Here is a 72089-nt window from a genome sequence, read left to right as displayed (position 1 = left end):
TCTTCCGAAAGAGCCTAAAAACTCATCTTTGTCGCCAGGCCTGGGGTTACTAGATCTTCCCCCTGAAGATGAATGTTTTTAGTACGATTGTTGTATGAATGGTAATGGAAGTTTTTAAAGTAGATTTTTAAGGATTGTTTTTATGTATTAATTGAATTGATTTTACTATTGTCTCTTTATATATGTTGTGAGCCACCCTGAGTCCTCGGAGAGGAGCGACATACAAATCCAATTAAATAAACAAACAAACAAACAAACAAACAAATAAATAAATGCTTGTATGGTGCAAAGTGTAGTGAAATCTGGCCACAGCTTAAGCATCTATGTTAAGCTTTAGCTAGATCTTTTCTATGCTTCTATGTCTGGATTGGGTACAGGTGACCATTTTGCTTCTTATCTGCAGCTGATGTGCACACAGATTTCCATAACACATCTGAATAAATCATTGGAAATAAGTTATTTTATCACGTATGCCGCCATATGAATGGATTACATTTATCGCTGTTGTTTGTTATTGATTCCTCTTTTTGTAACCCCAGAACTCTTAAGTGATTTCTGCACAATTTTTTTTGGTTTAACCAATGCAAAATTATTCAATTTATTTGCGTTACAAGATGAACAAGGATATCTTGGTTTTCATAACCTACAGTTCCATGAAGTAAGGTGACATACAAAAAAGTAAAATTTCTTGAGACACTTTTCCTGCATTTGTTTTCATATTAGGAAGCTAGAGCAACCAGAGAATATTTAAGGAAATAGAAACACAGTATATATAGTATATAATAGAAACAGAGGACTTAATTGCAACCTCTTAATAATTATTTAAATTGAAAAAGGCTACCAAAATCAGTTCAACCTTTTTAAGTGTGTCCAGTATAACCAGGAAAACAGAAGTCTTTCTCCCAAGTGAAGACCACTTTAGGGAAAAATTGAAGATGGACATTTGTTGAATGCTGGTTTTGCTAGAAAGGAAGAGTTTTTTCCTCCCTTCCCAGAAAACATTAGAGTATAATAATTTATTAAATAAAGATGAACATTCAACATTTCATTCAAAATATATTCCAATAACAAACCGGAGGTGTGGGGGAGAGACACACCAGATATTGTGTGTAGCTAACAGTAACATGTATAAGAATAAATGTTCCTGTCATAATAATTTGATTGTTTTCAAAGGGAACATTTGGTGTCCAAAAATAATGTTAATCAAAGTATTTGCACATATCTCTATAAGTTTGTGCTTCATGTATTTCTGATTGAAAGACAGGGAGGTGGGAAATTAAAACTTTAAAAAAAAAAATCTGACTCTCTATTCATGTTGGATCACCTCAATGTGGGATTCAGCACTTTTTTCTTTCTATTTGCAGTAACACTTCCAAACCACAGCTTATTACCACATGTGGTGACCTGATCCGTGGGAAGGACTAATCCTTACTCTTAGCTTCCCCCTGTTCATGGATGGTTCTTCCTAGGCTTCTCCATGTTGGGTTTTGATAGCTCCAGGCAGCCTTGGCTTTGTATTCCCATTGTCCTGAAAAAAGTGAGTGTGTTAGAGTTAATGCCTTTTTTAGATGTCTTCTCTGATGTCAAATGGAAGGATTGACACTTCTGTTTTACCAATCAAACTATATTCAGATAGTGATGTGATAACTGTCCCTGCTTGAAGTCATTGAGCTTTTTTTTTATTTTTAAAATGCATCATACAAAGCACAGCTTTCAACTGACATTTTTTCATGAAGGATTACTTTGTCATCTTATTTATCATAATAGGTACATTTGTCAGTGAGAAGAGAAAAATATGAATTTGAAAGTAGCGAAAACAAAATAAAACAATGGAAATATGAGAGATTAAAAATGTAATTCCATAATAAACAAGGTGTTAACTCACACCTTATGAATTTACTTAATTTATTTATTTATTTATTTATTTGTTTGTTTGTTTGTTTGTTTGTTTGTTTGATTGATTTGTATGCTGCCCCTCTCCGTAGACTCGGGGCGGCTAACAACAATAGTAAAACAGTGTATGACAAATCTAATGTTAAAATAACTAAAAACCCTTATTAAGGGTTAGGGTTTGTGTTAGGTTTTATTTTTTATTTTTTAAAAAATAACCACACTTTTACTTAGCCATGAAGTTTAGTTGGACTGTTGACATCTTTCATGCTATTCCAGAATGTATTATCTGTGGTAAAATAGCCATTTTGCTTAGTCTTGTAGCCCCCACTCCTCACCTTCCATAAGAGTCTGAAGACTCATCTATGTCACCAGGCTTGGGGCCATTAGACTCTAGCCCCTGGCCAACAAATAATATGTATGTTGTTGCTGAGTGGGAATGATTGATTTTTAATGTAAAGGGATTTTAGATTAGATCATTAAATTAAATTCGATAAATAGGTAGATAATTAGATAATTAGATTGGATATAACTCCATTAAATAAATAAATAAACAAACAAACAAATAAATAAATAAATAAATAATAAATAATAAATAATAAATAATAAATAATAAATAAATAAATAAATAAATAAATAAATAAATAAATAAATAAATAAATAAATAAATAAATAAATAAATAAATAAATAAATAAACGTCATCTCCAAAAAAGCAAATATCTTACTTACTAAATTTACTAAAAATAATGAAAACACTCAAGAAAAGTGTCATTTAATAGCAGAAATGATAGATGAAACAATAGCATATATCATGCAATCCTATACATGATATATGCCACTAACTATTCCTGCTTGCAATACTTCCTGCTTAATGTAGTAATTTTAAAACTGCTCTTTGCAGACTGTACATTTAGCAGACTCATTCATAATGTGTGAACTGACATTGAAGAAAGTGTTTCTACTTCAGTAAAAAAAGAAAAACATATATAAAATGGATGCAATCCAAGTAGCAGGTCAATAAATAAGGTTTAGCAGATATTGGTGGGAAAACTCAATTACTAGCATTCAGTTGCAGTATTGATGTCTGCAAAATACTTTTGAGCTGTAAAGAACTTGAAGCAACAGCAAAAGGCTAAAATCTTTACACTGCCCTGTCTAACTGTTCAGAATTTGTTGGCAATTACTGGAAATTATCTGTAGGAATTGGCATGAACTGATTTTATTGATTAATGATGGGATCAGTAAATGATTTTATGTCATTAATAAAAAAATGCAAAGAGTAAGATTTTAACAGTGAATTGCTCTCTGCTTGCTGCTTAACTTATTTGTCACAATGATAATATATTTGCAATGTCAAGTTAATGTTCTCATTTTAATTTTTCTCCAAATACAACATTGACAAATGTATTTTTTTCTTATGTCCACTGAGCGTATATGCACCAAAGACAAATTGCTTGTGTGTCCAATCACACTTGGCATTCTATTCTATTCTATTCTAAATATGCAACCATTTGGCATGCATCTCTGATGACAAATTTACAGAGGCAGTGGCTATCTCCCAAATTTTAAAATTAATGGCATACTATTCATTGCCTGTGAAGCTGTAATCTTCTGTGAGAATAACACACAAATTATCTATCAAAAATGCATTTTCCAAAATATTACCCACATATTTAATTTTTACTATTTAGCATGAAGCTGGTTATGATGGGGAGATACATTGGAGTATGTTCTGTGAGTAGAATGCCAACATTACTTTTAATGAACACAACCTGGAAAATTTTATTATTATTCTTTATGCTGCAATACAGTACAAATAGGAGCAGCTAACATCAGCCTCTATGCAGATCTTGCATCCTTCTCATTTATTGCCCAAGTGGCAGAATGCAGTAAAAAAAAAGTTTCTCCCTTGATCCAGTAGAGCACATTTCACAAGGAAAAAATATTTAAAAGATACATATTATTTTGTAACCAAAGAATGGGTTAAAATAGCTATACCATAAATTGATGACATGGAAATAGCAAAAGCACCTAGACTTATATACTGCCCTGTAGTGTTTCTGGATGGGTTTACAATGTCAGCATATCAACCCCAACAATCTGGGTCCTCATTTTACTCATTTCAGAAGGCTGGAAGGCTGAATCAATACTGAGCCCATCAGGCTCAAACTCCAGGCAATGGGCTGAGTTTGCCTGCAATACTGTATTCTAACCATTGTGACGCAAGGGCTCTAATGGTATTAAGCTTTAATCAGCGACGAGCTACCATTCCTGGTGCCACTGGAACTGCGCTGGGAGTGCGCGTGTGCATGCGCACGGTGCACGACTCAGCTTTTGCACATGCACATAAGTTCACGTGAGGACATGCAATTTCCAGCTTTTTGCTTCCGCGAATGCGCAGAAGCAAAAAAAGCTGAAAACAGTGAAAAGCAGCCTGCAGGTAAGTAATCCCCCCACCTTCCCTCCCTGTTTGCCTGCCCGCTGCCTCCCCTGCCATGAGCAGCAGCTTTGCTGCTTGTGGCCATAGTTCTTTGCCGCCTGCCGCCACCCCTGCCACAAGCAGTGGCTTTGCTGCTCATGCCCGGAGTGCTTCCCTGCCCGCCGCCTGCCTTACCTTTTTCTATGGATGGTCCTTGCATGTGGCGTGGGGAGGAAGATGTCATGTGGTGCTGGGAGCTGGCCATGCAGCCCAAGCTCTAGCCGCATGGCTTGTTCTGTTCTCTCCGCGGGAGAGCAGAAACCAAGCCATGCGCCCAGAGTTCATCCAGACCGATATTGTTGCTGGCCCCAGCGGCCAGTCTAGGCCAGTGATTTTCAACCTTTTTTGAACCGCGGCACATTTTTTACATTTACAAAACCATGGGGCACATTGAGGGGTGGGGGATGGCTAAAAAAAGTTTGGACAAAAAAATTCTCTCCCTCTCTTCCTCCCTTGCTCTATTTCTCTCTCCCTCTTTCTCTCTCTTCTTTTTTTCTCTCCATCCCTTTCTTTCTCTCTTCATTCTTTCCTTTTTTGCTCTCTTTCTCTCTCCCTCCGTACTTCCCTCTGTCTTTCTCTCTCCCACCTTCCCTCCCTCTCTTTATCTCTCTCTTGCTTTCTTTCTCTCTTGTTCTCTTTCTCTCTTGCCTTCTTTCTTTCTTTCTCTCTCTTGCTTTCTTTCTCTCTCTCTTGCTTTCTCTGTTTTATTTCTCTCTTGCTCTTTCTTTCTCTCTTTCTCTTTCTTTCTCTTGTTTCTCTCTCTGAGCTTCGCGGCACACCTGACCATGTATCGCGGCACACTAGTGTGCCACGGCACACTGGTTGAAAAACACTGGTCTAGGCACCGCAGTGAGATTTGGCTGCTGCACCGCAGCAAGATTTGGGCAAAAATTGCCATTATTTTTGCTTCTGCGCATGCACGGTAGCAGAAAAACCAACAATGTTTTACCGGAATCATGCCGGTTGCACATGCATGCACATGCATGCCCAGCGGCAACAGGACAAGCATATGCACTCCGTTTCTACTGGCAGAATGGCATTCCCAACTGTTCCGGCTGCTGCCCACCCCTGGCTTTAATGCATTTAATGGACAAACCGAAGATGGTGAGATCAGAAAGAAACTCCAAGCATATGGTAAACCATTCATCATATGAATAACCCTTTTCTAATTTGTGCAATGCATCAACAGTAACCCTGTCAACATCATCTGCAATTAACATCTTCATTTTGTTTCACTATAATGGTATTTCAGCACATACAGTAGGCTAGCTGAGAAAGACTGGCATCTTCATCACAGCTGGAGAATATGAAAAAGACTTAAGAGAATAAATGATAAATTGGAAGCTCCAATCAGTTCAGTAAGATAAAGCATACCTCAAGTATTGGCTGTCTGCCATCAGTTTTAATTTGACTACTCCTTTCAAGAGAGATCTGCCATATGGTATCCTATTGTATGCAAAACATGAAAAGCTTGAAAATGAGTTAGCTCAGAAATATATGTAGGAAGTTACACCAATGTCTACTACAAATAGGGCTCGTGATACTTCTATCTTTGCTCTGGTCCCCACAAGCATTGGGGAGCCTTTCAGAAGATACCAAATAAACATCAACAGAATTTGGGGAAGAAGGATAAGTCTGTATCAGGGGCCACAATGGATATAACTAGGATTGGTTTCAGGACTGGGAAGCAGTTTGGATGGAGTGGAGTGCAGCTATTGAGTGGAATCTTATTTCCAAATTGATTGGAGTTTGCTTAAGATGTTAAAGGGCATCAAAACAATCCAACTGAATGCTGTTACAGAGCTTGATTGGACATAATATGAGGTCCAATGTGAGGCATACCTGTCGCTATATGCCTGGGAGGTGTTCATCAGTTTTTCAAAATTCATCAATTGCTGTCCACATTACATGGAGGAAGCTGTAGTTGGAATATTTTCCTTGCTTCCAAGGGATAATAATAGATTGGTGGCACTACGCACAGATTCGATCTAGGTATCAGAAAGACATAACACTTTACATCTTTAATAAGAATAAAAATTTATTAAGCGATTTAATCACTCTTAACCAAACAAAAACAATAGGGGAAATATATATCTGATTGCACATAAAAATATAGAGTTGACTTTAAAAGACAATATGATAAGATGGTGTAGAAACATTGGTAAAGAAATAGATATAGATACATGGGAGAAAGTTTGGATCAATAATTGGAAAATGACAAAATCAGTGTCATTAAAAGAAAATCAAATTAAAATGTTTTATAGATGGCATCTCCCACCTAACAGGATAGCAAAAATGTTTCCCAAAACTTCTCCGTTGTGTTGGAAATGCAAAAAAGAAATAGGAACCTATTATCATCAATGGTGGACATGTGGTAAAGCTAAAATATACTGGAAGATGATAGAGAAAATAACAAAAGAAATAGTAAAGCAGGATATAGAAATTACCCCGGAATTTTATCTATTAGGAATTACTAATCAGAATTATAAGAAAGAAATTTTATATTTAATTATACACATTTTAACTGCGGCTAGAATTATTTATGCGCAGAATTGGAAAGGGGAGGATGTCCCCAAAGAAGAAGAAGTTATTGTGAAAATATTAGATTGCGCTGAAATGGATATGATGACAAGACGTTTGAATGATCAAGAAGATACGAAATTCTATGAAACATGGAACAAAGTTTATACATGGATAGATAAGAAAAAATAAGATATATAATCTATTTTTAGTAAGCATAAGGTATTTATTTTTGCCTTGGGTTATATTAGTATTAGTTAAACCAATTTTGTTTAAGAATTATATTAGCATTAGTTCATATATAAGTAATATGGTAAGAATTTTAGTTTTATATTTGTATTAGAGTAAATTTGAAAAACTTCAATTTAAAAATTTAGCAAAATGTTTAATATTTAACATATATCTAATTATGTATTCTTTTTCTGTATTTGAATCTATACTTTCGAGATAAACGGGGGAAATGTATCCCCACTTTGTGTTTAATGTTTGTATGTCTGTCCGTCTATTTTATGAAAATCAATAAAAATATTTTTTAAAAAAGGAATATTTTCCCTGCTTCTAATCTAATCTGTCATGCCATCTCTCTTTTATTTGCTTAGCCATACGATGTAATGTATGAATTATACCACATAGAATCAAGAGAATTCAGACATTGGGATCACTTCCTATTACGAATGTAATGCCCTATTCAAAGCAGCTTACAAACATCTATCTTCTTTATTTAATAGTCAAGCTACAGTACTTTTATATGTTGCTTCTCCTTAAGTTTTGTAATATCTACTTATTTTGATCTCTCTCGCCCTTCCTCCATCCCTCCCTCTCCCTCTCCACTTATCTTCCCTATCAGTTTGTATTTATTTTTTATTTATTTATTCTTTGTCCAATATACAATACATATGAAGGAGAATAGACATTAAGTAATACAGTGATCCCCCGTTTATTGCGTCCCCAACCATTGCGAACAGGGTACTTCGCTATTTTTCAACCCGGAAGTCAAAAATACCATCTACGCATGCGTGCCGGGCACGCATGCGTAGATGGCAGCGGCTTCCCTGGGTCTTCCCCCTCTTGCTGGCGTCAGCGAGGAGTTTCCCCACCGCCTACGCAAACTCCTCGCTGCCGCTCGCCCGCCCTTCGCCTGCCCACGCCGTTCGCTCCCCCCTCTTGCTGTCGGGAGGGCGAGAAGCCCTCCCCAGCACCCGCTCGCCCGCCCTTCGCCCTGGCGGAGAAATTCCAGCCCCCACCTGGTCCCGCCCGCGGCTCGGCTTCCCTGGCTGCTGCTCCGGTCGCCCGATCGTCTCCTGCCTCCCGTGCCGATGTTCCCTGCCAAGCCTGGCTCGGATTCCCTGGCTGCTTGGCGGGGGGGGGGGGGGGCTCGGCCGAAAGGAGCTGGAGACGCAGAGCTGAACACACCCCTTCATCCCCAAAGGCCGGCCTTTTTGTCTGGGAGGGAAGATGACGTGCCGGTGGCACAGGGGCGAGGGGCGGGAGGCAAATCGCTGCGTCTCCAGCCCCTTTTGGCCGAGCCCCCCCCCTCCGGCCAAGCAGCCAGGGAAGCCGAACTGGGCTTGGCGGGGAACATCGGCACGGGAGGCAGCTTCTGCCGGACATGGGCAATGGGCGGGACAGAGAAGCGGGGAGAATCAGGAGGCTCCTTTGGCAGCTGGGGGCTGCCTGGCTTTGTTGTTTTGGCTGCAGCGGGTGCCAGGCAGCCTCCAGCCGCCAAAGGAACCTCCTGATTCTTCCCGCTTCTCTGTCCCGCCCATTGCCCGTGTCCGGCAGAAGCTGCTGCCTTATTGCTCTTTGCCGGCGGGATGCAAAGTGCTGGGGTGGGAGGGTGTCCTGACAGCCCCCCCCCCACCCATATGCTTCGCCTCCCGCCGGGCAAGAGCGCTCGGGTGGCAACTTCTTCTAGATACGGGCGATGTCCACGCTCTCTCTCGGCGCTTTCGAGCCGAGTCCGTGAGCGAGTTCGCTCCCGGACTCGGCTCAAAGGCGGCGAGAGACAGCGCCAAGGAACGGGCCTGTCCACGCTCTCTCTCGGCGCTTTCGAGCCGAGTCCGTGAGCGAGTTCGCTCCCGGACTTGGCTCGAAAGCGCCGAGAGACAGCGCCAAGGAACGGGCCTGTCCATGCTGTCTCTCGGCGCTTTCGAGCCGAGTCCGTGAGCGAGTTCGCTCCCGGACTCAGCACGAAAGCCCCGAGAGACAGCGCCAAGGAACGGGCCTGTCCACGCTGTCTCTCGGCGCTTTCCAGCTGAGTCGGGGAGCGAGTTCGCTCCCGGACTCAGCACGAAAGCCCCGAGAGACAGCGCCAAGGAACGGGCCTGTCCACGCTGTCTCTCGGCGCTTTCCAGCTGAGCCGGGGAGCGAGTTCGCTCCCGGACTCAGCACGAAAGCCCCGAGAGACAGCGCCAAGGAACGGGCCTGTCCACGCTGTCTCTCGGCGCTTTCCAGCTGAGTCGGGGAGCGAGTTCGCTCCCGGACTCAGCACGAAAGCCCCGAGAGACAGCGCCAAGGAACGGGCCTGTCCACGCTGTCTCTCGGCGCTTTCCAGCTGAGTCGGGGAGCGAGTTCGCTCCCGGACTCAGCACGAAAGCGCCGAGAGACAGCGCCCCCCGGACCCCCAACCCGGGTTTGGGGGGCTGCTAGGAAGCCCCCCATGCCGGCGGCAAACAGCCGCGCCGCCCCCAATCTTCGGCTCCTCGCTAGCGCTGTGGGAGTAAAAACACCGTCTGCACATGCGCAGACGGTGTTTTTACTTCCGCATCGCTACTTCGCGAAAACCCGCTCGTTGCGGGGGCTCCTGGAACGGAACCCTCGCAACGAGCGGGGGATCACTGTATATATATAATGATAGAAAGTAAGAAAGAAGAGTGTTTGGAGGAAAGGAGAGAAAATGTATGATATATGAGATAAGGAAAGAAGATTGGACAGGGGACGATAGGCACATCAGTGCACTTATGTACGCCCCTTACTGGCCTCTTAGGAACTTGGAGAGGTCAAACTTGGAGAGTCTGGCAATGAGTTCAACGCTTCGACAACTCGATTGTTAAAGTCATATTTTTTACAGTCAAGTTTGGAGCGGTTGATGTTAAGTTTGAATCTGTTGTGTGCTCTTGTGTTGTTGCTGTTGAAGCTGAAGTAGTCATTGACCGGAAGGACGTTGCAGCATATGATCTTGTGGGCAATACTTAGATCGTGTTTTAGGCATCGCAGTTCTAAGCTTTCAAGATCCAGGATAGTTAGTCTATTTTCGTAAGGTATTCTGTTGCGAGTGGAGGAGTGAAGGGCTCTTCTGGTGAAGTACATTTCACATTGTGGAAATGACCCTCTGTGCATGCTCCGAAGCCTTTGCAAATGTGCAAAGGATTTTTGCAAGCCACTTTCAATGAGTGGTGACCAGAGGACTGATTTGGGGGTGTGGGCATCTGGCCAGCACTACCGGTTTGGCATGTGGGGGCAAATTCCCACCACCACTATGGGCAATCCAACACTGTCCCTCCCTCCCTCTACCTCCCTCCCTCTCCCCCTCTCTGGACCTGGAATAAAATATATATTGCTTAAAATTGTGAGGCTTGACCTACATAAAATCGCAAACTGGGGCAACTTACTTCAAAAAATAAATAAGCCACTAGCAGAAAAAGAAAGTTTTGAAAAGAGGGAAAATGTTTCCATTTGTTTTCAAAAGGCAACCTTTGACTTAACAAGGCAGTTATATTGATTCAGCTATTGAAGCAGTCAGGAAAATTAGAACTAATGGTAAACACTGGGTCAGTTGTAAATGAATTTCTTAGTTCCTTACTTATTACTTAAAAGTAATCCATGAAGAAATAAAGCACCCCACGATGACATAATAGAAAATGACTATTTCTAAATCACCACATTGAATTTGTAATGGGAGGGGTTTTATCATCTTCCCCTGTCATTGAATTCTAGATATAGAACAAAAATTTTCCAGCATTTTTAGTTCAAGTAATGATGTTATAATTACTTGATTATAAGTTACTTGATATATATAAGGGGCATGGTGGTGTAGTAGTTAGAATGCAGTATTGCAGGCTAATTCTGCTGACTGGCTCAAGATGGACTCAGCCTTCCATCCTTCTGAGGTCGGTAAAATGAGGATCCAGATTGTTGGGGACAATACAGAATGCTGACATTGTAAACTCACCCAGAGAGTGTTCCAAAGCACTATAGAGCTTTATATAAACCTAAGTGCTATTGTTATTGCTATAATGATGTTGATGTTGTAAGCCATCCAGAATCACTCGATGGTGAGATGGCCAGCATATAGATTTAATGATTTATAGTATATTATTATATTAATAATTTAATTTATGTGTGCTTATATCAATAAAGAGTTTGATTGATTTATAAAATAAAGGATTTTTGAGTTTGGGGTTTTGATCCAAGGGTCATGTACAGAACAGCTGCAAGGCAGTCAAATGCCCCCTCCCAAAGCATGCAGAGCAAAGATTTCAAACCACGGTGGGAAAATACAAATGGCACCTAAATTTACAATGGATTGAAGCTGAGTAAAAGCAATGTCCCGTCTTTCTAACCTCAAAACAAGGGTGGGTTCTAGATCATTTTTCTGCTGGTTCGCTCATGGTCACGCTGGTCGCCCCCACCACAGCAATTAAAAAATACCTTCTGCAGATGTCCAGAAGCAAAATCCAAGATGGCAGTGCCCACAGATTGGCACCAACAGAACTGGCTACGTGATGTCACCAGCAATTTACTAACAGTTTTTAAAGAACCGGTTAGAACCAGTAGAAACCCACCTCTGCCTCAAAACCTATGCTATTTGGGATATGATAGAACCAGACAATGCAGATAAGGTCTGAAAAAATAGTTCTTCCCTTCAGGCTTTTCTGGACAAATTTAGAAAATGCTAAAGATAGCAATATCATAAATATGAAACCTATCAGGCTGTTTTAAAGATGAGGAAGCTGATACAGCTAAAGTCTCTTAATATCCGCCAATGGCCAGTTTGCACAGGAAATAATGAAACTCATAATTATTCCTTCTAATTGGAATGACTCCAACTAGAATGTCTGAAAGACAACGACACTTTGCAGGAAAATTGCAAAATAGAAAAGGATGAGGGGAAATGTATTTAATTATGCTAACTCTTTTCAATAATTAACATTTTATAGGCAAAGCTGTTAGAAACAGTGACATAGTGAATATAACTCAAAGCAAGGAGAATTGTAAATTGGCATCATAGCAATATTGGAATTTTCTGTAAAATGAAAAGTATTTGTTCAATATGGTTTGGCTGATACAATTATCTACACTCCCTGTCATCAAATTGAACAAAATTCTCAGCAGGAGTGATTGGATAATATAATAAAAGGATATATAAATTTCCTTTAAACAAAGTTTTATAAATGGTATGTATGTTATATAGTCTCTTAAATAAAACAGTTTAAACACCTCTGGTTACACACCAAAGCCAGCATTATACAATCCTTTTATAGACAGCAATGACTCAGATTGAAGACTACATATATTTTGTCACCATATTGGCAATAAAATATTTATAAATAAATATTAATAAAATCTACCCTGATTCTAGCCATGCTGCCAGTTTTTATACAGACATCAAAGCAGATCAACCATAACCTTAACCTCAGCCTTTGGTACATGAAATCATTTTTCTTTCAAATAAAAATATAAATGTTACCCATATAATATACTAATATACTTATTTATATAGTAACACCACTCAACAATGGCAAAATTTATGTTTAAAATTAAGCTCTATGACATTTCTTTAATTGTCTGCTTATTTTTATAAGAGACTTCATGAAGTTTAATCTTAAACTTGATTTTAGAGCTAGGGAGACACAGTGGTTAGAGAGCAGCACTGCAGGCTAATTCAGCTAATTGCTAGCTGTAGTTTAGCAGTTCAAATCTTACCACCAGCTCAAAGTTGACTCAGCCTTCCATCCTTCTGAGGTGGGTAAAATAAGGACCTGGATTGCTGGGGGCAATAAGCTGATTCTGCAAACCGCTTAGAGAGGGTTGTAAAAGCACTATGAAGCAGTATGTAAGTCTAAATGATATTGCTATAAAATGCTGTTTGGCCCATTTTTCCTGAAAATATTATATGTAATTTTTTATTTAAGCATAAAGTTCTAATCATAATATGAATTCCCTATAAAAATTCATGCTGATTACACCTTCCCTACTTATTTTTAACATAGACATCCACATAGATCAACCCTAACAAGTGGGAATAATATATTCATTGGCAATAGATTAAGTTTAGGGTTTCGGTTAAGCTACTTTGTGTCTTTATTCCAACAGAGTGAAACATTGAATATTTATTGGATGGTAGTATTATGTTTATTAAAATTAAAATTCATGCTGTTTTAATGACTATAGAAAATATTTCTAAGATGATGGTCCGTGCTAAATGCTAGAAGGATGGTTAGAATTTATGTTAATTTTCATGGATACTGGTCATCTCATACTGTATTTATATTAAATGCTAAATGTTTGTTCATATAATGGGTAGACAGTTTATTTCTATTAATATTTTGATTAGGTATAGGCTTAGCCAACAAGTAGGATTAATGTAAAGCTACCTTGACGTTTGTACTAAAAGTTAACTTAATTGTTAGAATTGGGGTAAAGAGGTATGGATTATCTATCCATAATATAGGCGACTTATGCCTACAATTGAGTGCAAAATCTCTGTTGTTAAGTGAGACATTTGTTAAATGAGTTTTGCCCCATTTTATAACCTTTCTTACTTCAGTTGTTAAGTGAATCATTGCAGTTGATAAGTTAGTAATTGAGTTGTTAAGTGAATCTGGCTTCCCCATTGATTTTGCTTGCCAGTTGGTCACAAAAGGTGATCACATGACTTTGGGACACGGCAATAACACTTAGACTTATATACAGTGCTTACAGCCTTCTCTAAGCAGTTTAAAGAGTCAGCATATTGCCCCCAGCAATCTGGGTCCTTGTTTTATCCACCTTGGACGAATGGAAGGCCGAGTCAACCTTGAGCCTAGTGAGATTTGAACTGTCAAATTGCAGTCAGCCAGCAGTCAGTAGAAATAGCCTGCAGTACTGCACGCTAACCACTGCACCACCATGGCTCATAAATATGAACTTTGTGTCTTTGCCCCTTTGTGTCTAAAACATATGATGAACAGTTGCAAAAACTGGACATGGCTAGTCTAGTAAAGAGAAGGACAAGGGGAGACATAATAGCAGTGTTTCAGTATTGGAGGGGCTGCCACAAAGAGAATAAATATGAACTTTGTATCTTTGCCCCAACACTGTGGCTCATAAATATGAATTGGTCCATAAATATGAGCCAGTTGGCAAGTATCTGAATTTTGAGCACGTTATTATGGGGATGCTACAAAAATTGTAACTGTGGAAAAAGAGTCAGAAGTCACTTTTTTACTGCCATTGTAACTTAGCCTGTTCACTAATTGACCTGTTGTAAGAACTATCTGTTCATAATCATAATATCTAATCATATAAGATTTTTATTAATATTGATTGTTTCTTCATTGCTTATTTGACCCCTATGACAATCGTTAAGTGTTGTACTACATGATTGTTGACAAATGTATCTTTTTCTTTTATGTACACTGAGAGCATATGCACCAAGACAAATTCCTTGTGTGTCCAATCACACTTGGCCATTAAAATTCTATTCTAGTCTATTCTTCTATATAATGGTTAGAATGCTGTGATAGCTTAGGGAAGAAACACAATAAACTGGACTAGGGTAAATTCTAATTGTAAGTCATTTTTCAAACTTTGCATCCAAGTCTTCCATTATAACTACAGTAGTCCCTCGCTATACCGCGCTTCACCTACTGCGGCTTCACTTCATTGCGGGTTTTCAAGAAATATTAATGAGAAAAATCATTCGCGGATCTCCGCTGGTTCGCGGGTTTCTGAGGAAGTCGATCGGCAGATTTAAACAGCCCGCCGAACTCGATCGGCAGGTTTTTCAAAAAATATATATCTAAAATTGTAAATACTGTATTTAAATACTGTATCTAAAATAAATACTGTGTGGGAAGGGTTTATAAACACTTAAAACAATGAAAACTTACCAACAATTACAATATAAATACTTAAATAAGTACTATCAGTCGATAAATTCCACATCGCGGATTTCACCTATCGCGGCCAGGTCTGGAACGTAACACCAGAGATGGGGGGGGGGTGGCTGGCTACTGTACATGATCACATCTTTCTGATGCTGGACTTAGTATCTTTGTAATCTGCTATAGGATATTTCATTATCTTCTACTGCATTTGTAGTAGGTGCATTTATTTAATGTTGATTTTGGCAGAAGATCACTAATTCTATTAGATATTGACTCTGCTATTTAATGAGGCATAGCTGACACATATTTAATAACATCCTATTTGAGTATAATTGTCATTCCATTCTTTTGTATGGATTCATGGGCTGAACTGTACATTGTGAAGTCATATGAATAAATGTATTCATTCACCTAAATTCAGAAAGGTCTAACACATCCAATTTGACATACAGTACTTCATTTCCACAATGATGGTTTCACATGCCATGTTTCAGTTAGGTGCATGTTCGAAGTGAGGGATTCCTTTTTAGTACCAGCATGGTCCATTATCAACCTTCCTTTGATCTTCTGGCTATATTGTATCATCACTTCCAGTTCAACACATATAACTCTAACCTTCTCTACTATTTAGCAGAGTCCCACACAATCTGAAAATCTTAGAATCTGATTCCAAAAACATCTAAATATTAATTTTCTTATTAACAATAAAGAAGTGTTTTTCCATGCCTTCTTTCAGCTTGATTTTTGAAATCCCTTTTCTTTGCTGATGTAGTTTCCTTCATTCTTCAGTGTCCCACCCTGCTAGGCATTAATCTCTTCTTAATTTCTTATCCGCCTTCCTAATAAGAATATCCCCGCTAGGAACTCCTGTTGTTGTCAGTGTTCTTTTCATAGTCATTCAAACTACTGATCCTTCTTCCCCTATAAAGGTAGCAATCCTCAAGAAGGATTTATTGGTGAACAAATCACTTAAAGCCAAGGTTTAATGGATTCCCCCCTGCCCTTCTGAATCATCTCCTTTTCAGCCTTTTGGTTCATTTTTGTTTGAAACTTATTAAAATTCACAAATGTTTTCCTATATAAGAAGGAATTCACAAAAGTTTTAAAAACAGTACATGTGGAAAGCAGCTGAACTGACAGATTAATACATAAAGGCAGAAGGTGTTGAATATTCAGCTCTCAAATGTCTGTGCTTGAATCTCTATATATTCAGCCAATATTTGTGGTACTAAGTCGGAGACAACAACACTTTTTCAGGCAGATAGCAATAGCAATAAGACTTATATACTGCTTCATAGTTCTTTAAAGCCCCCTCTAAGTGGTTTACAGAGTCAGCATATTGCCCCCAACAATCTGAGTCCTCATTTACTGACCTCAGAAGGATGGAAGGCTGAGTCAACCTTGAGCCGGTCAGGATCAAACTCCTGGCAGTGGACAGAGTCATTCATTCATTTATTCGATTTTTTTTAATGCCGCCCTTCTCCTTGGACTCAGGGCAGCTTACAACATGTTAGCAATAGCACTTTTTAATAGAGCCAGCCTATTGCCCCCACAATCCAGGTCCTCATTTTACCCAACTCGGATGGATGGAAGGCTGAGTCAACCTTGAGCCGGTGATGAGATTTGAACCGCTGACCTGCAGATCTAGCAGTCAGCTTTAGTGGCCTGCAATACTACACTCTACCCACTGCGCCACCTTGGCTCAAATGCCTGCAGTACTGTATTGTAACCACTGTCTTCTACTGCCATCAGGGCTCTTGATAGAACACCTGGAATTTCTAAACATTGAAACTGCATGAGGCAAATATGAGAATGGATCACACAGACATTAGAAGGCGTATATTAGCTGCCAATATTTTATTTCAGTACAAGAAACTGAACTGAGGTGTTCCTCTATAAACCAATTGTCAGAACCACTGATAATTCCTCAGTTAGAAATCACTCAGCCAAAACTGAGGGAGGCCAAGAGGTTGGTTTCTGACTTTTAAGGAAAGAACCTGGTGCCACAGTATGTGTGGGAGATGAACCATAATTCATGACTCTGCAGGATGTGGGGGAATTCTGTAGTAAGTTGTAGCATATCAAACTCAAACTCAACCCAGACAAGATGGAGTGGCTGTGGGTCTTGCCTCCCAAGGACAATTCCACCTGTCCATCCATCACCCTGGGGGGGAACTACTGACCCCCTCAGAGAGGGTTTGCAACTTGGGCATCTTCCTCGATCCACAGCTGACATTGGAACATCATCCTTCGGCTGTGGCGAGAAGGGCGTTTGCCCAGGTTTGCCTGGTGCATCAGTTGCGGCCCTATTTGGACAGGGAGTCATTCCTCACAGTCGCTCATGCCCTCATCACCTTGAGGTTTGATTACTGCAACACTCTCTACATGGGGCTACCTTTGAAAAGTGTTCGGAAACTTCAGATCATGCAGAATGCGGCCGTGAGAGCCATCGTGGGGCTTCCCAAATTCGCCCACGTTTCTACAACACTCCGTGGCCTGCATTGGCTGCCAATCAGTTTTCGGTCACAATTCAAAGTGTTGGTTATGACCTTTAAAGCCCTACATGGCATTGGACCAGAATACCTCTGGAACCGCTTGCTACTGCATGAATCCCAGTGACCGATAAGGTCCCACAGAATTGGACTTCTCCGGGTCCTGTCGACTAACCAATGTCATTTGGCGGGCCCCAGGGGAAGAGCCTTCTCTGTGGTGGCCCCGGCCCTCAGGAATCAACTCCCCCCGGAGATTAGAACTGCCCCAATCATCCTTGTCTTTCATAAACTATTCAAGACCCACCTATACCGCCAGGCATGGGGGGAGTTGAGACACCTTTCCCCCAGGCTCTTTATATTTTATGTTTTGTATGTATGTGTTGTTTAGTTTTTAAATATGATAGGGTTTTATATGCTTCTTTTTTAATATTAGATTTATTTAGCTATAATATTGTTTTTTTATTATTGTTGTGAGGAGCCCCGAGTCTTCGGAGAGGACTGGCATACAAATCTAATAAATTATTATTTTTATTATTATATCAAGTGCCTGATAATAATTTTAAATGGGTCTTTTTTCTTCTGAAATATCAGGGGAATTTATGCAAAGTTAAAGGAAATCCCCAGCTATGGGGAAATAATGGAAAAAGCTGAACCTTAGATTTACTAAAGCTCATTGATGAAAGCTGTTTTGCAATTATATGGAAAAAGAGACTTAGAGACAGTTTCTTTCAGCCAGGAATGCCTGAAGATCTGGAAACTCGTTGTCAGTCCCATACAAAGTGCCTTCACATATAGTTATTGCAATAGGCATTGCCAACAAGTGGCTGAAGCTGTTAAGAAAAGCTGACACACCTGATGAAATTGTCACATATTGAGCCATAGATTTTCACTCAGTGCTGCTAACTTGGGGTAGAAGGAGTCCAAACTTCTTTTCATATTCTAAAACAGGGTAAATTGATGGAGAAATTAACTCAAAATAACGTTTAAAATGAATGCCTCAAGTGATCTAAAGAACTGAAATTCAATGTAGAGAAAAGTCTTACACTTAGACAAGAAAACCCAAAAGTACACAATAATAGTAATAATAATAATAATAATAATAATAATAATAATAATAATAATTTATTGGATTTGTATGCCGCCCCTCTCCGTAGACTCAGGATGGCTAACAACAATGATAAAAACAGCATGTGACAATCCAATAATAAAACAACTAAAAACCCTTATTATTAAGAAACCAAACATACAGACAAACATTCCATGCATAACTTGTAATGGCCTAGGGGGAAGGAATATCTCAACTCCCCCATGCCAGGCGGTATAAATGAGTCTTGAGTAGTTTATGAAAGACAGGGAGGGTGGGGGCAATTCTAATCTCCGAGGGGAGTTGGTTCCAGAAGGCCGGGGCCGCCACAGAGAAGGCTCTTCCCCTGGGGCCCGCCAAATGACATTGTTTAGTCGACAGGACCCGGAGATGGCCAACTCTTTGGGACCTTATCGGTCGCTGGGATTTGTGCGGTAGCAGGCGGTTCCGGAGGTAATCTGGTCCATATAGACTTGGTGAAACAGGCTTAATAGCAGTGAGAGAGATTTTGGAATTTTAGTGGACAACCACTGCCAGGAGTGTGCAGCAGCAGCCAAAAAAGCCAATGCAATGCATTAACAGAGGAATACAGTCAAGATCAAGTGAGTTATTAATACTACTTTGTAAAGCCCTACTAACATCATACCTAGAATACTGCATCCAGTTTTGGTCACCATACTATAAAAAAAGATATTGAGACTCTAAAAAGAGTGCAGAGAAGAGCAGCCAAGATGATTAGGGTACTGGAAGCTAAAACATATGATGAACAGTTGCAGAAACTGGACATGGCTAGTCTAGTAAAGAGAAGGACAAGGGGAGACATAATAGCAGTGTTTCAGTATTGGAAGGGCTGCCACAAAGAGGAGTGGGTCAAGTTTTTATCCAAATCACCTGAAGGTATAATAGATAGAAACTGAACACATAGAGATTCAACCTGGAAATAAGGAGAGATTTTCTGACAATGAGAGCAATCAACCGATGGAACAGCTTGCCATCAGAAGTTGTGGGAGCTTCATCATTGGAAGCTTTCAAGAAAGATTGCACTGCCACCTGTCAAAAATGGTGCAGGGTCTGCTTGGGGGTAGGGCTGGACTAGATCAGGGGTATCAAACTCATGGCCTGGATGAATTACGTGCTGCTTACACCTATGCACGTTTTAGCAAAGGGGTCATGATAAATCACATGATGACGATGTGAGTTTGATCTACTAGGTCCCTTCCAACTCTATTAATATGTATCTAATGCCCTTGTCTGGTTTACTTGCAATATTCCATATCCATCTATCCTCCTTGATAAACAGAATATGTCAACATCACTGCATGAATAAAAGCCATTATTCATTGTCATTATTTTTCTATTTGGAGCTTATGATTCTGCTTTAGTTCAGTCCCCTATTCTTATTGTGTATCTAATAACTGGAATTGGCCTGGTGTAAATCACCTTGATGCATTTCCTATGCCGGTATTTGAACACAGAGTCAGTCAGATGTTTAGACTATATTTGGGCATTTTTGTCCACCCATGTAGAATTATTGTGATCTTTGCTCAAAATCAAAACAACAATAGTTCATTTTAAAAGTTTTATAATGCAATCAAAGTAATAAAAGCAATACAATAAAAACAAAATATAAACAAAAGGAGTAAAATTAAATTGAAAGACTTTCAAATGATAAGCAATGGTTAGCAACATTTAGAAATGCATGTGCTTTTATGTATATCTATGTGTCTGTCTTTCTCTCCCTATGTATGTATGTATGTATGTATGTATGTATGTATGTATGTATGTAGGTAGGTAGGTAGGTAGGTACCTATGTATGTATTCATACAGAATTATTGTATTTAAATTTTCTGATGTATGAACTCCCTTGACTACAAATTATCTGTGGAAAATATGATATGAAAACAAATTACACCATGACTTCCACAGTAGTTTTTTTCTGTCCCTGTGCTGAAAGAGGATTAAACAAACCTCAGTGAATATCTAAAATTATAGCCTTTGCTTCTATCGAGCAGCACTAACCTATAATTTTTTGCTTTATAACTGTCAGATTTTTTAAAAAATAAAAGGGTACTTTTAAATACATTTAAATTATTTTTGAACAGTATTTCTCTACCCAAATATGTTAATGAAATACAGTTTTCCTTCAAATTTCAGAGACATAATTATGGGCACAACATGGTGTTCTTTTGAAAGGAAATAGAACAGTGATGGTGAACCTATGGCACACCTATAGGAGCAAAAATGGATCCCCCACCCCTAGCCGGCTTCAGAAGAAAAAAGTTCCAAATATCAGGTGTGCAATGCGGGATCATCAGAACCTTTTTTTAAAGTCTACGGAGAGGGGCGGCATACAAATCGAATGAATGAATGAATGAATGAATGAATGAATGTATTTTTTACTACCAGTTCTGTGAACCAGTAGCATTTTTTAATATCCGGTTTGGGAGAAACAGCCAAAACTGGTAGCATTTCATCCCTGGATCATGGATCTTGTTCTTCCCATTCAGCTGATTATTCCCTATCTTATCCTTTGGTGATATTGGATGTTACAATATTCTTTGCCTCTACATGTTGGTTTCTATGTGATTGTGACATACTAAGGGAATTGCAACAGGTCTGTATGTTTGCTATGTGGCTTACTGGTAGTTAACCACATCAATCTTAACTACCTTCTTTCTCTTTATTGCCCTTTGGCCACACATGTCAGGTCTAAATGACTTCCCAATGTATTTTCTCACTAGCCATGTGTTCTTTGGTTTGAGTTATGTTGGTAGTAGGGTTTGTCCTGAGGGCTTTGTCCTGGACATCTTTCAGCATACTATTTGATGGAACTCCTCCTCTATGTCTTAGTAATGTCTCAGTGGTTGACTGCAGCTACTTTATCTACAATCTTATTATTCATAGCAGCTACTGTGCTCTTTAATGGAGAGAATGACAGTGACATTCCAGCTACAGGCTGGAAATGTATATCCAGTTCTGAAAGCAACTTCCTTTTCACTATATTGAAACTTTGACTAGCTAGCTCTTTTTCAGTTAGAGCACTGCTCTTTGATGCAAGACTAGAGTTCAAATTTAGCACCTTGGACAAAGACTGTTTAATGCTTCACCTGCCTACCATGGATGTGAGAATGAGCATGCTAAGAGATTCATTCTAGATTGGACATACCCCAAATGTTTGGTAACCAGGACAATTTTTTGATAAGTAGTCTATTGGAACAAACCATACTTGTACAAGACAGTAGATATACAGTAGATGATATAAACATAGATTACTATAGCTTGCAATAACTATGCAATTTGTAGAAATACTAATGTCTTTCTTAATACCTTATCTTTAGACATAGATAAACATAATGTGAAACTGCATATAAAATTTCCATTAATATCCTTTGAATATTGGTATTATATTTTAAGAAACAGCAAAAGAATTCTATTCTATTCTATTCTTATGTTTCTATACTACCTAGAGTTTAAAAAAGAAAACAATTCTCAGCTTTTGTAGCATTTGCTTCTGCTTTATTAGCTAATGATGTTTTAAAATATGAATTCAAATTCATATACCTTTGCATATTTCTTTCCATATTCCTATGTTGGTATATACCCACTAACATGTCTATTTTGGGCAATTAATTTCCTAAGACACCTCCCCCCCCCGTCCCCTTAAATAATACTTAGCTTGGTTTGTGTGCATTGGTGTGTGGAGTTCTTTTCCCAAATAACAAATTTGGCAAAATGCATTTGTCAGCATATGCAGTAAATGCACCTTCTTTATATTCCATTTGGGAAGATATAGATTAGGGAAATCCATATAAAAATGTGGAACCAATTTCTCCTTCCATTGTAACCATAGTTCAACAAGCAGCTGTTTCAAATGAAATAAGTTTTACTGGAACTGAGAACACAGACAAACTTTATATGGTTTTTTGGATTTATGCCTCGTATTACATTCTATATTCTGGCAATTCCATATAATTCTCACAGCAATCCTGGGGAATAAATTGAATTGAAAGGGGAATGGATCCAAGGTAATTCCATAAATCAGATGGGTATATGAAGATTTGGAGATACATTTTCCAAGTCCATCTCTGATACCTTAATCAGTAAAAGAATCACATTCCTATATGCTGCTATACATACCTCATAAGTCTTTGTACGTTTACAATAGGAAGGGGAAGGGGATACAGATTTCAAAATAAAAGCAGGTCTGCAAATTTGCTCTTGCTCAAATGTTAAATTTTGACTGAATAATGTACTGAGGACAGCACATAGTAGGGAATAAGATGAGGATAAAAACAAAATGCGACTTAATTTCATTACATTATAATTTCACTAAAATTAAATATACTGAATATGATTAAGCCAACCATTTAATAATTTCCCTTTCTCTATTTAATAATGTTCTTTTTCTGGCAAGAACTGCTGGACTATGTCCTTTTGAATTAAATATAGTTTTCTAGATCTGTGAAAAGCTGCATGAGACTGTGGTTCAAAAAGGGGAAAAGAAACCTGATTCTTTTTTTAAAAAAAAATTGACAGTGCTAATTAATGTTCAAAAGAATTAGGTTTCAAAAATTGTTTACTGCCTGCAAGGCTGATGACTTCCAATGCCTGAGCTGACAACTGTTATAATTCCCATGACAACATGAAGGCTTTTGATGGTTTAGAAACAGATTGAAATCTAGTTTTCTCAGTTTTTGTTTCTCCATATGATGTAAAATATTTTCTAGGGGAAAGGGAAGGAAGAAAGGAAGGAAGGAAGGAAAGAAGGAAGGGAGAGCTATTTGCATCTCCTTAAAGAGCTCTTTGGAAAAATGTACATCATTTAGTCATCAGTTTGCATAAGGAAAAATGATTGACACCAGCCTTGCTATATCTAAACTGCAAAAAGATTTTTTGCCTTTTTTTTAAAATCATATTTTTTTTTACCTAGCAATCCTCCTGATTTGTACACCCTATAGAGTATACCTCTCCTTACAGGTTTTCTAATATTCCAGGTCTATTTATACTAAATAATATTTTTCATTCAATAAATTATCTCCAGGCTGCAAAATGCTCTTTCTTATCTGCTCATTTCTTCCTGCTGTCTTTGCAATGAAACAGTTCTGCAGATGTTTAATGTGCTTGATTCATTTATCAACCTGTTGCTGGATTTCTGATTATTGATGTGTTAGATATAAAAATATACAACAGACAACCCTAATAGTCCCATTTAAGTTCAGCTTTCATTTATTATATATCAGCCTTATGAGGTAGTCCAGAAAAGAAGCACATCCAGGAGAAGTAACTTTACCGACTTAAAGTACTTCTCATCTCACCTTTACAATCCATGAAAGTAAGAAAGGTCCCTTTGGAGACTTTTGTCATGCCCCAATTCCTTCAGTGTGTCTAACTTCCTCTTATCCCATGATGGTGAAATCTATGGCACGTGTGTCACAAGTGGCACACAGGGCCCTCTCTGTGGGCATGTAAACCATTGATCAGTTCATCCCCACTGCACATGTGTGAGTGCCTCCCACTGGCCAACTGATTTTCGGGTCAGACAAGCTCATGCTTTCTCCTCACTTTCTGCCATCCATGCAAACATCCCAGATCTTTGGAGATTCCACCCCAGTGCTGTTTGCGCAAACAAAGCTTCCCCCCCCTTCCCATTTGGGGAAAGAGGCTCCCCCCCAGCTCCATTTGGAGAAAGATGCTCCCCCCCAGCTCCATTTGGGGAAAGAGGCTTCCCTCCCCTCTCAGTTCCATTTGGGGAAAGAAGCTTTTCCCCCTTCTCAGCTCTGTTTAGGGAAAGAGGCTCTCCCCCTTCCTGGTTTCGTTTGGGGAAAGAGGTTTTTCCCCCTTTCTGACTCCATTTGGGATAGAGGCCTTTCCCCCCTCCCAGCTTTGTTTAGGGATATGATGCTTTCCCCCTCTCCCACTGCTGTTTTGGGATGTGAGGCCAAACAGTGGGGGGGGGGGTGTCACATGGTGGGATTTGTCTGATTTGTCTGCTATTGCACAAATTAGAACTATATAAGTTATAACTAGGCATTTTCTCCCCTAAATAACTGAAGTCATGATGTGTAACAACAATTTCTGAAGAAACACAGAATCTCTTTCATTCTGATTGCTAAAAATCAGTGACATGTTGTTCTTTTCCCATTTGGAGTAGAAACGCAAAAGAACAGTAGTATGTCTCCCTAATATGCATAATCTGATTTTTAAAAAAATAGAGAAAAATGATCCCAAACTCAGGAAAGTGGTTGGGTGGGAGAATCTCTGGTCCTAAAGATATGCCTCCCTAGCAGAAGCCACCAATTTCTCAAAAAAGTTTAAATATAGCTTTCTGATCAAGGATAGGGAAGCTATTTATAAAGTAACTTTTCTTCATAAGGAGGCTATCCTTTGTGTCTTTGCAAAGAAAAATAATGAAGAATTTAATTAATGTTCATGATAAATTTTGCCTATGTTAAAAATGTCATTTTTATTTTTTATAGCAAACATTAAATTTAATCTATAAAATAGAATGTAAATGAAAATTGAATTCAAAAAATGTTTACAATTTGCAAAATTAAATATATTATTTGAGAATATTATTGGCAAGGACGTGTTTTCCTTAAAGGAACACAATGATTAGGGGGGAAATGTTTTCGCTAATTGTTGAGATCTTATGTTACAAAGCCTAATTTATTTCTACATTTTTGATATAGGCTTGCCAAATGTTCATTCTTGAATCTTTGGAAGAACTTCTGGATCATCTCCATGGGTTATTGCTAATAATTGGTCCTCCAGAAGGTTAAAAAAATACTGCAGTGAGTCTAGAATTATTTTGGCAGTTATACCTGGCAATCACTTTCTAGTAATTCCCTCCAAGATATTCCCAGAATAATAGTGAAAATGGGACAAGTGTCACTCTTCTTTGGGGATTAAGATACAGAGTATTTTCCTATGTCAGTTTTAGTGTTATTGATAAGATAATGTCAAAGTGAATTTCATATTATTCTTGTATAAAAGAAGTATACAGGTAATCCACTAGGTCTAGATTTCTTGCCAACCTAAAAGGTGTCAAAAGCTGAAAGAATGCATCTACTGTAAAGCTTTTTAAAACTTCAGGACCAGAGACAGCGACATTTTCAGTTGCTGTGCCAGCCAGTTTTGAGTAACTGGTAATCTTGATCATAGCAATATATTTAGGCAAATTTAAAGAAGCCAACAAGAAGATTGAAAAGGGAGAAGGATAGTTGTGGAAGGAGGTGGGGTTTCTCACTACTTCTGGCATTTCTGAAAAGAATGCATGCATTATTTTTACTTTTTGTATCTCTCTCCAATCCCTTTGGTTTCTGTTTTAAGTGAGCAGATTTCTTGCAACATTACCAGATATTTAAACTCTAAATACTTCCTCCCCAACCATGAAGATTATTTAGTATCTCAATTGTATCTGTTGTATCCATCCATGAGCAATTAACTCCAAGTTAATCCAAATTTCTCCTTAAATAGGCTCTAGATTTGGTAGGATAGGTATGTCTGTGTACACGTGTCTCTATAATTGTCAGCAGAATAATTATTTACCAAAAGGAAATCTTAACTTCCTTCCCAGGAGCTTAAGGAAGCATATATACAATCCTCCTTAATTTCTGACTCATAAGTAAAACTCTGAGAGGTATTTGAGCTGACAGAGACACATCAACCTACAGTCACTCCCTGAGCTTCTATGGTTGATGGTGGTTTACAATCTGTTCCAATGTAACACCTTTATCATTATGCCATACTGGCATTTATGCTTTGTGAGATATTGCTATAATTTACATTTCAATAAACATTTTTAACAGTACTGTGTCATATGTTTTATGTTTCATATTTTTCTATGGGTGTGACTGATCACATAGTTATCTTTCAGATACAGTTCAGTTAAGTTGCTCAATACCACAAACAGTTGTATTTTGCCTGAAAAATCAAAATACATCCTTTTGTGATTACAAATGATTCATGAGCATATCTCCTAACACTGAATGTAGAAGAGGCATGCTTGCAATCTGAACAAGAGACATACATAGATGTGATGAGTTTTCCTGTACTCATTTTGTTTTGTTTTCTTCTGCTTTGAGGTTTGTTTATTTATTTGCTTATATTCCATCTTTATTTTTACAAATAACTCAAGGGGCTTATATATCCCTTCCTCCTATTACTGTTCCTTGTGAGGTGAATTGGGCTGGTTTTCATGGCTAAGACAGGACTGGAACTCATGATCTCCCTGTTTCTGGCCTGGTGGTTTAACTACTAGACCAAACCGGTTCTACATCTAAAGGTGTACAGAAAAGCATAAGTCCAAATATTAAAAGAAGATAAATGACAATTAAAATAGCCTGAGAATAATTAATGGTGATGGTTAGTGTAAAAATAAATGGTTCAAATTATTGTTTTAAAATTGAAACCTTTAAGGGGGTTTTCACTGACTGAAAGAATCCTTTAGAGCAGGGTTGTCAAACTCAGGGCCCATGGGCTAAACCCAGCCTGCGGGTGCTTACATCTGGCCTGCAATGCCTGGAAACAGCAAAGGACTTGCTCATTATGCCTCTGCCAGTGAAAATGGAGCTTCGTGTGTGGGGGGCCTGCCTGGGCTCCATTTTTGGCCATGATGACTTCCTGCAGCCTTCTGCCAGCAAAAAATGGAGCCCCAGGTGGGCTGCGTGCTGTTCTATGGGCTCTGTTTTTGCTGGCAGTTGAAACTCAGGAGGCCTGCATGGGCTCCATTTTCAGCCACAATGATCTCCTGCAGCCCTCTACCAGTAAAAATGGAGCCTGGGTGGGCTGAGTGCTGTCCCCTGAGTTTCATTTTTGCTGGGAGATGGCTGCAGGAGTTGCCATGGCTGAAAATGGAGCTTGGACAATGACATTGAATTGGCTTTGCCCCCTGGGCACATTCCCTGGCCACCATCCTCAGCCTCCCAAGGACAAACTCAAACCTGACGCGGCCTCAATGAATTTGAGTTTGACTTCCCTCCTTCTACCCAGCCCTAGGTAGATATGGAAAAGTCTTGAAGTAATATGTCACTACTTTATTTCTTCTTCCAGCTGATTTAAACAGTAATAGAAAGTTTTGACAAAGAAGCAGCTTCAGTTTCATTTTGAGTAGATTTGTGTTATCCTGGCCTCTTCTGGATAATCTGCCTACGGATAGCCAATTCAGTTTCTCCATTTAAAAAATTAATCTCCCTACAAAGAACATCTAAATTCTAGCAGACTAGTCTCCAAACAACCTGCTTTTCATAGGTTATAGGTTAAATATAAAACTATAAAGTGATCATATCTATTTTTTTCTAAAGTTATTGTTTTCTTCTAAAACACCCCTTCTTCGGTTTGTAATTAAAAAGAAACCACTGCCAGAAAAAACACATTTAAAAACTAACCTTTTTTGTTTTTTGTTTACAAAAACAAAACTCCCTCTTCCCCTATATTTATTATATTTGGTAAACATGTCATTGTAAGCTTTTCTCAGGTTTTAATTCCAAATGCCCCATGACATCAGAATAAGCCACTAAGCCCCAGCAGTAATTCTCTACTATTCATAAACAGTGGTGGCGATCATTTGAAAGATGAACATTTTGTGATTATCTTTTAATAGTTGGCTGTTTCCAAAGACTCTCAATGGGTCTGTTAAGTAATCAATGACTCTTTCAGTCAGTTTATCATTAAGATTTTTTGTCAAAAGTAGAATAAACCAACACATTTTAAGGAACAGTAATTTGGCATTAGTCGGAGGATTAAAGGTTTTAAGAATTAAAGATGAACTTGAGTTCCTTTTAATTTTAGGTCAATCATGAACTAGGTCAGTTGATATTGACCAAAATCATTACAGCCTGACAGCTGTTCTGTAACCTTCTGAATAATTTTTCTTCCCCTCTTTCTTGTTGGCTTTAATATACTCTCCTTTGGGTTACAAAATTGTATGGTAATTAACACTGTTTGATCTTCTTTTTACCCACTGATGAAGAACTTGTTCAGCACAAAAAACACATTATAAATTTAGCATGAGCTTCAGGGTTGCATTTATTTAGGCGAAGTTAAATGAACACTTTGCATGTACTATAAACAATGAGGTATTATGTCGTGATGAGTACTGTATAGAAAAACAGCTGCAGATGCTGCAATTATCCATCCATATAGGACTTTTTTAACAACAACAACAACAACAACAAAATCTGGAAATATGGATGCAGATGTTGCAAATCATACTTGGTTTCCAAATTGTGAAGAGCTGTGTTTCTAGGACGCAGATGATGGTAGCAACAGGGCAATGAAAGACCCACCCCTTTGTAGGTGTGAGAAACATACAAACATGTACAAAAGTGGTCAGCCTTTGATTGTTCAGCATGATGGCTATATTGCTTGTTTTAGGAAGATGTCTTGTTCCCCTTCTAGTACCTTTCCAAAAAGTCTGGGTTGAAAATTTGGAGAGCCATGTTACTTAAAAGTAATTTTCTTAGAGGGACTTAGTTTAAGGTGACCAGATGTCCCGCTTTTGGTGGGACAGTCCCGATTTCTAACAATTTGTCCCGCGTCCCCCATCATTTTTAAAAAGTCCTGATTTTTTGAAAGAGCCTGGGGTGGAGGTTGATTTGATGTGAGCTGCAGTCAGTCAGAATCTTCCTTCTGTCCTCCTCAGCCTCAGTGGAATGAGTTCACCTCACATCAGAGCGATGGGTCCTCTCCAGACACCAATCGTGAAAGCCAGGGCTTAAACCAGGCCCATAGGTGAGTGGGAAGGGGTGAAAGAGACATTCAGCAACAAATCCCCCTCCTCCCTTTCCCCCAACTCTCCATTCCATGCCGATGCTCCTTTGGATGGACAGACATGCTGGCCAAAGGCGTCATGCACGGCAAGCAGAGCGAAGAGAAGAGAAGGACGGCCCAGGTCTGGGTCCGAGCAGCCAATGGCAGGTGTAGAGAGGTGGGGGCAGTCATCAAGAAAGAAACAAAGGCGGCAGAGGTGCAGGTTGGGGGCGCGGAGGTTGGTCTAAATAGGTGGCTGGCGGGCACGGGAATGGGAGGGGTGGGGAGGGGATGGATGAGAGCCCATGGAGGGAGGGGATCGGTCTAGTGCCCATATAGACAAAAATTTTAATCAAGAACCCTCTCCCTGGTCAATGGTGTCCCGCTTTACCAATATCAAAATCTGGTCACCTTAACTTAGGTCCATACTTGGCCTTTGAGTGATATGCCAGGACCACCTTTATTCAAGTGGAATGACAAAAGTAAAATAGAGTCAGATTTAATTGTCTTACATTACTTTCCTCTTAGGTTCACTAACAGTCTCTGAAATATTAATGCTTTTGCAGATTACTAGCTGTACAGATTATTAAGAAATGGAGAATTCTGCAAAAAAGAAAACAACAACAAACCAGTATCAGCAACAAGCTAGTATCAGCAGCTATCTCCCCCACAACTCAGTGGCTCAGTAATTAGAGTGCAGTACTGCAAGCTACTTCTGCTGATCGCCAGCTGCTAGCAGTTCGGCAGATCGAATCTCAGTAGGCTCAAGGTTGCTCAAGTTTCCATCCTTCCAAGGTCAGTAAAATGAGGACCCAGATTGTTGGGGGCAATATGCTTACTCTTAGAGAGGGCGGTAAAGCACTGTGAAACAATATATATGTCTAAATGCCATTTCTAACTATGAAGCTCAGCTCAGCTACACTATAAACATTATAAAGGAAAAAAATATAACTTTCCTGGGAATTAGATACAAAAGCAGACAGAGAGAAACAAATTTCTGAGAAATCAATGGATAGATTTAGACACACCAATAGACCATTTGCATTTGAATTCATTTGTTATTATTGCCAGATACAAATTTGAGACATTTCCCATTTGATAAGCACGCAAGTGTCCTTCACTAAAACATTTTGTTTTCTTTTTAAAGCCCTGTAGTCCCTTAATTTGGGGTGGAGTTGGGGCAACTTGGCAAACCCCAGCGTTTACTGGACAGATGGTTTTCCTGATACCTATATGTAGTTTGCAGATGGCATTTTTTCTGTGTGCCCTAAAAGAGAAATATCTGTTGATATCTAGGACTGACCTCAGGGACCGCCTTCTGCTGCACGAATCCCAGCGGCCAGTTAGGTCCCACAGAGTGGGTCTTCTCCGGGTCCCGTCAACTAAACAATGCCACTTGGCGGGACCCAGGGGAAGAGTCTTCTCTGTGGCGACCCCGGCCCTCTGGAACCAACTCTCCCCAGAGATTACAATTGCCCCCACCCTCCTTGCCTTTCGTAAGCTACTTAAAACCCACCTCTGCCGCCAGGCATGGGGGAATTAAGACTTCTTCTCCCCCTAGGCCGTTACAACTGTATACATGGTATGTTTGTATGTATGTTTGGTTTTTATATATTAAGGGGTTTTAATTTGCTTTTAGTATTGGATTTTATTGTATATTGTTCATGATTGTTGTTAGCCACCCCGAGTTTTCGGAGGGGGGCAGCATATAAATCCAATAAAACTTGAAACTTGAAACTTGAACTCTCGAGTGTCCAGTGGGAGGCAACTATCTTTACCATTAGACCCACATGCCGCTCCTTCACTAAAGCATTAAATAACATAAACATACATATAATATGATAGGAGGGACAAAGAGTGAAGGGTCATCTTGTAGAAGACATGGATGGAATAAAAATTTAGTAAACAAGCAAGCAAATGAATCAACACCTTCCACCCCTAAGTATTTGTTTGGAAAAGCCTACTGGCTTGGTCCCAAGTTTCTATTTATACTTCAGATCTAGAAAGCGAAAGCTATGATCATGGTATTAATTTTATATGCTCCACCGGCTCCGATGGAATGGCTTTAGGCAGGTCTCCTTCTCAAGTTTTCTTCATCAAAAGTTTATAAGAAAAAGAAAAATGCGGGCCAAGCTTATGGAATTGTTATAGTGATTGAAAAGATCAAATGCAAAACTCTTTGTGTTCTCTGAAATATTATTAGTCTGAATGTATTTTTTAGACTGGTACATTTTTCAGATTGGTACATTTGAGGCTGCTTGTATTTTTCTAGGTAAAGAAAGGACTTTAGAAAAAAATAGGATGTACCTTGTTTAAAAATATTAGGAAAATTGGCTTCTTTCATGGCTCAATATCTTGATACCTAAAGTCTTTCTAAAGAAATAGTCAACCAGATGAGGTGATAGAGAACAACCGAGTAAAGCTACAGTTACCATAAGGGTTTTTTAAGATAGATGGTAAATAAATCTTGAAAGCAAATAATTGCGAGCACTATAAATTATGTTTATTAAATGTTAACTTTTTTTTTTTTTTTTTTTAAACCTCATTACTACACAGCTACTGAGGAGTTCCAGAGCTAATTTTCGGGTCACCATCAATTTTGTCGCTGGTTTCAGCTTCATGAATTGAGCAATGTTCCATGGCTGAAGCCCATAAATTAAAGCATAAGCATGTCACTTGAACCACAGAATGAACATAATAGGCCTGGTGTTATAATTTAAGTAGAGATTTTGAATTTATCTTTGCCAACCTTAAAAATAAAATGACAAGGTGACAGTCCCCAAGTGATACACTGGATAATTAACTTGTTGTCAGGGCACCTCCTGCCTATTCATCATTCCACTCTTATTTCTTCTTAATGCCTTCAGCAAATTGTTTGGCCTGTCACTCTGTTGAACGCCAACATTTTTAAAAGTTTGGCGGGCTGATTACCACACTTGGCCAATATTTTATTTTAAAATATTTTATTTTATTTATTAAAATAAATAAAATAATAAAATAAAATATTTTATTTTATTTATTTAATTTATAGGCCACCCAAATTCTTCCGGACTCTGGATGGTATACAGCATAAAAACAATATAATAATAGTTAAAAAAAACCCATAGGAAAAAAAATTATTCATACCTTTGGCCGGATCCAGATAGTATTGTACTCAATGGCCCCAGGCCTGCCAGCAGAGCCAGGTTTTAACAGTTTTCTGGAAGGCCAGTAAGGTGGGGGCAGTATGGGCCCCTCTGGGGGCAGTTGATTCCAGAGAGACAGAGCCACCACAGAGAAGGTCCTCTCACGTGGCCCAACATTATCTACCTGACAGGATCTGAAAAAGGCTAACCGTGTAGGCCCTTATCAGTCACTGGGAGTTATGTGGTAGAAGACGGTCCCATAAATAGTCTGGCCCTAAGTCATGTAGGGCTTTATAGATGATAACCAACACCTTAAATTACAACTAGAGACCGAATGGGAGCCAGTACAGCTTGCAGAGTGTTGGTGTAATGTGGGTGCATCTGGTTGCACCCACAAGAGCTTGTGCAGCTGCATTCTGGACCAATTGTAGTCTTTGAACGCTTTTTAAGGGTACCCCCATGTAGAGAGCATTACAGTAATTGAGTCGTGAGGTGATAAGGGCATGAGTGATTGTGAGAAGGGCCTCCTGATCCAAATAGGGCCACAATTGGTGCACTAGGTGAATCTGTGCAAAAGTCCCCCATCTTCAGCTGAGATATTTTTTTCCAATCTCAGCTGTGAATCTAGGACAACCAATACGGCTTGAGAAGGGTGGAAATTCATCTCCCTGGGAGCATTTTACCATGAAAGCAGATCAGATGAAATGTCAACTTTTTTTCCATGAGAAAATAGCCCCTGTTCTCACTGGGACTGGGTCAAATTAATCTCTTTGACTTGATGTTTCCTAGTTCTAGGTCCATTTTCAATACATACAGATATGAATCAAATCACTGCTGGTGGAAGAAGTCTCAGAATATGAATCATTTGAGTTTAACTTGAAACACACCTATGCATATAGACATACCTACACACATACACCCAGTTTATTTTTGCCTTTTAGTAATACTGCCATACAGTGGTCCCTCGACTTGCTCGTTCTCGATTAGCGCGAAACGCTGCAACGCGGTTTTTCAAAAAATATTATTTAAAAAAATAAAATATTAAAAAATAAATTTTTTTTTATTCTGTTCCCTGAATGGAGACCGCCGGCCGCTCAATCGGGCCGGCAGGGAACAGAATGGAGCCTTCCGCGGCGGGGCTGGTAAGGGGGGGAGCCGAGGGGGGAGCCGAGCCCAGCCCCGTGGCATTTGCTTTCCTCCCGCCGGCAGCCGACTGATCGTGGGCTCCTTCGCAACCTCGGAGAGCTTCCTGGTTTTCGTGAGCTTTCATGCCCCGGAAGCTCTCCGAGGTTGCGAAGGAGCCCACAATCAGTCTCGGCTGCGGGTGGGAGGAAGGTGAATCCCCCGTGGGCTCCGTTACATCTTCCGCTGCCAGCCAGGCCATGCTGGCGGCAGCGGAACAATCGCTGGCTGTCAACTTTTCTTTTTAAAACTGGGCAGGAGCTGACTTGCCTCCCCAGTGCTAAAAAGAAAAGTTGACAGCCAGCGCTACGACTGACGGAATGCTGAGCCTCCCGGTGGAAGGCTGCCGCTTGGCCGGGGAGGCTCGGCCGAAAGGGGCTGGAGCGGCAGAGCCGAGCACGCCTTCCGCCCGGGAAGTCCTGCCCCTTCATCCCCACCCCTCGCCCCTGTGGTCGGCTCATCCAGGGGGGCGTGTGTGGACTGGCAAGCGGCAAGCGGGAAGACCAAGGGAAGGTTCCTTCAGCCGCCCAACACCTGATCCGCTCCGCAGCGCGGCAGCAGCGAGGAGCCGAAGATGGGGTTTCCCCTTTGCCTTTACCCCATCTTCGGCTCCTCGCTGCTTCCGCGCTGTGGAGCAGATCAGCTGTTGGGCGGCTGAAGGAATCTTCCCTTGGTCTTCCCCGCGGCCCACACGCAAACTCCACCATCTGCGCATGTGCGGCCATGAAAAAAATGGCGCACATGCGCAGATGGTGGTTTTACTTCCGCATCCAATATAACGCGGAAATCGGTTAGCGCGGGAGGTCTTGGAACGTAACCCCCGCGCTAACCGAGAGATCACTGTATATCTAATCAGCTAATGCCATATATCTAATCAGCTAATGGAATTTTCCAGCAAATATCACAGTTTTTAGTTATTTATTTGTTTCTCATATTTGTACACCACCCATCTCCCACCACCCAATGGAACCAATGCTGTTTCAGTCCTATATCTAGGTTTGTATACTGACCGGAAGGGGTCTAGATAATTTGTCTCATTCTGGATTCTCTAAAGGATCAGGTAGGATTATTATTATCAGTGGCTTTCAGTGCTGGCTCTCGAGAGAGCCTACAAGCACCTGTTCGAATGGCACTAGGAATAGCACCACATGTCACCTTCCAAGTGGCCTTTACCAACCAGAATGGGCATGGATTTAATTCTTACAGTTGTGGTTGTGGTTACAGTTCCAAGGACCATGTCTACCCTCTAATTCCAACAACATTAAATTTAAAGTCCCTGTTGATCTTTAGGCACCTGTTGGATGGCTCTAATGTCCAGCAGGTGCTTGATGGCCTCGTTCATCAGAGCTCTCTTTTTTTGGCATTTAGAGACTGGGGACAGTGTACAAAAAAAACTTGGGGAGTTTCAAGTCTAAATTCAAGTTTAAGACCAGATGACAGATCTCCTCCCACTGCTTAGCAAGTAGTGCCAGGTAGCCCTCTGTGGGAGGTACCTCTGGTAATTTACTTATTCCAGCAGAAGGAATGACCACCGGCCCCTCAAAAGGGCCATTTAGTTTGACTGCCCCAAAAGTCCTGTCATAGGTGCCTCTCTGGAGGCCACCATCTGCCCTTGGTACTGTCCCTGGAATTTACCACATGGTTGGTCTAGATCTCTGGGGGCCCTCCTTGGAAAAGAGGCAGCTCGGTAAGTAGATTTCTGGCTGCCAGAGGGAAGGATTTTACACTTGTCCCTGGTTTCCACTACTCCCCAAGAGTGAGTGACCAGTGATAGGAGCAGATGCTAGTTGCCATTTAGAATAGAATGGAATGGAATGGAATAGAATAGAATAGAATTCTTTATTGGCCAAGTGTGATTGTACACACAAGGAATTTATCTTGGTGCATATGCTCTCAGTGGTCCATGGACCAATTACAGAGCCAGAGTATTCTGTGGGCCACTACCGCTGACCTCATTTTTCTCACCATAAAACGAGTGGCCTGAAGAGTTGTGTCACATATGAATTTTACCTCTGCCAGGAGCTTTTTCAGAACCTGATGTGCTCTGGTGTCCGATGACGGCAAGTGGTTTTGTAGAATGTGGAGTCATTTGAGTGATTTGTGGCAAAGAATGACACTGTGGTTGATGCCTTGATTGCCCATTATTGTTATTTAACTCTTTGCCTTTCTTTGTGGGGATTTTGGATTATTTCCCCTCCGAAGCTCTCAATTGGATATAAAATCCTATTCAGCCTTCGGAATGATTTCCAATCAGGCAGAGAAGGTGAGGATTGGGAGGGGGTCATCTCAGGATCACTCCCCCAGTTCCACAGAAGGCAATAAAGGAATTCTGGTTCTGATTTCTGCCTGGACAACATTAGCAAAATGTAGCTGTAAATGTAAATGGAATATGAAGTAGCTGGATTATCACCCAAGTTTACGTTAGGCTAGCAACTGAACTGATGTCCTAAATTGCTTGTGAGCAGGAGCAAGGCTGACACCCTAGACTGTCTTCCACCCAGATGAGGTTTGGGACCACCTGGGGAGCTCATTGGGCCACACAGAAGAAAACACTCATTGTGAGATAGATCGTAGTGATGGAGAAAGTCCTCAATGAGATTAATAAGCATGTGTCCCTGGCTAACGACTGAGTCTTGAAGAGGGGGGTTGTAGCACAATGGGCACTATTCATACCTTTTCTAGACTCAGTCCTGATTGGCTAAAGGTGGTGTTTTCCCATCCTTGGAGACTAGCTGCACCTACTATGGAGAAATGTTCATTCTTTCAATGTCTATGCAGATTCTTAGTCATCCAGGTCATGGTTGTACCAAAGGTGCTTTTTTAAAGTCCAGTGGCCTCTTGAAAAAGCACCTTTGGGACATCCTTTGAATGCATATTCAAATTCAGAATGGGGCTTTTTGTTTCTGCCACGTGCTCCTGTCTTTCTTCACCCCCGCCCTTCAGCCACAGTCAATTGACCTCTGCTAGCATCAATGGATTCCCCCAGCCCTTCACCTCTGTCTCCCTTATTGTGGATGTTTTGCAGAGAGATCATTGTATTCCAGCCATTTGCCCCAAGGGACAAGCAGCCACACCTCCTGCAGCCAATCAGGGATCCATGGGGTGGGCCTCTGCCAAGGAAGCCTGCCCAATCCTGCAGCAAAATAGGTGTATGTGTGTGTGAAAGAGAGAGAGAGAGACAGTCAGAAGACAGACAGACAGGCAGACAGAGACACAGAGACACAGACAGAGACACAGAGACAGACAGACAGAAATTGCCACTTCCTGCCAATGCAGTCTCCCCAGTCCCTGTTGCTACTGCTTTTCCTGCCTGCATTGCCACCAGCCAGTGCCTTCACAGCTTGGCAGAGGCCCATTCCATGGAATCCCCAAAAATATAGAACTTTGACAGAAAGAACAGAAAAAAGCCAAACTTGTTGAATAATAAAGACAAGTACTTCTAGCTGACAACAAATACATGAATGAAATGCTTACAAAGTTTAGATACATGTTTGCTACTTCAACATATAATTTTTGTGAATCTGAAATATAGTCCTTCCTTCCTTCCTTCCTTCCTTCCTTCTTTCCTTCTTTCCTTCCTCCCTCCCTCCCTTCCACAAAACATCTTTCTATTGAATACCAAAATACCATTCTGGAAATAGTCTGACAGCCTTTTTGTTGGCAATGAAATTATTTAAATGAGAAATCTGTGCAAAGATGAAGTAGGTGGCCCTATGAAGAATTAAAAAAAACCCATGTCTCTTGCATGGTGAAACAGTTGACCTATCTTTTTTCCACTCTAATTATTTCTCTGTCAAACGTTCAACTAGAGTGATAGGGTACCAAATCCCCATAGCCTTTTTCTTTTAAATTTTGTTTTAAAAGATTAAAGGGTGGCAACTATTCTTTAAACATAATTATCATAATTATTTCAGGAAGATTTTATACTTCATAAGTCAAAGTAATAATAGCTCAGTATACAGCAATTATTTGCAAATTGTCTTAATGTATTTTTCAACGATGCCTTTTGAACATAGTAATTTGTTTATATCCAGCCAATAGCACTGGAAAATGATAACACTGAAGCATGACAGTCTGGTACTACTTTTAGAAATGCAGTCTTTGCCAATTGTATCATTTCTTGTTTCCCATTTTATATATTTATTTCCCAATGTGCACAGTGTGGAAGCGATTCCAAGCTTTTCTGCTGCAAACTTTTAAAGGTTATTATTTTCAGTGGGTGAAATTACAAATTCATCAAGTAACAACAGCAATTGAGCCACTGAGTCTGGGTTGCATAAATATGAATGCTATGTAGATGGCTGTAAAACTGTAAATTCTCTGCTGCCTTCTGGTGGTGTCCTGGATTTTTGCAATCCTAATGATAGCTATCTTCTTTAGGCATTTTTCCAACCTTAAAATTGGAACTTATGAACTGAAATAACTATCGGCTTTTTTCTGTGTGGCTATTTCAGAAAATAAAATCCAAATTGATTCTCTTAGTGCTAAATCCAATTTAAGTTCAGGACATCTTTAGTGAGTGCTGGAAAACATGACCAATTGAGCAAGAAATAAAGTTCACCTTTCAGGCTACTTATATCTTGAACAAAGTGTGCAGAACATAGTAGCTGATATTTTGGCAAAATATTATCACCACTGCACGGGGCAGAATAATCCTATTTCTTGTCTCAGAGGGTGTTGAGTCCCTACTTGTAGGAATCATGGAGGACAAACAAAATGCCAGAGGATTTGAAAAGGACAAATTTTTCTCTATGTTTAAAAAAACCCAAAGAAACTGGAAATGTAAGTCAAGTCAGTTCTATTCAACATATTTATTGGTTGAAGAGTTAGAAAACATAACTGCAAATTCATACATGATATTAGAGTTTGCAGCAATGCAACCGGCACACAAGTAAATAATTCAGCCAGATTTATGTCAGAAGTGGGGTTTTCCTGGTTCAGACTGGATGGTGCGATCCATTAGTGACCCACTGGTGATGTCACTCTTGGTGCCAGTCCATGTGCGCTGCCATTTTTTGCATAATTTTCTTTGTGTGAATTTATCCCTGTTTGGATGGTTTCTCCTCTTCCGAAGCTTGGAAAAAAGCTCTCCCTCATTCCTCCAGGTTAATATTGACTTTTATTTCATCGTCCGAAGCACAGCTGATCAGCTCCTAAGCTGTGTTTTTGTCTGATTCCTGCTACTGAGTATGTGCAGAAGCCAAATTGCATGAAAGGACATGTGTGTGCGCAAGTGGAACTAGTGCATGTGCGCAAAATATTGCAATGCGAACCAGTGTAGAAGTAAGTAGAGCTCACGCTTGATTCATGTGTAAAAGAAACTTCTTTATATACAGTAATATAAAGCATGATGCATGTATACAATAGCCATGCAACAGAAGCCAGAATCACAACTCAGAATCCAGAAGCATGGAATCTATACAATCACAGAATCTATATATTCACAGAAACAATAAAGCAATAAAATCCACACATAATATTCACTGAACTTTACATGGGAAGAAACCTAACTTCATTAATGCATGGTACAACATAGGAGAACAAACCCATCAGGACCAGCTGTCTGAAAGGAATATGTTAATACATGTGCAAAGTAACCCCTGAATCATAATGAATAATTATTCAGCCAAACACAGATATACTAACTTGAGTTAAAGTTTACTTTAAGAAATAGCACAATCCAATAAACAGTCCAGATCATGCATATAATAGTCAGAATAACAGTGCAAAGAATATCCACTTACAAAGTATTCTTACCAGTTGCCTGAATCATGCACAGTAAACAAAGATAGCAAGGTATAAACACAGCTTAGATACAACAGAGAACAGAATGTCAAAGAAAGCATATCAGAGAGAGAGAGAGAGAGAGAGAGAGAGAGAGAGAGATATTACTAAGATCTCTAGCTCTCTCTTATGGCAACCTGCAACACAATCAACCAATCAGAAATAGCATAAATTAACACAGGTAAACCTAGAGACATACATTGTTGGTTTATATATTGCCAGCCCGACGGATTGGATAGAGTCCTAACAAAATATAAATCTTTTCATCCCCACCAGTCAGAATTGAAGAAGCTTCTTGGATTAGAAGTGAAATGTCTTCAAAGAAAAACAAGTTCAGTTGCCTCTTGAAAAAGTACTTTTGGGATAATAATTTGGACTTTTTATTTCACTATAAATAGCACTTGCATCAGTAGAACGTGGCTAAAAAGTTAGTAACTGGAGGAAGATAATCTATTCTTGGTAATTTTAATACTGAAAATCCTAACCTTTTCACTCTCAACATGTACCTGCACATGTTCAGCTTCCTAGAGGCAATAATTTGAGTTATTTGGGTTAAATACAGCTTGTTGTTCCTTTTTTAAAATTTTCTTTATTTACTATTTTAAAAGCAATGTTTTCCATTTTCATTTACCTAAACTCCACCTACCTATGGGGTTCTTAAGTAGAAAATGGTTTTTAAGAAGAGGCAAAAAAATCTTGAACACCCAGTTCTTATCTATAAAAGTTCTTAAGTAGAGACATTCTTAAGTAGAGGTACCATTGTATATACATTTTATCACTGCTTCAGCACCAGGGAATTATTGCTGAACAATGTAGCTGGATACAAGAACACCTTGTTAATTGAACAGCCTAACTGGATAAACAGTATAGCCTTTCTCCACTGCACTGCTCAGAGAGTCCAACGTGGGTAATACTTCAGCCTTATTGGCAGGGACTGAGTTAAAAATTAGCATAATTATTATGTCCCGCCCACCACTGCCCCTCTTAGCCAGTTTTAAAAACTCAGTCATAGTGTAGGGACTATGAGTTTTGTTCTCTCCAGTTTGGAGATATATTGTTTAATAAATATATGTTTCTGTTCTTTGAAAAATAATCCTTTTCCCCCCCTTTTTTATCTCTCTCTACAGGAGAAGCAGGAGTTCCTGGACTGAGAGCCTCTGCCCTCTGGGGTATCATTCTCCAACTTTTCACCCCTGAGAAGCCTCTGCTCCCCAGAGCAAGCTTTGCTGACAGGGTATGCTGGTATGGGGTCCCTGACGTGAGCGATCAAACCCTCCACCCCTCACCTATGCCCAGTTACCTCCTGGGGTGACCAGCGCGAGGCAGCTCCTCCGGATCGGATTTTATGCCGAGTGTGAGGAGTCCCGTCTGCCTCGATTCATTTGGAAGCCTAGATCAGCTGTTCAGCGGCATAAAAGACCGCCGTTTCAAAAGCGGCATCGGAGGAAGCTTCCGAACGGCCGAATGAGGAGTTCGTCGCCCCCATCAGCTGTTTGGCGGTCAGGAGACACCGCCTACGGAGCGAACAGCATGGGGAGTATTTATTTGCAGAGAGGGGGCTGGGAGGTCGCCCCAGAGCTAACCGGCAGAATGGCAAACTTTGGGGGCTTAGATCCTCCTTTGCCTTGTGAAGGGACAATTTTCCTCCTCTTGCTGACGTCACGGCCGCCATTTTAGGGGCGATGACTTAGCTACTTAAAGCTTCCCGGCCACCATTTTGAAACAACAAGGGTTACCATGGTAATGAGATCAGGAGACAGATCTATCGAGCCAAAGGCCAATCAACCACTAGGGGGCGATGACACACTTTTTAGGCGTCGCAATTACCCTAGTCATTCAGCATTTTACTAGCATCGTGAAAAGCCTTTTTTCCTTGCTGTCTGTGAGTAATTATCTGATTATGTATCAATTACCGCAAAACGCTTCTAGTGAGCCTACCGTTCCCTCAACAAATAAAGGGAAGGATAAGGCTCATGGCAAATCTAAAGGAAAGTCCTCCCAGTCCTCAGCACTAAAAGAGGCTGAGAAGAAGATTAAGGCCTTAGAAGCCCAATTGGAAATAACCAAGGCTAAAAAAGGCCCCAGCCCCTCAAGCAGTCTTCCCCCACGTCAGCAGAGCCCCTCGGTCTCAGAGATTCCAATGGAGGACTTTCACTTCACAGGTGCAGGGGGATTGTCACCTGATCGCCCTTTAAGTGCACCACCTGCAGAAGGTTTTCAGAGGGCAGAATGGTCCAGACCAGCTATACAGCCAAGGTCTCAACCATCTTCAGCTGCAGCAGCCACATTCACACCAACTGCAGCGGGCCTTAGAGGGCCCATGGACAACTGGCAAACAATGTCTCCATCCTTGCAGGATATGATTGCTTCAGCCTACTCTCAGGGCATTGCAGTGGGCGCCCAGCAGAGGCCTTCCCCTCTCCCTAGACCTACCAGACAGGATCCTTGGACTGTACCTGAGGTGGCCACATCTGTGCATGATTCCTTCCAGGAAGACCAAGACCTTGGAGAAATGCCCATGGACCAGGAGGATGAGCTTTCCGGGGATGAAGCCACCTTGCCTGAGCAACCTCCGCTAGCAGGCCTATTCAAGCAGTCTCTCTTCAGAGTTTTGTTGAATAAGGCCAAAGCCACTTTGACTCCTGATAACTCAGCAAAGCCAGCAGCTCAGGATGTGGGCATCATGCCAGCAGCCAGACTCATCAACGAGCCACAGAAGGAGTCTGAGCACATCCCTGCAATACCCATTTTTGCAGAGAACATCAAAAAGCTCTGGCAGCAGCCAACTGCAGCCCTAGGACCATCAGCCTGGGACAGGAAGTTCTATACATTTGATCAAGAGGTGGAGGATTTACTCCAGTATTCCTCGGTGGATACGCCAGTGACATCCTTGATGTCCAATGCAGTCGTGCCATCAGACATGGCAGATGGACTGAAGCCGGATGATAGAAGGGCAGAGAACATGATCAGATGAATTCATCAGCTGTCCGCCTGGTCACTCAGAGCGGCATCGGCCGCATCTTTCTTTAACAGGGCCTCCATCCTGTGGTTGAAGGATATGCTTACCAGACTAGGCCCGGAAGATGCCAGGCTCCGCCAAGATGTTAATAAGCTTATTGCTACTACAGAATTCTCCGCGGATGCCACTTTAGCAGCAGCTAGGTTCTCCTCCCACACCCTGGCATCGAACCTATCAGCTCGACGCTTGCTTTGTAACGTTCGTGGCAGGCGGACGCCAAATTGAAATGGCATCTCGCTGCGGCCCCGTATCAGGGCTCTAAACTCTTTGGCAAATCCCTAGACTCGGTCCTCATTGAGGATAGGGACAAGAAAAAAGTTTTACCACGATCAGCAAGGCGTCAGGACAGGCGGGGAGCTCCTTATTACCGCAGGCAGTCCTTTCGTTCTGACCCCACCTCAACTTCATCCCCGGTCACAAGACCTTATGGACAGGGGGCCTATACACCCACCTATCGCACTGATCGAGGAGGCTATGGGAACAGAAGTCAACAGTTCCAACAATCCCATAGGCCATTTCGAGGAGGCAATAGGGGAGGCTATCGCAAACAAAAGTGACTCCTCCCAGGACAGTCCCATCGGTGGGCGCCTGCAGCGCTTCACTGACTTTTGGGAGTCCATATCCACAGACGTTTGGGCCTTGGACACCATAGCTCAGGGCCTTCAACTAAGATTTCTACACCGGCCTCCCAACAGGTTTATAGAAACCTCATTGAGTCAACCACAAAAGCGATCCATCATCCTGCAGGAGGTTCAACACCTCCTCGACATAGGAGCAATGGAGCCTGTACAAATGCATCAGGAGATGCTGGGATTCTATTCCATCGTGTTTGTGGTTCCCAAGTCTTCAGGCGGCTGCCGCCTAATCTTAAACCTGAAACAGCTGAACCTTTACATCAGGTACCAACGCTTCAAAATGCATTCCCTGCACACCATACTAGCATCTATTCGCCACCGGGACTGGATGACCTCCATCGATCTCAAGGAGGCATACCTCCATATCCCGGTCCATCCACAACATCGACAATTCCTCCGCTTCTCTCTTCTCAACCAGCACTTCCAGTACAAGGCCATGCCCTTCTGTTTGTCCTCAGCCCCGAGGACATTCACCAAAATTTTGGACACTATAACAGCGAGCCTCAGGGCTCAATCCATCCGTCTTCTAGCATACCTAGACGACGTTATCATTCTCTCCAGAAGCCCTCAACAAGCCAGGCAAGACCTGGCCCGGACAATAGATTCGCTAGAGAGGGCAGGCAGGTTTCACCATCAACCGAGCCAAGAGTCATCTAGAGCCAACTATGCACCTGCTCCATCTGGGTGCCATAATAGATTCCTCGACAGGCCTAGTCTTTCTCTCATCAGAGAGGAGGCAGAAGATAAGGGCACTGGTTCGTTCCATCTCCCGTCGCAACAGAACCTCCCTAGCACAGCTGTCACAACTGCTAGGGATGTTCATCTCTTGTATCAACATCGTTCCTTGGGCCCGGCTTCACGCTCGCCCCCTTCAATGGTTCCTCCTCCCCTTCCAAAAGGCTCGCCTCAGCAATTCAAAAAGACAAGTGCAACTGACCACAACAGTTCGCCTTTCCCTCACGTGGTGGACCTCACCAGCCTTAACCAAGGGCTCCCCCTTCTTGGCTCACCAGGAGGTGACGATAACTACCGACGCAAGTCTTTCCGGCTGGGGGGCGCACTCAGGGGGACAGGTGGCCCAGGGCAGGTGGTCCCCAAAAGACTTGGAGGATCCCAATATCAACAGACTGGAGTTACGAGTGGTGTTCAAAGCTCTACAGTCGTTCACGGACATGGTAGAGGGCCAACATGTCCTAATCTTAACAGACAACGTAGCGACAAGGGCACATGTGAACCACCAAGGTGGCACACGCTCAGACCGCCTGATGCAGGAGGCCCACAAGCTAATGTCATGGGCAGAAAGACATCTAGCATCAATCCGAGCGGAGCATATCTTGGGGATAGAAAACACCCAGGCAGACTGGTTGAGCCAGACGACAATCGATCCCGGGGAATGGACATTGAACCCAGAGGCATTCCAACTAATAGTCCAAAAGTACGGAGTACCAGTAGCGGACCTCTTTGCCATGCAACACAACCGGCAATTGCCCAGATTCTTCTCCCGATTTCCGACACCAGAGGCCGAGCAGGTCAATGCACTGCTATCACCATGGCCCAGGGGGCTTCTGTACGCTTTTCCCCCAGTCTGTCTGTTGCACAAGGTGGTGGCCAAGATCATTTCCGAGGAGGCGGACAGCCTTCTCGTAGCTCCATACTGGCCCAGGCGCCCTTGGTTTGCCGACCTGATGGGGTTGTCAATCTTACCACCATGGAGAATCCTGCTTCAACGGCTGGTCCTGACACAGGGATCAATAGTACATCCAGACCCACAGTGGTGGAAGCTTGCCGTATGGAGATTGAAGGGAACCGCATGAGAGAGAAACAGGTTCCAGAAAGTGTCACTAACACCATTCAAGCAGCACGGCAACCATCAACGACACGTATTTACCAGGCTACCTGGGCGGCATACTGCACCTTTTGCAGAGCTCAGGGAATCACACCCTCGTCATCCTCAGTACTACATCTCGTGGAATTCCTCCAGAAAGGTCTAGACCAGGGGTTGGCGCCCAACACACTCCGCCGACAGGTGGCAGCTATAGCAACAATTCTCCGACCAGACCCGTTTTGCCCAATTTCTCATCACCCTTGGGTGAAGGACTTCCTACGAGGAGCGGCAAACCTGTCTCCTCCTGTCATACACCATTTTCCATCCTGGGACTTACCATTGGTTCTAAGGGCGTTAACAGGACCCCCCTTTGAACCTTTGAGGGAAGTATCACTTCATTTTCTCTCAGTAAAAGTGGCTTTCCTAGTGGCCATCACATCGTCCCGTAGGGTCTCGGAGCTTGCAGCACTATCGGTTCGGCCGGACCTCTGTGTTTCTCATCCAGATAGAGTGACTCTGCGTCTGGACCCCTGTTTTATACCCAAGGTTAACACCAGGTTTCACAGAGCCCAGGACATTGTCCTACCAGACTTTTGCACCCATGGCTCTCACCCATCAGAGCTGCGGTGGCATAAGGTGGACGTTAGAAGAGCAGTTAAGATTTATATCCGCCGCACTAGCACCTTGCGAAAGTCAGAGGCCCTCTTCATGTCCTTTCTCCCTTCCTCAATGGGAGGAAAAGTTTCATCTAAGACCATCAGCAGATGGATCAGGACTTGTATCATCGATGCCTATCGATCCACAGCAACACCCTTACCGGGCAGGATTACAGCCCACTCTACCCGAAGCGTGGCTACCACAGCCGCTTGGACTCAGCAGGCACCAATTGAGGACATTTGCAGGGCAGCTACCTGGGCTGCCCCTACGACCTTTATCAGACACTACCGCCTGGACTCTTTTGCTTCAACGGAGGCAGCCTTCGGCAGAAGAGTGCTACAGGGAGTTTGTGTTCCAGCGCCCCTGGTCCGGCCTATCCCTCCCTAAAATGTGGCTTGGGTATATCCCACGTTGGACTCTCTGAGCAGTGCAGTGGAGAAGAACCGTTGAACTTACCTGAACGGTCTTCTCGCTGCACTGCGAAGAGAGTCCAAACCCGCCCGGCCTTTTGGCCCAGGTGCACAGTTTCTTGAAGGTTACAGTTGTTAAATAAAAGTTTTTGTTCCTTACTATTCCTTCATTTTTATCACTGGCTAAGAGGGGGCAGTGGTGGGCGGGACATAATAATTATGCTAATTTTTAACTCAGTCCCTGCCAATAAGGCTGAAGTATTACCCACGTTGGACTCTCTTCGCAGTGTAGCGAGAAGACTGTTCAGGTAAGTTCAACGGTTCTTCTTCCCTAGACCAGTGTTTTTCAACCAGTGTGCCGGGGCACACTAGTGTGCCGCGAGACATGGTCAGGTGTGCCGCGAAGCTCAGAGAGAAAAAAAGCAAGAGAGAGAAAAAGAGAGAGAAAGAAAGCAAGAGAGAGAGAAAGCAAGAGAGAAAGAAAGCAAGAGAGAGAGAGAAAGAAAGCAAGAGAGAAAGAGCGCGAGAGCTAGAAAGAGAACAAGAGAGAGAGAGAAAACAAGAAAAAGAAAGAGAGAGAGAGAGAAAGAGAGGGAGGGAAGGAGAGAGAGAGAAAGACATAGAGGGAGGGAGGGAGGGAGGGAGGGAGAAAGAGAGCAAAAAAGAGAGGAAGGAAGGAAGAGAAAGAAAGTGGGATGGAGAGAGTGAGAAAGAAAGAGGAAGGAAGTGAGAGAAAGAGGGAGGGAGAAAGAAATAGAGTGAAGGGGAGGAAGAGAGAGAGAGAGGATTTTTTTGTCCAAACTTTTTTAGCCACCGCCCCCTCCCTGCTCAATGTGCCCCAGGGTTTCGTAAATGTAAAAAATGTGCCGCGGCTCAAAAAAGGTTGAAAATCACTGCCCTAGACCACTCTAATCGTTCAATTGGATGGATAGGTTATGTCCAAACCTGCAACTTCTTCAGTGCCAGAAAGATTAGTTCAATTGCAATCTGGCCAGCATGCACTCAGGGAAAATACTGTATATCTCAGACCAAAGGTGAACAATTTGGGCCTTGGCAGTTCCTAACAGAAATGTTTTCTAAATGCAAAAGAAGGAAAGATGAATGATGCTTTTGAGGTGCTATCAGGCCATTTTAACAAGCACTGCTACCTCTTAGCAAGTAATGCCCAGTACTCTTTCTACACATCTAGAGGGAAATAATCACAGTTCATATATATAGTACATACCTGTTACCCCGTAGCAACAACAATAGCAAAAATATTATTCATATAATATTGTTTTTCCAACATCTTTTATCTGAAATCCTACCTTTGCAAGTAGGATTTGCAAAAGTAGGGGAATCAGAATAGCGGTAGCGGTGAACAAATAGAAAACAGCTCTCCCGTTCTCTCACTCTCGCTCTCTCCCCCTCCCCCTCTCTCCTTTTCCCTCTCCCTTTTCCCTCTCCCCCTTTCTTCAAAGATCAAAAAACCCTGTAGGAAGTAAAGGAGGAGAAAACAAAATTTAAAACTACCTCTTGTACCACTGCCCTGTCCAGTTTATACTTGCTCAACAAGGTCATGTCTATTCTCTTTTTTATCTATGCATTTGTGAGACTGAAGGAGTTGTTCTCTAGGATTAAAAAGAAAACAGTATTTTCCAGGCTGTATCCAGCTGCTATAAGAAAAATGTTACACTGTCGGCTTGGTAGGGTTTTTCCCCCCCTGGAAGATCACCCAGATTAAAACAATTTATTTAGTCTTTTGTTTGCCAAATAACAGCCAAATGATTCTCCATCTACAGATGCTGCCAAGGGAAGACTGTACCGATGAAGAAACATTTTAAATCGGAGATTGAAGCTGTTATCTAGGACAGTTGTCATTATTAGAAGAAATGGGCCATGAGCCCTGTCAGTTCTGTCTTGTAATAAATAAAGCTGCAATAAATAATTGTAGCTTTTCACAGAAGAACATTTCATGATCTACAAGGGCCTGACCCACCCACAAAAAACCTGATGTCTCTTTTGACAGGAATTTAATGTTTGAAGCCTTTTCTCTAGAGCAGTGATGGCGAACCTATGGCACGGCTGCCACAGGTGGCACACAGAGCCATATCTGCTAGCACGTGAGTCGTTGCCCTAGCTCAGCTTCAACATGCATGTGTGTGCTGGCCAGCTGATTTTTGGCTCACACAGAGGCTCTGGGAGGTCATTTGTGGCTTCCAGAGAGCCTCTGGGGAAATGGGGGAGGGTGTTTTTACCCTCCTCTGGCTGCAGGGACCTAGGGAGGGTGAAATGACCCTACTGGGCCCACCAGAAGTTGGGAAACAGACCATTTCCAGTCTCCAGAGGGCCTCCAGGGGGCAGGGGAAGCTGTTTTCGCCCACCACAGGCATTGAATTAGGGGTGGGGGGACCTGCACATGCACGATAGCTCACACCCACGCTCTTTTGGTACCCGAGGATAAAAAGGTTCGCCATCACTGCTCAAGCAGACGTGGTAGATAAATCCACAGTAACTGAATTTAAACATGCCTTGGATAAACATATATCCATTCTAAGATAAAATACAGAAAATAGTATAAGGGCAGACTAGATGGACCATGAGGTCTTTTTCTGCCGTCAGACTTCTATGTTTCTATGTTTCTATGTTTCTAGAGGATCTCTAACATTAAAAAAACGAAATAGTCTCACAAAATCAGTAGTGGGTTGCTACTGGTACAGTAGAGGATGGCGCACTGTCAGTTTTGGTTCTCTTGTATGCAAGCACACATGCATCCTAGCATGTTTGTGCTTCATGTGCATGCACAGAAGAAAAATCTCATGAGGGGGCACGTGCATGTGTGAGATTTTGGTGATTTTTTGCTTCTGCGCATGCGCAGAAGCAAAACAATTGCCGAAATCTCTCTTGCGTGCATCCTCTCATGAAATTTTGCTTCCTGTGCAAGCGCAGAAGCAAAATCACACTGGGACTCTCATGCACACATGCAAGAGAACCAAAGTTGTGCACGCAACACAGCGGTAGCAGCGGTAATGGGAATCTCCCCTGCACAAAATTTTTCAGTAGCTAAGGAAGACCTGCTGGTTACTATGAAACTTTATTTCCCAGCTGTGAATTATCTTCATTGTATTTGGTCTGACCTTTTGGTCTAGAATCTATAATAACTTGGAAATCAAAATATACTATTTATTATCTCAGTGGATTAAGTGACTGTTTACTTTGATACAGATGTTCGCACAGTATCTCAAATGCATCTTTGTTCATGTTGTACACGATACCTGCATAATGTTTCTATCTCACAGTTATTTGCTCTTCTTTAAATACTATTTAATATGTACTTTTGAGAACTTAACAAATATGATTCTTCTGAAAAGACGGTAGAGTTTTAACATTTGCTCCTTTACACTTTTCATATGGTCCAATCTAGTGACAGGTATGTTAGCTAATGTGTCATCTTATCCATACCTCACTGTGTCAAATCTTCAAGATCAGGGGTGCGGAAGTGCTTGTTTGTTTTCTTTGGGGAATGTTTTAAATGTTTTAAAAATGCCTATTAAAATGTATTTCAATTTTTCAAAGAGGTGCAATACTAGAGGGAAAAAAGAGAGGGAAATTAAGTCAGTGGTAAACATCAAATGAATATCTATATGTTTTTAGTTACCAGTTCTTCAGTTCGGCTATAATAATCCTCACAGGATGAAAACAGCTTGAGTCCACGGAGAGGGGTGGCATATAAATCAAATTAATTAAAAAATAAAATAAATATTTCACTTACTAACTTTCAGTCTCCTTTGTCATTCTACTTTCATTAGTGTCCAGTATATATCATACATTATGCAATCAATTCTGTGAAAATTGAAGCAATCTAAAATGAATTGCATTTGATTCCACTAAAACCTGTTTTATCCATCTTGATCTAAAATATATTTTCTTTGAAATGAATGGGAAAAGGAACAACAAGAGCAAAGACGGGGTAATGAAGAATGCCTATATTATTTACATTTACAGAAAAGACTCATTCCCTAGAGACCTGTAGCTGTAGTCAGACAACCTGCAAGGAACAGATTGTTATAATCTCATCAAACTTCTTGCTGTCAGCTGCTAATCTTACAAAGTAGAAAGATTATCCTGTGGCAAGACAACAGGAGATGAAATTTCTGTCAGTCAAGAATATTTAAGCACATCTCCTAAATAAAAAAGGAAAAAGATGGACACCTGAATTTCACTACTTCTTATGCTCCAACATTTATTCTGTGTAGCAATGCAAGGAGTTGATTTCATTTCAGTCAAAGTGATTGTCTTTCAAAGAGAAATAGGACCCCAAATTATACTGTTAAAGGCTTACTCATGATTTGAAGATTATATGCATCTGCTTATTTCAGAAATAAAATATCTTACTGAGAGATAAAATCTTGTACATAACTGACTGCATTTGTCATGCTTGTTAAGGACATTCCCTGGATGGTGGTATTATTATTATTATTATTATTATTATTATTATTATTATTATTCCAACAAGTATAGTATTATAGTACATATTAACATAACATAACATAACATAAGTAGAACATAGTAATGTATGTGTAAAGAACATTTTGTCATGTTTTCTGGTTTATTCTGCTTTCTCTCTTGTCTCAACAATTTATGATTTTTTTTTATTTATTTATTTTGTCCAATACACAATGAAGGTTTTAGTGAGTATATATCAATATACACATAGTAAAATACATGATGAAGGTTATAGAGGAGATACTCATAGTAAAATATATCTAAGAAATAATAGAAAAGAAGATATAGGAATAGAATATATAGGAATAGAATATATAGAATATATAGAATATAGGAATAGAATATATATATATATATATATATATATATATATATATATATATATATATATATATATATATATATATATATATATATATATGTTTTTTTAATGTCGGATCACCCTGGTATATTTGAAGGAACGTCACAGCTCCTTTTTGCCTCTAGGCCCAACCCAGGGCCACTTAATTTTAAAATTCCAGCTAAAAAAACTTTATATATATATATATATATATATATATATATATATTTGTTTTCGTAAATTTTCATGGGTATATGTATGTAGATTGTTCTGAGTTCGAGTTTTGCCCTGTGTAATATTTTGCATGTTTATGCGACGTTTCTGTGAAATCACATTCACCATCATATATACACACACACACACACACACACACACACATACATACATACATACATACATACATACATATACATATACACATACATATATATATATAGGAATAGAATATATCAATGAAAGAATAGAAGAAGAGATATAGGAGATATAGGAGAGTAATAGGACAGGGGACGGAAGGCACTCTAGTGCACTTGTACTCGCCCCTTACTGACCTCTTAGGAATCTGGATAGGTCAACCGTAGATAATCTAAGGGTAAAGTGTTGGGGGTTTGGGGATGAGTTCCACGCTTCGACAACTCTGTTACTGAAGTCATATTTTTTACAGTCAAGTTTGGAGCGGTTAATATTAAGTTTAAATCTGTTGTGTGCTCTTGTGTTGTTATGGTTGAAGCTGAAGTAGTCGCCGACAGGCAGGACGTTGTGGCCAATACTTAGATCTTGTTTAAGGCGTCTTAGTTCTAAACTTTCTAGGCCCAGGATTGAAAGTCTAGTCTCATAGGGTATTCTATTTCGAGTGGAGGAGTGAAGGGCTCTTCTGGTGAAGTATCTTTGAACATTTTCAAGGGTGTTAATGTCTGAGATGCGATATGGGTTCCAAACAGATGAGCTGTATTCGAGGATGGGTCTGGCAAAAGTTTTGTAAGCTCTAGTAAGTAGTGTGAGATTGCCAGAGCAGAAGCTACGTAGGATTAGGTTTACAACTCTTGAAGCCTTCTTGGCTATATTGTTGCAGTGGGCTTTGTATATAGTTCATCCTGAGTTGTGAGTACCAATGGAAAATATTTAACCAGAGAACAAAATGCTACAGAACAACCTAGAAAAGAACATGGGTTTTTACAACCCAGATATGGTAAACACAAAATTGTTACCTTGTCAGTTTGTGCTTTGTAAAATAGTTATTTAACAAATTAGCTTGGTAAAATGTAAGAACAAGGATGTGAGATGTGAGTTGAGAAAGACAGTCCCAAACATACGCTCATCAAGAAATGGAGAGCAGCATTTCCATTTCTCAATTAACTATGATGGTTTGGTGAGCATTTAATTCTAAGACTCCCTGAAGATATGATGAGAAATTATGGCTTCTCTTTTCACTTGAGGATGGGACTCAGGATGGCATTCAAGTAGAAACTGAAAGTGTAGGTTGCCCAACTGTGTTCCATGGAGCAGATGTACATCAGGACTGTTCTTTGTTTGAGTTGAGCTCCATCTTGCTACAATTTATATTAGGCAGGAGATCTTTTGCTTGCTGAAACAGCTGCCGATTCTATATCGCAGGGCAAGAAACTAAGAATTAAATATAAATTGCTAAAGAAAGGTTAAATATAAATAGGATGCTAAAGAAAGGTTGGATTACCAGATTTGAGACAATTTTGCATCCTGTTATTTAATGTGGATGAAAGACTAGATGACTTAGAAATAGGAGGTTATTGGAACTAGGAGGCCAATAAACTATTCAATTATATTAGCCTAGCCCAATCTGGTTCTCCAGTAAGTAGTATTTGTTGATTATAAAGTGCATCCATTAAAAAAAACCCACAACAGGATGGTAAAAATAAATCTTAGTCCAATTTTCCACAAGAGAGGGGAAGATACATTCAAAAGTACAACATGGTCTTTCAATGACTGATAAAAGATCACAGACAAATTAAAAGTTCCAGCTGAATAAAACAAAGTATGTGGCACTGGAAAAAAGCTAAACAAACAAAGCAACAGGCAATGTTGCTTGTAAGCAACAAAAAGCTACCATAAAGCCTATCCAGGATGCTTTGCGCCCCATCTGCCATTTTCTCTTAAATTAAACAGAAGACTGGCTTACTGAAAAGCAATGTAGATGCTTATTTATGTTCAGAAAATATCTTTCAGCATTCTGGGATAGAACAGGAGACTGCAGGCATATTTTAAAATCTAGGTGTCTTGTCATGTTCCACGGTCAATAGGTAAATTCTCCCTAGTAGCATCTACCAAGAGGGACGGCATCTACCATGGACTCTCATAACTCCAAAGGTGTCCCTGGCCTATCCACTTAATAAGATTTTAATGTGAAATCAATTAAAATTTGTCTGAGAAATAGAGCAGGAAATATTAAACACTATATGGATAATATTAAAAACTATAAGGATAAGGGCCGTGCATAAGTGCACCAGCATGCCTTCCGTCCCCTGTCCTAATGTTTCTCTCTTACTAGTATCATGTATATAAATATTGTTATATCTTTGTATACTACCAATGCATACTTGACAAAACAAATTAATTAATTAATTAATTAAATAAATAATATAAAATATCCATCCATAACCTGGTGCATTTTGAATTATTCTCCAATCAACCTAAGTTATTGCTGTGAAAAATCTCTCCTTGGATTCCTAGCCTATTTTTTCTGCATTTTGAAAATGTGATTTTCATCTCTTGCAACCATCAAGAAAACGAATAGCAGATGGTGCACTGCTGAATGGCACTTTCACAGCTGTTCCTGTGCAAAATGACCTCTAATCCATGGATGATCAATTGCATACTTTCTTCCTAACCCATTTGTTTTTTCAAAAAAATTATTATTAATGTTAGTGGGCATGGATGATCACTTGGCCCACAGAAAAGCAAACAAATAATATCCTGCTATTCCTAAAGACCAGAAAGATTTGCCAAATGTCATTAGTGCCTAACTTTGATTAATCCAAGTTAAAGCAGTCAACTTGTGGCATCTGGCAAATATAACTATACAGCCTACCAAAATATTGTCTTGCCCTTGCATATTAGTAGAAACTGCTGCTTGTGCCTTGAATCCAAATTCATCATACAATAAGGTAATCAAGGCAATTTTAGCAAACTAAAAGAAAAAAACCAATTTAAAAGAAAAATAAGACAACAAATGAGCCTGAACAAAAACAGCAGAGCAGAAGCATCTCACAATAATCAGTTGCCAAACATACCATGGCAAGAATAACTAGGAAATATATTAAGACACCTGTATACAGAGAACATTAGAATAACGTTCCAAAGATAGCTTCTTGATTTTCAGAGAATCTATTGGCTTTTTGAGCCAATGAAGATTGTGAACTCATGATTATAAGGCTATCAGGTATGACCTCAATTCCTTTACATAGATTAAGCAACCTATGTGTTGAGAAAGGTTCTGCTCATTTTCTCAATACCAAGAAGACAACATTGGAAAATGACATTAATGCAAGACCCAATATCTCCTATGCCCAACTGCTACTATGATCATAGCAACTTTATTTTCGAAATGGTTTATCAACGCATTTAGCAAAGATTTCCAATTTCAGACAGTATAACTGGCCTATTCAGACAACTGCTAGCAATCCACTTCTTAGGATTATATGAAATGCATATTACCTTCAAAACAGTTATTCAAATGGAAACATAGAGAAATAAGTTGAGCTTTTTCCATATTCATATTCCTTCATCATTGAATTTCTTTTAAAAAAGCAGTGTCTACTTGGCTTCATGATTATTTCACTGTCAAGCAAAGGTTTGAGAAAATTTACACAGTTGTAAATATTGAACCAAATTTATGAATTTAGGTGTAATTTTCTAGAGAATTACTTTTCTAAGGATGGCAGATAGCATAATAGTTGTCTCAGGTATTGCCTTGCCCATCTACTTTCCATTTTTATACAGAGATCTTCCAGTTAAACTGAGAGCTTTGTTTGCAAGTTGTAATCCATTATAAGCTTCCAAAGTTAAAGGCTTTTACAGAAAGCAAATCGCTCATTAGCATATGAAGGGATTCCCTTCCTTAAATATTTGATTGCACTTTTTCATTGCTATTCCTTGGAGAAAAGATCAGTGGAAACGAAATGTGTACAGCTAATTTGTTCTCCTGTGGGTAATTTAAATGCTACGTTTCTGAAGGTTTCTCAGCAAATGAGGAAGAAAAAGAGGGCATGCATTACAATTCTCCAGAACCAGAGCACTGGAGTTTGTTTTGACAATCAGCCATGCCTTTATGTCAGCTATGACTCCTGATTTTAGAGAATAGGAAAGATGGTATCATTGCTTTGGGGAAATGTTAGCATCAAGAGGGTGTAAGTGTATGTACCACAGCTGCATTTTTTGTGATTATTATTTTCTATATGAGACTTCTACAGCCAATCCCCAAATTCAGCCACCATGTATGCCTTGAACAAAGGCTGCAGCAAGGGCAATTTTTTGTATGTACTTTGGCTTTTGTTTGTTATAGTTCATGAATTCTTCAGAACAAGAGCTTTGCCTCTCTAATGTATTTTGCCATGGTCGCTGCCAGGCTATATTAGAACTAGCCGAAGACACTGAATAATTCCTGTGAAAGTCAAACTCAATGTCACCGTTGATGTAGCAGAAGAAAAGGAGTTACCTTTTGGCTTGGAAGAAAATGCCAAAGATCGCATTGTGAACTATAGCTACACATCACACTACCTTAAACTACAAGATATCTGACAGGTAGTATTATAGATAACATTATGGCAAATATATCAAACATCAGTTGTCTGAATACATTACAAGGAGTTTCTTCTTAAAAACATTGAAAACAGAAGTCTAGGTCAGGGTAGACCCAGGATGGACACCTGATGTTTTTATTTAGTACAATATACTTATTGTAGATAAAAGTACAGTAGAGAATATTTAGGATTGAACTGCTGGGTACTTGGTACTGTTTGTACTTGGCTGTTTTCTTGCAAGCTTTTCATTATCCAGCATGTATTGATGTTGTTACTTAGCTAGGTCATTAAACATCTGTAATAGCAATCAAGCTCAGAAATCACTAATTACCTCATAAGACCCAGAATTGGTACAGCATCTAATGCTGGGAAAGCTAATCTGAAGATAGTAATTTATTGAACTGGGCAGTGTCTTGGATGATAGTCAGTGGTATTTTCTTCCTCCCACCTTATACAGTTGATCTCTGCAGATACTGCAGTCCCTAGAGAAAAAAGTAAATTTGTTTTAGTGTGTTTGATTGGTACTACATATGGGCACATGCATGTTACAAATCACATTTCTCCCTTTGAATCTGAAGCACTGCACAGCCTTAATATTTAGGCTCAATAGTCCCTAAAATTACTCTTTCTTCTTCTTTAATTAGACCATTGGTTTTTTTAAAAAGTCCTCACAGAAACAATGAAGTCTGTTACAGTGGATTTGATCCATCTCATCTAGTAATAAGTCACATACTTAGTTCAGTAACGAATTCTTTGTTGTAAAATAGACACAACATGCTTGCAGCGACATCCTACTAAATTCATATCTTTCTTCATTTTTACCTCAGAGATTTCTTCTAAAAACCTGAAAGAGAAATTATGGTGAAAGACGGCATATGTCTAATTTCTAGTTTCCTTATTCCATGTGCTCTTGTGCACAAAGGTTAATTTGATCATTCTTGTCATTGAAAAAAAATCAATAATGCAATTAATATAATGAGATTAGAAACCTTTATTGGTAGCTTAATTATACTAGGAATATATATATGCATATCTCTCTCTCTCTCTCTCTCTCTCTCTGTGTATTCATATATTTTGTAAGAGTATGCATTAAGATTTTGCTTAGTGTGAAATGTATTAGCCAAACTTAAGGATTCAGGCGATCTTTAGGGCACAGATAAACCTTCAAGTATCCTCAGTGACTCAGAGATCTAAATGACTGCAAGGAATGTAACCCTTCAACTCTCCACCATTCACTCAGAACTGAAGAAACTTCTTGGATAAAAGTGAAATGTCTTCAAGCAAAACATGAAAAACCGGTTACTGTTTGAAAGAAAGAATGCACCTATGGTAATGTAGATGATAAATATATACTATATGTGTATATGTATATGTATATCAATATATATATATATATGATTGCTTGATATGATAGATATACATATGTAGATTACATGCTTATTCTACATTTTTCAAGAATTTGAGAGATGATTCTACAATTGTTTCCCCCACTTATTCTTGTAAATCTCTTTACTTAGATGAGGTGAAGGTTGTGTCTCATATTTCTTCCACCTTCTCTTTCCACCACTCACGTTCAGTTTAATAAAAAATGATATTAATTTTGAGGGGAAATGAAAGAAAAAATATTCCAATGACATTCTTATTATCATGAGAAGGTGCAAGATACCTTATCTACAATAAACTCAGAGAGAAGACAGTCAAAGGAAGTCTCCAGAGGGCTAAAGAGATTTGTAAATAAGGAAGAGAAAAAATAAAAGAAGAAAAAAATTTGCAGCCACTAATAGTAATAATAACTAGAGTTAAATTTTAAAATGGTCTTGAAAAACATTGCAAATGAGGCAAAAAGTGTAAAACAAATAAACAATATCTCTTTCTTGAGGTATGAAATGTACAGGAAAATGGAAGAGGGCTTATTTAGACGCTGAGCTAGTCTGAATGATATTGATGGACATGGACCACTTAAGCACAGCTTATATGCATATGTGTTATTTTTATAATAAAATATTGATTTCTTTCTTTTTAAAAATCTTCAACATAATGGTCAACATTTAAAACATGCATTAAAAATGTGCATTATTTTAACTTATATACAATATATAATTTTAAACGTTATAAGTTGGCATCATATATGTAATTGTAACAGATGAATAGAAGAGGATTTTTTTCACATGTTTCATTACTGCTGATGGCCACCCTTTCTTCTCCTATAAATTTAGTGAAAAATGATGGTCATGTATGGGTATACATTTCTTCAATCTTTTAAAAAAATGTGTTTTGAAGTGTAGGTGCATGAATGTAACATCTGTACTTGCAACTTTTACCAGAATAGGAAATAATATTTTTTCCATATTCTTTTTCTGACTTTTCATTCATTATTCACATACTTTGTGGCACCAAATAGAAATCTGAGACGTTTTACTGCACAACATCCTCCTTATTGTATATTTTGAATTGCATATTTGAAAATCTTTCAAATGGTTAGGAAAAGGGTTTTGCTTCATGGTTTTTTCTCTCTCTTATGCTCTCTTTGGAATCAGAAAAGTGCACCAATTTGACCAGACCATCAGACACTGCAATAAAAAGAAACAAAACTCTATCATGCAAAAAGAAATGTATACTATACTGTATATTTAATGTGGCTTTGCAAAACTGTCACTATAAATTAACAGTTTAGGCAAAAATTCACATTCCCCATCCTTTCCTGCAAGAAAATTAATAATGAAGAAAACATTGCTTACTTCTAATCAAAAATATTTTACTTGCCATCAGAGAATAAATCTGCAAAATGCCAAACTGCACAGGACATCCATTATTATCACCAGTAAATTAAGTTTCATATTATTTTCTAGATAAGAATGCTACATTCTAGCCAGTTCTGCAAATTACTGAACCATAATTTACATGGATGTTTCATTTTGCATGCTGTAGAATATTTTCATCTTCATGTGTGATTTCAAAAATCCAAATTTTGCATATTTTAGGTTTCTAATTTTATTGCTTGTTATATTAAATGCTTACTTCTTTTCCCATTTATTTTAATGGGACTTAAATAAGCATTGATTTCTACCACCATGCATTCTAGTGGACAGTCTTTTTATATTTTTCTCACTTTGTAAGCCACTCTGAGTCTACAGAGAAAGGCGGCATAGAAATCCAAGCAATAACTAAATAATAAATAAATATTTATATGGTTTTTATGGTGATATGCTAATTTTACAGCCTAATAAAATAGAATATTCTTTATTGGCCAAGTGTGATTGGACACACAAGAAATTTGTTTTCGGTGCATACAAACAACAAAGAAATATAATAAGATACCAATAGTGGAAGGTCAAAGGAAAGATGAGAAGGACAATAAAGTTACAGCTGTACTACATGTGAATATCTTGAGACATAAGATAGTGGAATTAGGCATTCAGCAAAATTGCACAAGGAGAAAAAACTCCTTGTGTCTAGTTGTTTTGCCTTATATTGACATCCCAAGGGAGAAGTTGAAACAGTTTATGTCCAGGATGTGAGGGATTTGTAAATATTTTCTCAACCCTCTTTCTGGCTTGTGTATTATACTGATGTGCAATGGAAACAAGGCTGATTGCAGTTGTTTTTTCCGCAGTCCTAACTATCCATTGAACTCTGTACCAATCCTGCTGGTTGATGAACCAAACCAGACAGTTATAGAAGTACAGATGACAGATTCAATAATTCCTCTGTGGAACTGTAAGAGCAACTCACTACAGGTATGTAGCCAGACTAGAGATAGAATGAAGCTTGTAACTAAGAAATATTTTAGCCATGATTCTCCTCCTGATACTACATCATCCATCACTACCACCTGCAAAATCCAAAGATTATGATTATAATTCTGACCTGTATGTACAGTGAGAACTCAAAGATATGAATACAAGATACAATGACTGCATAAGCTAATCAGAGATGTTTTGTGTTGATAGAGGCACAAGATTGCCTTTTAGGGTTAATATCTTAGTGTAAAATGTCCAAAGGAATATGGAGGTATCCAGTTAAGGGCCACTCGTCTTCGGCGCTACTGGTGCACCCTTGTCATGGGAGTTTGTCGTGGGTGCACAGGCATCTGGTGGGCGCACGTGTTTGTGGCAGGTGCATATGCACCTGTCAGTGTGAGATTTGCCTTCTGTGAATTACAGTGATTTTCACCAATATTTTTGTTTCTGGGCATGTGCAGAAGTAAAAAAAAGAGGTGATAATCACCAAAATTTGTTTATTTATTATTTATTAATTGGACTTATATGCCGCCCCTTTCCGTGGACTCGTGACGGCTTACAACATTTCAATAAAAAGTACAATATATAAAACACTTGTAATCCAATTAATAGAAATAATAAATTTAAAATATTTCTTAAAAAGCTAAACATTTAAAAATCAAACATTCACATGCATACTACCACATTCTACACATTCACTGGGCAGAGACTGGGGTCTAGTGGCCCCAAGCCTGATGGTATAAATGCGTTTTCGAAAGGCAAGGAGGGTGAGGGCAGTGTGAATCTCTGGGGGGAAGCTTATTCCAGAGGGCCGCCCCCCCCCCCCACAGAGAAGGCTCTTTCCCTAGGTCCCGCCAAACGACATTGTCAAGTTGACAGGACCTGGAGAAGGCCAACTCTGTGATACCTAACCAGACTTTGGGATTTGTGCAGCAAAAGGCAATCCTGCAAGTAATCTGGTCCTATGCCATGTAGGGCATAATTTAATTTAATTTTAATTTAATTGATTAGATTTGTATGCCGCCCCTCTCCAAAGACTCACAACAACAATAAATACAGTATACGATAATAAAAATCCAATTAATAAAGTAGAATTAAAACCCCTTAATATTAAAAACAATCAATGCGACACAGTCATACCATTCTCAAGTGCTATAGTCAGAAGAGAGGGGGCAGTTAATCCCCCATGCCTGGTGGCATAGGTGAGTTTTTAATATCTTGCAGAAGATGGGGAGGGTGGGGGCAATTCAAATATCTGGGGGGAGTTGATTCCAGAGGGCTGGGCCCCCCACAGAGAAGGCTCTTCCCCTAGTTCCCACCAAACAACATTGTTTAGTCGACGGGACCTGGAGAAGGCCAGCTCTGTGGGACCTAATCAGCCACTGGGATTCGTGCTGCAGAAGGCGGTCCCCATGGGTATTCTGGTCTGATGCCATGAATAGATCATGCTCACAATCCCAATTGCTAGGCATAACCAACATCTCACTCACTCACATCCTCACACAAGATTTCAATTGCTGTGCATGCACAGAAGCCAAATCTCAGGGCACGCATATGTGTGTCAGGGGCGTGCAGCTGCACACACACATCTGTGAATTTCCTACTTGGACATAGCACCTGACCGCACCAGCTGCTGCCCATCACTGAAGATATCAGAAGGAGAAGCATTGGGAAACCTATACAGATTATTTAAAGATGCAGAAAATTATTCATGGAATGAAAAAAGAATAGGTCATGCTCACAATCCCAATTGCTAGGCATAATTTATAACTACTGGTACAAATTTGAGCATGTGATCAGGACTTATGAGCAAAGAAATATGGCTCCACAATTTCTGTGTTAAAACAATAATGATGAAGTCAGACTTATGGCTACTGGGTGTAATTTCAATCATCATCTTCCTCTAAAGTGTACACTCAGTTACGTTTGAATGGCAGCAAGCTAGACAGGCACCTAGCAAAAAGATTGATTGTTTCCATATAACAAAATTTGAAACCTAGAAAAGAGTACTATGAAGATTGATATAGTGTTCTCTTAAGGCCTCAGGCCCAGAGCTGGGAAATTTTCTAAGAAAGTTATTTTACAGGCATAGGAAACCCACAGAAAGTTTACTTCTAAAGTTCAGAATAAGAAGAAAAATACTTTGGAAGTTATTTGCACTTGGCTTTTAGGAAATATTCTTATTTTGAGTATCAAAAAAGAAAACATCAGCAGAATAAGAAGAATGGAAAGAACAGTAAGCCCTTGACATATTGATGGCTTTTTTCCACCATACAAATCTATATAGTTTCTACAAATGTTTCCTAGCATTAAATCATAAACCCAATCTAAATCAATCCACCCCAATATCTGAGCTCTTGGACATTAATAATATTACCATATTTTTCAGACTATAAGTCGCACCAATGTATAAGATGCACCAAGATTTCAAAGAGGTAAGTAAGAAAAAAAGTTTTTGTCCTTCCCAGCCTCCCAAACCCTCTGCATACCCCATTATTTAACATTTTTCATGTGTTTTTGTAAAAATTGGAGTGAGCAGAGAATGTAGGAAGCCTGCAGAGAGTTCATGGGTACTGGGAGAAAGCAAAATTCCCTCCACTTTTGCGAAAAATGAGCTTTTTTTTGCCCCTTTTTTCACAAAATGGGGGCATTCTTGCCTTCCCCCAGTCCCCAGGCTTCCTAGATTTTTTGCCCACACCATTTTTTTCAAAAAAGGGGCCCATTTTTGTAAAAACAGAATGCGGGGTGATGCTTTGGGAGGCCAAAAATGGCTGTATTTGGTGTATAAGACACACTGACATTTCCACCCTCTTTATTTGGGAGAAGGAAAGGTGCATCTTATTCTCGAACAAACACGGTAGCTCTAATCAAAGCTAATCAGTATATCAATATAATATATCAATGTATCTGGAAATAGTAAGCATGTCTTTTTCAGCCTACTTGGTGATTACAGCTTTCAAAAGAAAATACTTTATTATGATATGATTGTTCATTTTATATATGAAACAAATAGAGCAATAGGGAAGTTCAGTTTGATTGGGACATATTTTGATGAAGGTAAGCTATTATTATTATTATTATTATTATTATTATTATTATTATTATTATTATTATTATTATTTATTAGATTTGTATGCCACCCCTCTCCATAGACTCGGGGCGGCTCACAACAATAACAAAGACCATGTAAGAACAAATCTAATAATTTAAAAAACACTAAAAACCCTATTATTAAAAGCAAGCATACATACAAACGTACCATGACAATAAATGACAATATCCAGAAAAGTGAAAAACTTCAATGATTCACAGGGAATAAAAAATACAAAATAATTGATTCAATTTCTATAATCATCCATCTCAAACAAGTCATACTATTTATTAATGACAAGGACATATATCTCAGCACCTCTACATCTGGCATTCAAAACCCGCTCTTTTCCACACTGCAGTAAGGTCAGATATGCAATGCTATTTGCCAAAGTCATCCTAAGTCAATGAGTATGTTTAAATATATTAGCATTACAGCCAGGACATCCTGCCCTAGTCTTTATGCATAAGAATTCTGCATGCCAGATTTTTGGGCATCTTCTTTTCACATGTATAATTAATTTCAGGTTAAATCAATTTAAAACATAAATAATGCAAAAGAACCTAATGGACTTGAGGCTAGTCAGATGTTGCTCTATACCAGCGGATTCCAAACATTTTCAGTCCACCGCCCCTTAGTGCTACAAACTCATTCTCAGTGTCCCCCCAGTCCCACCTCTTCAGGTGGGCGTGGTTTGGTGGTCAAATGACCCGGTAGGTGTGGACAACTTGTAAAAGGTGGTGAAATTCACTTAACAATGCTCTTGCTTAGCAACCAAAATTTTAAGCTCAATTGTGGTCATAAGGCTCTCTTTCTCTCTCTCTTATATGTATTGTTTTTACCTTGTTGTGAGCCGCCCCGAGTTTGCGGAGAGGGGCGACATATAAATCCAATAAATCTAATCATATAAATCCAATAAATCTAATCTTTCTTCCCTCCCTCCCTCCCTCTTCTTTCTTTCTTTCTTTCCTTCCTTCCTTCCTTCCTTCCTTCCTTCCTTTCTTTCTTCTCTCTCTCTCTTTCTTCTGCAATCTCCCCCAAGCCAAACATCTCCAAAAAACCTGGAGATTTCTTTCTCACATGCGTCGTCTTATGAGAATTTGCTTCCTGCATATGCGCAGAAGCAAAATCTCACCAGGATGTCCCTGCCCACTGCTGGTCACCCGGAGCTGCTCATGCATCATGGTTTTCACTACCGGTGTGCAAAGTGGCCCGTACCGGTAAGGCACCCAATTCTGCTGGCGAGGCTCGGAGTCTGCCAGCACACCCATCTGCTGGGTCTTCAGACAATGCCACTTTCTCCCTGCCCTGCAAATGTCCCCACTAGCCAGGAGGCCAGTGGATCCCTGAGGCACGTGCCTTGATACTTCCCAATTCCACGAAGGTCCTGGAGCTGAATCCAGGAAGGAGAGAGAGGCAATGGTGGCAGAAACTGCACTCTGGCCTCCCAGCATCATGTCTTCTGTCATGTGCATCCTGGAGTGCAGTCTCTAGGCTGGCAGGGGCCTTGGCAGGGCAGGTTGAAAGTGGTGGTGCCTGGAGAGCTGGCGGATGGGTGTGCTAGGCAGTCTCCAAGCCTCACCAGAAAGGTAAGCCAAGAACTGGCTTACTCTCCCACCCACCTCTCTCTCCAACCATCTCCTGGAAAATTCATGGAAAGTGGTGGTGAGCAGAGCTGGGCAGAGCCGCTGGTGCAGCAGTGCTTGGTGAGGAAGGCTGGGACTGGCTGATTGTCTCACTCACTGTGGGGTGGATGGGCTAGAAGAAGTGCAGTTGAGCAGGGCCGGGGTAGCACAGCCTATTGTGCCTTCTTTGCTCCATTCCCCACTCTAGAGGGCTGTGCCTCCTCCTACCAATCCTCCATACAAACCGCCCACCCAGTTTCTGCAAAGGCAGAGCCCTGCAGGGCAATCTAGAGAAAGGAGGTGGATGCTGTAGAAAAGGCTGCCTTCCACCCATGCTTCCAGTGCCGGCTCTGTGGAACTTGGGGCTCCGAAGCAGCCCACTGGCTTTCAGTCTGGCACTGTGGGCTGAGTTCCCAGAGTTTTTGCTGCTGGTTGGCCAGGCCAATACACAAAGAGAGTGAGAAGCCAGTGGGTTGCTTCAGAGCCCCAAGCACTGCAGAGCTGGCACAGATGGAAGGCGGGCTTTTCTAAAGCATTCCCCTTCCCTCTTTGGATCATCCTGCAAGGGGAGGGGCTCTGCCTTTGCAGAAATGAGCAGGCACATGTGCAGCAGCCCAGGGACATCCGCTTGCCCTTCCGTTGCCACTCTCAGCCTCTGCATTTCCACCAAGAGCCACCTGTTGACTCACTCGCCAGGGTCGTGTTGGATGCTGACCTCAGAAGGCAAGTGGGTGTGGGAGACTACCATGAAAGGCATGTGGAAGGCTGTCAAGCATGGCAGGATTGCAGGGAAGGGAATAGGCTGCTACCTCACTTCCCTGCCACCATGACATACTTCCCTGCCTTCCATGTGGCCTCTTGGCACCCATTGCCAACCCCCTTCCCTCTTAGCACCCCTTAAGTCATCCCACTGCCCCCCAGGGGCAATAGTGCTCATTTTGGGGACCACTGCTCTATACTGCTCAAGTTGTTCATTAAAACAGAGGCAGGAAGGATGTAAATTGTGCAGTTTTAAAAAATATGAATAAATAAATTTTTCTTTTTCAATATTTCATTCCTTTCTCCACTTTTTGAAATATTGCATTTCCTGATTTAACATCTAAAAATAATTTAAAATAATACCATTCTTGCTTTAATATTCAGTCCCCCACTCCAAATAAGTAAATGCTTACTCAGCTTTACATTCAATGAAAAAAACAATGTAAGATTTAAAGGATAATAATTAAAAATTGTTTGTGTTATTTTACATTCAATGAGCTTTTTGTGAGACTGTTTGGTCCAAATCTCACCCCCTTGCATCTTCTTACCCCTTCCACCAAAATACTCTGAGAAAGAACATTATTGCTGTGACTTCCATTCTTTTTAGAGAATTTCACTTCTGCTCCTCACTTGGACTGGACTGCTTGTACCAACCTGGAATTAAGTATTTCTAAATCTTATTCTGTTAGCAAATGCTGCAAAAGCACAAACTGAACTTTAAAATTATTATTTATTATGTTTGTACATCCCGCAAAGCACTATACTTTAAAAAAAACAACACCCTGCTTTGTCAATGTATGGTATGAACGTTGTAGCACCATTTGAGACTTTGCAAAACCAAATAGTACATTGAATTTCTTGTAGGGCGGAGTGGTGGTATTCCCTGTAATGAGAAATGACTCTATGCAAGTGTACATTCTATGACTCAAACATTAAATTGGGGTTACTTTCAAATCTCTCCATTTAGGGATGTCTCATTCAATTGTTTGCCTTGAATTGATTAAAAAAATAGAGATTCAATATGATGGGCTGATTTGATTGAGTATGCTTTATATTGTACTAACACATGCTATTCAGGAAAAGTAACTAGACTTATTCATTGTACATAAAACTTCCTGAAATAAAATTTATATGGTTGATTTGAGGACACTATTCATATGCTCTGAACACAATCAACCCAACCCATTTAGTTGTCCTGGAAACAGGCAACTAGTACACACCAGTATGTGAAGGAAGTGGGGAGACATTAAGTCTGAAGTAGCTACTTTTACAAAGCAGTCCCTGTATTTTGGAAAAATCTCCCAGTTAAAATCAGACCTGCACCAACTTTAATTTCATTTTGAAAGAGGACCCAGCTGACCTGTCCTTTAGATCATTCCTCGATTAATCAGATACCATTTAGGTTTGAATACATAATAGATATTTCCCCTTAAAGCTTAACTACTATTTAATTATTAAATTTGATTATATATTTTTTATTATGGAAGTTTTATTGTTAATTTAGCATGGTATTTTATAAATAATTTGATTTGTATTGTGGATGTGAAGGTTTGTAAGACATATGTATATGCATGCAGGAGTTAGTAGTATACAAGCTGAATGAATGAATGAATGAATGAATGAATCTATCGCCTATATCTATCTATCTATCTGTCTGTCTGTCTGTCTGTCTGTCTGTCCGTCCGTCCGTCCATCCGTCCGTCCGTCCGTCCATCTGTCTATTCATTCATATAGGTATCCATGCATATATTTTACAGGTAGAATTTATTAGAAAAGTAAAAACTCAGAATAAGTTGTGTTTCTCATGAGTAACTTCAGAATAGCCCAGGGCAGTGATGGGCTACCAAAATATTTAGTACCACACTGTGGGCAAGGCTTATGCAGGATGCCCTGCATTTTCTTTCAACTTTCAGTGCAAATTGGGTGCTCTGGGGTGGAACTCCATTTTCGCTACCCCACTGTGTTCCCCCCATCTGGGCAGCAGCCCACCCCTGGCCCAGGGGCAGCTTGGGGGTTTTGGCGGATTCCAGGAAACTCATAAGGAGACTTGTGGAAGAATTAAAGAAGAAACACAAAAAGAACTGTTTGCCTGTTGCGGAGTCCGTTTGTTTCCCTGTCTGAGCCTGCTTGTTCTCCCTCCATTGGAGGAAATTAGTTTAGTATTCTTTGGGCCCTGTTGGAAAGGACATGTTTCACTTGTTTGTGGGGTGATTGGTCCTCTCTCCCTTCCTATTTAATATCTACATGAAACCACTGGGTGAGGTCATCCGATGTTTTTGGGGTGAGGTATCAATATGCTGATGATAACCAGTTATATATCTCCACCTCACATCATTTCGGTGAAGCAGTGGATGTGATGTGTGGTGCCTGGAAGCTGTGAGGGTCTGGATGGGTGTCAACAGGCTCAGGCTTAACCCAGACAAGACCCAGTGGGTGTGCGTATTGCCTCTTAATGGCTGTATCCACTGTCCATCCTTGACTCTGAGAGGGGGGGGGGAGAAATTGTCCCCCTCAGAATGGGTTCACAATTTGGGTGTCCTCCTAGACTCACAGCTACGATTGGATCAACAGCTGTGGCTAAGGGGACTTTGCACAGGTTCATCTGGTGCAGCAATTGCGATCAGGAGGCTTTCCGCACAGTCACTCATGCCCTTATCACCTCATGGTTGGATTATTGCAACACACTCTACATGGGGCTACCCCTGAAGAACATTTGAAGATTACAATTGCTCCAGAATGCAGCCACATGAGTGATTGTGGGTGCACCTAGGTACACTCACATTACACCCATAGTTCCCTCTAAGCTGAGCAGTGAGCAATCGCTCACTTAAAAATCATCATCAACTCAGAGTTTTTCAAACCTGCCCAGAAGCCGAGAGGGAAAGAGTGAGAGGGAAAGAGTGCTGCCCAGTCCCGAAGGGACTGCTGCTCAGACACTATACTTTTCCGCCCACCCCAAAAAAAAATTAGAGGGAACACTGATTATACCAATCATCCACAAGCTGCATTGGCTCCCAATTGACCTCAGGGCTCAATGTAAGGTGTTGGTTATTACCTTTAAAGCCGTACAGGGCTTAGGGCGAGATTATCTCTGAGACTGCCTTCTATCTCATAGTTCCCAGCGACCAGATTACAATTGGTCCAGAATGCAACTGCATGTGTGGTTGTGGGTGCACCTAGGTACACTCACATTGCACCAATCCTCCACAAACTGCATTGGCTCCCAATTGGCCTCAGGGCTCAATGTAAGGTGTTTGTTATTACCTTTAAAGCCCTACAGGGCTTAGGGCGAGATTATCTCTGAGACTGCCTTCTATCTCATAGTTCCCAGCAACCAGTAAGATCCCACAGAGTTGGTCTCCTCCAGGTCTCATCAGCTAAAGAATGTTGGCTGGCAAGCCTGTAGGGAAGGGCCTTCTCTGTGACTGCCCCAGCTCTCTGGAATCAGCTCTCTGGAATCTGCTATTCCCTGAGATTCGGATTGCCACCACTCTATTGATCTTCCGGAAAGCATTGAAGACTTTTCCAGCAGGCTTGGGGCATTGATCTCGCAATTTGATAAGGTCCGGCCTTGAATGATATTTAAGTATGTGATTTTTAAACTGTTTTTTCTTAATCTTTTATGATGTTTAAAATATATATTTTATATCCTATTGTAACTTGCCCAGAGTCCTTTGAGAGTTGGGTGGTGAAATGAATCAGACCAGTCAGAAATGGTAAAGACGGTTCCGTTTATTCAGCTCGTAAACAAGTGACTCCAGCCAGGAACGCGTCTGAGCTGTCAGTGTCAAAAGCAGCTCTATTTATACTTTAAAGGCTCGCGCCTAAAAGAAACGGCCGTGCGTCTTAACCAATCAGACGCGACCTTGATTTATTCACATTTAAACTTTACAGAGACAGTATTTTTACAGAATTTCTTTTTACAGACTTAACACCCCTCCCTCATTGGTCGAGCGCAACTGTCAATCAGTGAGCCATGTGATGTAATCCTCCAGTCTGCTTGGCCTGCGTGAAGTTCGCTCAGACCTGCGCAGATCATTTGTGTCTGTGAACTCAACGGAGGAGGATGGCTCGTTGTTGTCTCTTGTCCGCGGCTGGGCCCGAGTTGGGGCTCCGGCCTGCGGCTGAGGATATGATGGCGTTGCACCGGTTCCTGACGAGGAGGACGGCTCGGAGTCGTTGTTGGATAATCCTGGCCGTGGTGAGTCCATTAAACAATCAAAAAGTTCAGGCTCTGTGTGAGAGTCTGCTTGGGGGGAAGAATGTTTGTTAGCGGTTTGATCATTGTCAGGTGTAAAACGCCCCCGCAAGTGATCTATGTGCCGCTTCCATGTGCGGCCATCCTCTAGTAAAACAAAATATGTTTTAGGAGCTGTTTGCTGGATTATTTTACCCTTGAGCCAATTTAAACCCCCATCAAAATTTTTAGCAAATACATTTTGCCCTAGGTACATACTTCTTTCAGGTATTCTACATGTTACATCATTATAATTTGTTGTACAATAATGGGGGTGCAACCTGTCCAGAGGGGACCTTATTTTTCGACCCAATAGAATTTCTGCAGGGCTTTTATTAGTGCTGGAATTTGGGGTGATATGTTGCATTAATAGGAATTTGTCCAAATTGTGTTGTAATTCCCCTGGGCCTGCCCTGCGCAGTGCCTCTTTGGCCACCCGAACATAACGTTCTGCCAGACCATTAACCCATGGCGAATAAGGGGATGTGAGGGCGTGTCTAACCCCCAAATTACTGAGAAAGCATTCAAATTGTCTGGCAGTCAATTGTGGCCCATTATCAGAAACCAGGATGTCTGGACACCCATGAGTGGCAAACAAGTGATACAAAGCCTTTATAGTGGCACAAGTAGTGATGTTTTGCATGGCTATTATTTCTACCCATCTGGAGAAAGCATCTACTACAATCAAAAAATTCTGGGCTCCAATAGGGCCCGCAAAATCGATGTGTATGCGTGACCATGGCCCAGTGGGTTTCTCCCATTCAACCGGTGTTGTTTTGGGTGGATTGGGACGTGACTCCTGGCAAGGGTCACAGTTTGCTACCCACTGCTCGATGTCTGAGTCTAGGCCTGGCCACCACAAGTGTCCTCTGGCCAAACCTTTCATTCTCACAATACCTGGGTGGCCCTCATGTAGCATACATAGCACTTTTTGTTTTAAACTGTTAGGAATGACTACCCTGTCACCCCATAAAATACAACCCTTCATGTAAGACAATTCCAACCTTTTTGATTTAAAATCTGTTAGTCCTGCTTCCTCAGGGTCTCCTATCCAACCCTTTTGTATACAGTTAATAACCTTTAACAATATTGGGTCCTTTTTGGTGTATTCAGCTACCTCTTTGGCTGTGGTCAGAGGATTTTCCTCAAAGTCTAATAGCAATATGTCTTCTGCCGGGGTTGGGTCTTTAACTAATTCAGGCATGGGGCACCTGCTTAGGCCATCTGCATGGTTTATTGCTTTTCCCCCTTTGTGGTTTAACTCATATTGGTATCCTGATAAAAATAGCGCCCACCTAATCAATCTGGGGGACATGAAAGGAGGAGTTGGCTTGTTAGAAGCCAGTAGACCTAATAGGGGTTTGTGATCTGTAATAAGTTCAAAACTCCTCCCACACAGGTAGTTGTGAAATTTCTTCACGCTGGAAACTAGGGCCAATGCCTCTTTGTCCAATTGGCTATAATTCCTTTCGGCCATGGACAATGTCCTGGAAAAAAAAGCGATTGGGGCTTCTGTTTTGTTGGGCATTATATGAGCTAATACCCCGCCTACCCCATAAGCCGAAGTGTCACATGTAAGCCTTATGGGCAATATTGAGCTGTATTGAACCACTACGCTTTTAGATGTCAATAATTGTTTTATTTTGCAAAAAGCTTCGCGCTCAGGTGTGCCCCAGGTCCAGGGAATTCCCTTCTGCAGCAGTCGGTGTAGAGGTTCTGCTGCCGTTGCCTTCTGTTTTAGAAAGATAGAATAAAAATTAAGAAGGCCCAGGAATGCTTGGAGTTCCGTCTTATTATTTGGCTCGGGTGCTTCTGTTATGGCTTTTAATTTTTCTGTTGTGGGGTGGATTCCTTCGCCGTCTATTCTGTAACCCAGGAATTCGATGCTTTTGGCTCCCCATACACATTTGTCTGCTTTTACTCTCAAACCCCTGGACTGTAGCCTTGACAATACTTCTCTAATTCTTTCATTTAATTGTGACTGGTCATCCCCTGAGATAAGAATATCATCAAAATATGGGGTGGTTCCTTTTATGCCTGCCAGTAACCGCTCCATTAGGCTTTGGAAAATGCCTGGGGCTATGCTGACCCCAAATTGTAAGCGGGTGCATCTGAAAGCACCCCTGTGAGTAACTATGGTCTGTGCCAGGGATGTGGGCTCATCGACCGGGAGCTGTTGGTATGCCTGTGCGAGGTCGATTTTAGAGAAGACCCTTCCCTCCCCCAGTGAGTGCAGGAGCTGTTGGACTACCGGAATTGGATATGGGTGGTGTTGGAGGGCTTTGTTTATCGTTGCTTTGTAATCTGCACAGACCCTTAAGGAGCCATCAGGTTTAAGCGGTGTGACTATAGGGGTTTCCCATGGCCCTTGTTCCACCGGGACTAGAATGCCCTGAGCTATAAGTTTATCCAGTTGGGTATCCAATTTGGGGAGGAGTGGTAAAGGAACCCTGCGAGGCTTAAGTCTGACAGGGGGAACCTTGGGGTCTAGAGAAAAGGAAATAGGGGGCCCATTATATGTGCCCAATGTAGGGCTGAAAACCTCAGGAAACTCTTGAACAAAATCAGGAACATCATTATCAGCATTAATATTACAAATTCCCAATATTTCAATGCCTAGAGGAGACATCCATGTTAACCCAAGGAGGGAGTGTTTAGCTCCCTCAACCACAACCAATGGAAGAGAACATTTACATTTCTTAAATTGTACAGGCACATCTACTTTTCCTAATACAGGTATAACATTTCCCTGAAAATCCCTTATAACCAGAGTTGTTTGCATTAAATCAGATTTAAGAAAATTAGGCATGTACATTTTAAATTTGTCCCAAGGCATAATAGAATACTTTGACCCTGTGTCCAATTCCAAATTACAGGGTTTGCCATTTAAATGTAACAAGATAACAATTTTGCTCCCTTTTTTTGTGTTTGCGCAATTTACGTAAGTTTGTGCGTTACCTCGTGAGTAGTCACGGTTAGCGGTGGAGTAGTTTCTGCGGTTGAAGCCTCTGGAAAATTTGTTGTCTCGCGGTTGTTGTGCCTGATTGTTGAATCTTGGTTGGCGGGGTGCAGAGAAGGACTCCTCGGGAAGGGGCGCT

This window comes from Erythrolamprus reginae, chromosome 2 (assembly GCF_031021105.1).
Source record: "Erythrolamprus reginae isolate rEryReg1 chromosome 2, rEryReg1.hap1, whole genome shotgun sequence".
Lineage (NCBI taxonomy): Eukaryota > Metazoa > Chordata > Lepidosauria > Squamata > Dipsadidae > Erythrolamprus > Erythrolamprus reginae.
Note: the sequence above shows the minus strand (reverse complement) of the source record.